This window comes from Ahaetulla prasina, chromosome 1, assembly GCF_028640845.1.
Source record: "Ahaetulla prasina isolate Xishuangbanna chromosome 1, ASM2864084v1, whole genome shotgun sequence".
Taxonomy (NCBI): Eukaryota; Metazoa; Chordata; class Lepidosauria; order Squamata; family Colubridae; genus Ahaetulla; species Ahaetulla prasina.
In genome coordinates this window covers 253810786-253882874 of record NC_080539.1, presented here as the reverse complement: position 1 = coordinate 253882874, position 72089 = coordinate 253810786, and the positions used below count along the sequence as shown (strand labels likewise).

General features: G+C 42.3%; 1 protein-coding gene and 1 gene segment (V, D, J or C); both read right to left on the bottom strand.

Annotated features, from left to right (window-relative positions):
* Positions 1-39983: 39983 nt before the first annotated feature.
* Positions 39984-40674, bottom strand: LOC131184534 (immunoglobulin lambda variable 1-40-like). The segment is given in 2 exon segments: positions 39984-40387; positions 40544-40674. Coding segments are annotated over 2 exon segments (483 nt in total).
* Positions 40675-53642: 12968 nt separating this feature from the next.
* Positions 53643-54475, bottom strand: LOC131184480 (uncharacterized). The gene is made up of 2 exons (XM_058155840.1): positions 54344-54475; positions 53643-54187 (listed from the first exon to the last, which is right to left on the bottom strand). Exons 1-2 carry the CDS (start codon positions 54420-54422, stop codon positions 53643-53645), a joined length of 624 nt encoding a protein of 207 aa, XP_058011823.1. The 5' UTR covers positions 54423-54475.
* Between the last annotated feature and the right edge of the window lie 17614 nt (positions 54476-72089).

Here is a 72089-nt window from a genome sequence, read left to right as displayed (position 1 = left end):
TCATACATTTTTTACTATTCACTGAAATAATATGCAGTTGTACTCTCAGTACCTTAATTATGGTAAGTTCAAAATCTTATGTAGTGCCTTTGACTTAAAGAGTTTTATCTATGAGATGCGGGCTTTTCTGAAATTTAGAAGTGCATATCTAAGTATGCTGAATTTCCTTTCTGTAGAGAAATTTTTTTTTTATTTTGACAGCTGAGTAAAGCTCCATTTCCTGTGGTAAAGCTATAAATGATTTAAAATGTGCAAGATGCCAACATCTCTTTTTAAAGTCAGAATTATCAAACTTCGTTTTTGCTTGTATGCAAAAGCAGTTATGAGTTTCAATATACATAACCATTTAAAGACAACCTGTCTCCTTAAAAGATTATTTACTTCAGGGTTTTAAAACAACCCACTTTGCATCACTGAGTCAAAATAATCTCTCTTTCTGCTCAAACTGTTCTTCTCCTGGCTTTAAAGAATGTTCTACTAAGTTTTAAGATCATTAAATTGCAGTTTTATATACGCCCATTCACCATCGCTTCTAACACTAACATGAAAGATTTGTGCAGTTCCTTATTCTCTCCCTTAACACCTAGATTATTTTTTTAAAAAATACTTGTGCTTATTTTTTAATACATTTCCTCACCCCCCATTAGCTTTGCTCTTATAATTTTATCAGCAACTTAATAGACAAAAATGATCTCCTTTATTGCAGTTTTCATCAATACTAACCGGCCTTGGCAAGCCCGGATTCCCCATGAACACAGGCCTTGTCCCTAGTGACCATTCTATGATTCAAATAGTATTGTGCCAGGCCTGCCTGTATAGTGCAAAACTGGCTTAGCACCAGTTGGATGTACATTGGATGTATATTTAATTGATCCTCCCTCCCAACCAGTGTCGATGCATCATAGCTAGATAATGGCAAAGAGAAGCTTTAATTGGAAGATGGAAAATGCATATCATAGAATGTTTGTGAGCCAATCAGTTCCCACAAAATCTCCCCCACCAACATTAGCACTGAGGACAATACATGCCATTGGACAGCTCAAATATCATTACTCTGGTGAGACCTTACATTGTTAAGCCAAGGTTTACACTTAACATTTTACTTGACTTTACTTACGCTTTACCCATGACAATCATGACACAATCAGGCCAATTTTTCCCTTTAGTAATTTGACCTTGATCTCATCTCATTCCCACCCCATGAGTAAACCAGCCTTAAGCCCTTAATAGCAGTAGCAAGTAGACTTATAGTGCTTTACAGCCCTCTCTAAGCAGTTTACAGAATCAACATATTGCCCCCAACAATTTGGGTCCACATTTTACCCACCTTGGAAGGATGGAAGGCTGAGTCAACCTTGAGCCTGGTGAGATTTGAACTGCCAAATTTCAGGCAGCTAGCAGTCAGCAGAAATAGCCTGCAGTACTGCACCCTAACCACTGTGCCACTGTGGGTCATAATAGATGTTGATTTTGAAGTAGTGACTCTTTCTTATATTATTTTCCTATTTTTATCACTTTCTCTTTCCCTATAAATTTTCATCACTTTCTCTCTCCCTATAAATTGAGAAAGACAATTATCCAGTTACTAATCACTTTCTAGAGTTATTTCTGACCTGGGTGCCTTTTTATATATTCCTTTATTCTACCCCACTTTTTTAAACTCGGGAGATGCCAAAATATGGTACAGGTATGCAAAAAAGGCTTGGCCAACTACCCCAGGGAAGTCAATCCTTCTCCATTTATGCTGCAGGCTCCTGATTGCTGTTCTCTTACATTGGTTGGTGATCTGCTGAAGGGGAGAAGAACAAAGAGGAAAACCAATTGCTTCTAATGAGTGGTTCACCCACAAACCAGGACACCACCACTTGGCAATGATTCAAACAAAAGGAAAGAAGTCAGGATAAGGGCTCAACATAACTGGCAGTGGGCTCAACTATCAGTTCTATGTTGGCGTTGTTAATGCCAAGTCAAAAATGGGGTGATTGTGTTCTAACTAGCAATTAGAAAACAACTTGTGTTATGCTAAGGATTACTATAAATTGATTTTTTTTTCTCAATCTAAACCTATGTATAATCAGAAGACAGAGCCATTGTCATCCATGTATATGTGTATGCTCAAAGTGGGGAAAAGGAAAAAAAAAAGAGACAAAGCATACACCTCTTAGGGTGACACAGTGGCTCAGTGGCTAAGACACTGAGCTTGTCGATCGAAAGGTTGGCAGTTCAGGGGTTCGAATCCCTAGCGCCGCATAATGGGATGAGCTCCCAATACTTGTCTCAGCTTCGGCCAAACTAGCAGTTTGAAAGCACGTAAAAATGCAAATAGAAAAATAGGGACCACCTTTGGTGGGAAGGTAACAGTGTTCCGTGTGCCTTTGGCATTTAGTCATGCTGGCCACATGACTACGGAGACGTCTTCGGACAGCGCTGGCTCTTCGGCTTTGAAACGGAGATGAGCACTGCCCCCTAGAGTCAGGAATGACTAGCACGTATGTGCAAGGGGAACCTTTACCTTTATAGACCTCTTAGCTACTAAATAAAACTAAGAATATAGTCATATCATATCATAAATTAAATTATTGATAATATCAACAATATAAAAGAAAAGCTTATAAACTTATATATGTAGTCCAATTTCTAAATAGTCCTCCAAGCTGGATTCCTGGTGATAAAATCTATGTTCAAATATAGAAAGAGAGATGAGTTCTTTAGACCATTGTATAATTGATGGCAAATGGATGTTCTTCCAGCTTTATAGTATCCTTTTTTTGTGATCATAAAAGCAGACAATATTTATTTCCATTATCTTCCTGTTAGTTTCCAAACCATTGATATATAATTCAAAGGAATATAAGCCTCTATAAAAAGAATGAGAACAGAATTAATATGTAAAACCATTTCTATCCAGAGAGAACCCTTGTAGCACTTGGTGACATCTGGCATGAGCCAATGTTGCTTTTTAAGCATAGCATTTCCAGTAGCGAGTTGAAACTATCAATTTCTTTCTTAAAAAATGATAGGTATCCACTTGCGAAATAATTGTGTTGTTGATGTTGGATTAACCATAATGTTAAACATATGGAAATGTGACACAGAGAGGCCCAGAGGACAGCACAGTGATAAACATTAATGCTTACATACCCAATATTTCCCAATATTCTTGGATGTCTACTTTAATGTGTTCTAATAGCCTTTTATAAATAGCTGTTACAGGCTTATTATTATAAACAATATGTTAAATCCTCTAGAGCTAGAGAAGCACTTAAGGCTGCTGGCCCACATCTAGATCATGTCAAAAAAATGTTTTAACTGAAGATATTGCCTCTCTGCACTCTCTGGCAAATGATACTTATATTTCAACTCCTCCAATAAGAATCCCCCCCATTAAATAGAGGTAGTAGATTGAACTACATAACATCAGTGCTCCAAATTTGTTTCCAGGTCAAAATGCTGATTGTTCCCATGCAAATTCTAACCGGTCCAATCCTGCTTAAGTTTGGGGATCAGCCTGGGTCAAATAAGTATCGTGACCTGCTGAGATATAAGCCCATTTCCTGTTTTGTTTCTATATGAAGAATAATTAGTTTGATATGCTACCACCGACTGGTGGTGTCATTCATGGATGGGCCAGGGGAGAAACGGTCCCACTGCTTTAAGGCCATTTTCTTGGATATGTTGTTACATGATGTTGTGGCCCAGAGGTGTTTTGGGTGCATAGGCACCTTAATTTAATCTTTAATCTACCTATCTTGTTCAAAGTTGGTTTGATGCACCATGGCTAGCCATGCTTTTTGAACCAAAAAGATATTGTTTGATCACATAAAAATAATCCTCCCCGACTTGGTTCTTGGTTGCATAGGCCCATTAACTTATTATTTATTTTGAGCAAATTGATGAAGTGTATCATCAATGGCCTATAAGTCAGTTGAGAAACAGTTCCATTTATATCCAGGGAAGCTCAAAGATATTTGGAGGGTACATTTGCCCATTTGCCCATTTCTATTTATTTTGTCTAGAATGGAATAATGCACAGCGGCTAGTGATGCTGGGGTAAGCAAGATGGTGTCCCAACCCATCCTGCTCAGTCTGCAGTATATATGGATGTATGATTTGGGTTAGGCCAAAGCTAATTTTAAGATTCAGCATGATCTGTGTGTCTAGTTGTTATACATGTTTAGTTTGCTTACACTAGTTGCTGTTCTAAGATAATTATTTTTTAATACGTTGAAATATATACAGTACTTGCATCGATAGAAGAAAACATTTGTAACTCAGGGTTGAACTGTGGGAGCTTTGGTTTCTCTGAGCTTGGTGGTTTTCCTGCAGATGTTTCATTACCAAATATCAATTAGACAACATCATCAGTGCTACATAAATACATTATTTATTTAGTTTGAAGGGCAGCATATGCTCATTACAAAGGCATGATATAGGTACAATTGTTTTATGCACTGTTTGTGAACTAGTTACAGAAATAGCATGTTGATCATTATTTAATTGTCTGTCTTCTGAACATTTACATGAATAAGGAATCAGGAAAGAACAGCCAACTTCATCATCAGTAGTTAGGTAATCTGATCCTATCCAGCATTAGGCAGACCAAATTTCCATTGATTTTCTTATGTATATAGAAAAAGAAACAGTATGAGAGAGAGAAGGTTTAAGCTGGAAAAGTAATAGTGGGGGAAAAGTTAGTACTTCTTTCCTTGCACTTCCCCTTCTTTCTTGCTCAGGATCATAACAGTATTTTGTACAACAGCTTTAGTGACTATCTATCCAGATGTTTCCAGGGAGGAAAGAGTCAACTGTCTGCTTCCTCTTAGCTTTTGCTTATGCCTTCAAAGGTAAAACCAGCTATTCGTTTTTTCTTACCACAGGAGATTTTTGTAAAGGCAGTTCCTGCTATTGTATCATAGTGGATCCCTGTAATCCACAGTGATTGACTGCTTTGCAGAAACTCTGAAGCAATCTCACCAGGTCTATTTGAAAGCCCTAAATTCCTCTTCGCTGAGTTTCCATGGACCCGTTGTCCTGTAAGTATAGCTAGTCTCTCCTTCTCTCCCTGTAAATAACTGCCTAGTAACCAGGGATTTCAGAGGCAGGATTTCACAGGGAGAAGAAACATTATCCAGTCTATTATCTGTCTGGCAACTAGGGCAGCACTTTAGAGTTCTGCTAAAGGTAGGTAGGTAAGTCCAATTCAGCTACCTATTTTCAACACTGATGACTAGATGTTAACCCAAAAAGAATGGCCTTTTCCTTCCTTGTTTGTCTATTTTTGCAACTAATGATTTACATTTAGCTCAAAGTGATTATTATTTGTTTTTGAAGTGATAATATTGGTGTAGCAACCTACCATAGCTTGGCTGAGATACAGTGTTGGGTTCTGAACCACCAGTTGGAATTCAAAAGGGAAATACTGCACCAGCCTAGGGAAATCCCACTGTATTTATTTACTTCTTTGAGACCATCAGAAGCTACAATCTTATAGTCATTTATCTCGCTGGAAATAATTCTCAATGAATGCCATAGGACTTCCTTTTGGAGCAGATGCTTTGTGGACGGTATGGCAAGTTGGTGGCCATCACTGAATGTTGTGAAGCAAATTCTTAGGTTAGGCTTTAATATTGCATTATGTCTTCATGCGGTTGACTTAGTTTTAATTCAGCATGGTGTGTAAGCCCAGCCATCATGATTTATACAGTACACAGCAGTGGTGGGATTCAGCCAGTTCGCACCACTTCGGGAGAACCGGTTGTTAACTTTTTGAGCAGTTTGATGAACTGGTTGTTGGAAGAAATCATTAGGGCAGAGAACCGGTTGTTAAATTATTTGAATCCCACCACTGGTACACAGTCATTAATCAAATTATGGCTTGATATGATGTTTAGACCCAATTTCTACAGTAGAAAAGGTAGAATAGAATTGTGAGCTTTCTTGTAGAGTAAAAGTGGTCAATTGAAGAGAGAAAGATAAAGTTAGTGATTCCCCTGGAGTAGAAATAACTTCTACTACTCTTTCATATAGAGGGGAAAAACTAGGATTCAGAGGAATTCGTTATTGCTAATCAAGAAGAAATAAGATCCAGAACTGCCCATCCCATCTTGCTGGCTTTCAGATGTATTGAAACTACAACTCTGAGAATCTCTAGCCATTGAGATAGATCAGGGGTCTCCAACCTTGGCAACTTTAAGCTTGGCAGACTTCAACTCCCAGAATTCCACAGCCAGCTTTGCTGGGAGTTGAAGTCTGCCAGGCTTAAAGTTGCCAAGGTTGGAGACCCCTGAGATAGAAGGCTCAGGTTGGGAAAGTCTAACAAGAATGATAGTAAAATAGAATTGCTAGAAATGTTAAAGCTCTTTCCCCCTCTGGCTAGGATGTGACTGGTCCTCCAACTCTTTGGCTAACTAGTGCCCATTTGTATACTGTGTGTCATGAAGCAGCTTTGGAATGAGATGACCGAGGTATGCAGAGAGCAGAAAATGGTTCCCTTGAGTGTGTGTGTGAACTTGTATCCCATGATGGGAATACAAGAAGCGCACAGATGCCTGTTAGATTTCTACCAGCCCCTGTTCCTATCTCAACTGCTGATCCATGCCAACACAAAGGTAGAATCCTTAGCCACTTCACTGGAGGTCTTTCTGATTCAAAAGTCAATCCTTGCCTTCCATTCAGTGACTGAACTGATTCTACAACTGCTCATCTTCCAGGTCTTCCAGCTTTTCAGAACATGCCCAGATGCTGGAGGCTTACCTGTTCAAGCAGCAAACAGTATCAGCATACATAGCAATTATCTTGGCTGATCGTGAAGTCCAATTTTAGTCCTTCTCCTTCAGAAGTACAGCAGAAACTAACAGCTAGGTCAATTCACTCCAGAATTATTGCTCACCAAGCCTAGAAAGACAGAAGACTTCAGTGGGTGTGGGAGATGGGAATCTGCTCTCATGATGAAGAGAAGGAGGAAAAGGGCAAAAGAAAGAGAGCAACTTGCCCATCCTGTGTTGAACAGGCCATCCCAATATTATTGGATGAGAGGCATATTTCCATCTCCCCTCCTCAGATACACCAATATTTACCACACTGCTGGGCTACAAAGAGGAGGAGGCATTGCAGAGCCACAACTGCAGCCATCTTGGTCTTGAATTAACAGACAATGGAAGCTTTTGTAAATTAACAGAAAATGGAAGCTGTGTTTTCCTGCAAAGGCACTCACTCTTTTGCATAGGAACACCAATGGTGAGCTATATTAAATGTGCTTGTTTCTATATTAAGGCAGTTTTACCCATTCCTCAAATGAGAAATGCACCAATTAATATTTGGTAAAACTTTTTTAAATTAAAAAAAACAAAAAACCTAAAACTTTTTTCTGGCAAATACATTCCTTTTTTTTTTTGTTGGATTAATGTATCTCCATTTCATTTTTATTTCTTTTTCAATTGTTTTACCATATATTCCCTTGTGAGTCGTGCATACTTAGTGTGCAAGTCCACTGGCAAAGCCATTCCTTCAGTCTCTCGCTTTTGTTGATGTGAGCCAGTTTTGAGGATAGTAATTATCTGGAAAGTAGGATAAACATACAGTAAATAAGCAATAAACATATATGAATTTAAATAAGGAGGGAATGTGCAGCAATTAACAAGTACAGCAAATGTGCCTCTGTGGCTTAGGAGCTTTTAAAATAATTTCATATAGTTAAAATTATGTTGTAGAATCATTCCAAATAATAAAAAAGTGCTTTATAAATCTATTCTTGGAAAATAAATTAAATAAGTAATGTCCACCCTGAACTTTAAAATGGGAAAGAGGATGGCACTTTCTCTCCCCATTCTCCGCCTCAGTGTAAATGATGCATTTTAACACAGTGAATCTCTGAGCTGTTGTTTCTTTAATTATGACTTTTTCTTTATGTCATAAAGAAGAGCACGGGGAGACTTCTCTCATCTACTAAAACCATTCTAGAGAATGTGTTTCTGCAAACTCCTGGTTTTTCACTACATCCCACTGGCTGGTTTAGCAATATATCAGAAACATTGCCTAATGATTAAATAAATAATGCAGCTTTTTATCTGTTGCAGCAACAACCCCCCCGCCCCCGCTTTATTCCTCAGATCTCTGGCTCTCTTGTGTTCCTGCCTCATCTCCTAAAAGCATAGCTCTCCCCGTCCGACTCTCCAGTGTCTACTTCTACTGTACAGTTGAACAGTGAGCTTCTCACTAGAAAGTTAACATGTCCTATCAAGGGAAGCTCACCACATGCTGACTTGCTGTCAGTGGTATTCATTGGGGTGGGGGTGGGGGTGTCAAAAAAAAAGGCAAGAGGCAATACTACATTCATCAACTGTACGAAGTTAGTATCCACCCCTCTCCTAGAAGAATGAAATATTTTAGGAATTATTAAAAAGGCAGAATATTATGTTTCCCTGGATGAGAAAAGAAGAAACATGTTTTTAAAGACGAAGCAGCTTCTTGCAGCTCCCTGCCCTATCCCTTCAGCTCCAGGGTGATGAGATAGACATGGCCCTCAGGACATGATAGGATTAGCCTTCTACCCCAGTACTGGGTTTCAATTTCAGCCGCTACTGGTTCGCTCGTGTTCACTCACTTGCTCGTGACACTTCTGCACATGCGCAGAAGCTTCTTGCAGGGGTGAAATGCTCCTGGTTCAGACCAGATCGCCCGATCCGGTAGCGATGGCGGTGGGTGGTTCGGAGAACCGGTAGCAAAAATCCCTGCCCACCTCCAATCCCAGCTGAGCCGCGCGATCATCAGAGGTTGTTTTTTTGAAACTTTTAAAAGCATTTTTTCTTCGGCCAAAAAATGCTTTTAAAAGTAAAAAAAAAAGCCTCTGATGATCGTGTGGCTCAGCTGGGATTGTCAGAGGAGCCTTTTTTTTCTAAACCTCTTCCGCCGAAGCGGTTGTAAAAGAAATGCTTTTAAAGGGTTCTGGAGATCAGGCAACTCAGCTGGGATTGTCAGAAGCCCTTTAAAAGCATTTTTTTCCACCAAAGGGGTTGTAGAAAAAATGTTTTTAAAAGTAAAAAAACCCCAAAAACTTGGCCATGTCCACCCAGTCACATTACCCCCACCACCACCAAGCCACGCCCACAGAACCGGTAGTAACAAATTTTACATTTCACCCCTGGTTTCTTGGTTGGGTGAATGGCAGAGTGTGGAGCAAGCCAAGGCCTGCTGGGACCCTGAGGGCAGAAAGCAGAACACGGGGCATTTCAGGAGGTGAAATGGGAGGCAGATGAGTTTATGCCTGTGCTAGGTTTCTCAGGCCCCCCCACTAGCCCTATGCTTTGCTTAAAGACTCATGTTGTCACTTAATCTCTTCTTCAGGGAGAGCGGGCCCATCCTATCTCCTCACTTAATGACCATCATTTTATTTATTTATTTATTTATTTTATTAGATTTCTAGACCGCCCTTCTCCCGAAGGACTCAGGGCGGTGTACAGCCAGGATAAAAATGAACAATGTACAATTAAAAATTAAATTAAAAAACTTATTATACAATTTGGCCGAAAAATTAAAATATTAAAATCTAAAAAAACCCAATTTAAAACTTAAATAAAATTTAAATTCAGAATCTAAACAGTCTAAGAAAGCCCCGCGCGAACAAACAAGTGTGTTTTCAGTTTGCGGCGAAAGGTCTGAAGGTCAGATATTTGGCGTAAACCAGGGGGAAGTTCATTCCAAAGAGTACGAGCCCCCACAGAGAAGGATCTTCCCCTGGGGGCCGCCAGCCAACATTGTTTGGCGGACAGCACCCTGAGAAGTCCCTCTCTGTGCGAGCGTACGGGTTGGTGGGAGGCATGAGGTAACAGCAGGCGGTCCCGTAAGTACCCAGGCCCCAAGCCCCAAATCATGACTTGTGCCCATAATAGGCAGTTTCTAGTTACAACTCAAGGACTATTTGAATAGAAGTGGTTTGATATTGTCTTCTTCTAAGTTAATTTTTTCCCCCCAAAAAAATATCTTCAACTGTCAGATAGCCTGGGATTTCCTAGTGATCTCCCATCCAAGTACAGGTAGTCTTTGAGTTACCACCATAATTGAGCCCAAAATTTTATGTTGTTAAGTGAAACATTTGTTAAATGAGTTTGCCCCATTTTACGACTCTTCTTGCCATAGTTCTTAAGTGAATCATTAAGTTAATAATATGGTTGTTAAGTGAATCTGGCTTCCCCAGTGTCAGAAGGTTGCAGAAGGGGATCACATGATCCTGGGATACTGCAACCCTCATGAATATGAACCACTTGCCAAGCAGCTGAATTTTGATCATGTGACTGTAGGGATACTGCAATGATGTCCTAATGTTCCCTTTGATTGTATCCAATTCGCATAGTTATTTCATGCTTATGCTTATATATATGCTTATATATCATATAGTTATTTCATGCTTATGCTTATATATACTGTTGTGACAAATAAATAAATAAAGATTGTAAGTATAAAAAACTGTCATAAGTCTGTTTTTTCAGTGCCATTGTAACTTTGAACGGTCACTAAATGAACTGTTGTAACTCGAAGACTACCTGTAATAATAATCAGGTCTGACCTTCTTTGAATTTTTTAGGATTGGTCAAGCCTCCAGCTGCTCACAACACTGAAAATACTGGTTGGAAGCCATGTTGATTATTAAAATGTTTCAACACACTTTTATCTATACTTCAGACTCTATTTCCTGCTAAAGGTTTCTGCCTCTTCTTTAAATGCTCCAGGATATTATTTCTGTTTCTGAATGGGCAACTGCTTCTAGATGCCTCCTGGTTATAGCCTCCTGATGAATCCTTAATCAATTCTCAATATTTCTAATGGGTAATCAAGAATTGCCAGCTACCTGAGACCAGCAAAACAAAATAGCAGCTCTTGCAATTTCCAAACAACAGTTAGTCTGCAAAATTAAGCAAATATATATGTGTGCAAGCATGAACTTGTGGGTTTGAGACCAGTTATTAGGAAAAATGGATAGTTGACTCTGAGCATATATGAGGTTTGGCTGCATTTGTGGAATTAAAGTTGCCTATACTGAAGTGGTGTATTTTTCTGGATCAATATGGAGAGGGATATAAAGGTAGTCCCCAACCTATGACAGCCCCTCCACCAAAAGATACTTAAGATCTGGTTCCAAAGTTCTGATGGCTACCTTTCCCCACAGTCATGTGACTGCATTTTCGGCACTTGGCAACCAGCCTGCGTTTATGGTTGTTGGGAGCACCCCACAGTCATGTGATGATAATTTATGACCGTTTTGCCAAAACTGGGCATTTACTTCCATTTTGTTTGCAAAAGTGCCTTGATTTGCTTAATGACCACCACAGAAAAGGTCATAGAATTGGGTCAGTCATGTGAGTGATCCGCTTTATGACCATTAGTGGGCAGGCTCCATTGAGGTTGTAAGTTGAAGACTACCTGTAACTGCCTAACAATTTGTTGTGTAACCGATTGTGTTCCTGTTGCTATCACTGTTTCCTTTGCAGCATGTAGCTTCTCCCTTGAAACAATGGGCTGTAAGTTCCTAAGTTTTGCTAATGCAACACTGACACTCTGATTGCCATTCAGAGAGCGCTGCAGCTCACCCTTTTTATTTTTCCAAGGCATTCTCCTTGTAATTGAAAGTCCTAAAGTTGCCTACGTAGGGAATTGGCAAGGAGGATCATTGCAATGCCCATCTGGACTGACAGCTGCGGTGCCTTGTCCTGCAATTGGCTGGCAATTTGTAGTGCTGAATTATTGCTGACCGGCGATTAGGAAGAGAAGAGAAAACTGGTCACAGAGTCAACTAATTGGACAAGATCTGCAGGGATGGGGACTAAAGTGAACCAATAAACAATGAGAAGGCAAAATACCAGGCATCAACATTTTGCTCCCACTTCATACACCCAGACTTTGACCATGCTATTTGACCCAGAAAGAGGAGAGCAGATATTGGAAATATCCCAGATGGAACAGAACCAGCTCTGTATTTGTGAGCCACCCATAGTCGCATAAGTGAGATGGATGGCTATTGGCATTGAAATAAATAAATAAAGCCATCTTGACCCAGAGTGGGCTGCCATTGGAAAGGAAAATGGTTGCTCTTATTGAAAAGTCTTTGCTCTCTGTTTCTCTCAATCCCTTACATGGGCATATATGCAGAATAGGAGAATTCCTGCAAAATATTTGATATGGATACCCATTTCTAGTTTTCTTCATAATGCAGTTTGGTAGAAACAAGGAACTAACCAAGCTGGCCATTTTCCCAAAATCAAAAAATAATTCTTTATTATATCCAGAAGAGATATATTAACTAACATTTCTTCAATATAAATTGCTGTTCCCAGAATGGTGAACAATGTAGTAAGAGTCAGCAACAACAAAACAAGAAAAACATAAGCTAATGCAGCAAAAGGAAATAGCAGCAGTCCTTTCAGCTGGTAAAATAAAAAAAAATCCTCTAGTAGAACGTTGATCCTTAATGATTCTGAAAAGTCTGAGAGATTGGATATATTTTTGCTTGGTTCCAAACTACAACAGGTGAATGTGTATTGAAAAACCATTCCATCAGTGAACTGCCATCATCCTCATGATTTTTTCTTTGATCTTGTTTAAATGGCAGAGAATAAGTTTGGAAGATGACTTCTTAAGTTATCTAAAGAAGTGCTCAACAAGACATAAGAATTAAAAAACACATAAGCAGAATTATACAAAGGAAAAATACAAACTAATGGTCTATGTCTATGTCTATATATATGTGTCCGTGGTCATGTGATTGGCATGACTCAACACCAAAGGCGCACGGAATGCTGTTACCTTCCCACCAAAGGTGGTCCCTATTTTTTCTACTTGCATTTTTACATGCTTTCGAAACTGCTAGGTTGGCAGAAGCTGGGACAAGTAACCGGAGATCACCCCGTTACATGGCAGCACTAGGGATTCGAACAGCTCATCTGCCAACCTTTTGATCGATGAGCTCAACGTCCTAGCCCCTGAGCCACCGCATCCCATTTATATATATCTATATCTATATCTATATCTATATCTATATCTATATCTATATCTATATCTATATCTATATCTATATCTATATCTATATCTATATCTATATCTATCTATCTATCTATCTATCTATCTATCTATCTATCTATCTATCTATCTATCTATGTCTTTGGTTATTCGGGTTTTCTCCCGCGTAAAATTGGAAGTGTCTTGGCGACGTTTTGACGAAGTCTCATTCGTCATCTTCAGGCTTCAGCTTCGTGCTTCTGGGAGCAATGTGTGCAGCTGTTTCTTCCTTTTTAACTGCTAGTGGGGGTTTGAACTGATTGGGTGGGAGCTTGGCTGTGCTCTGATTGGATGGGGTTTTTTGTGCTCTGATTGGCTGGGGGTATGTCTTGTTTGGGTGGGGGCTTGGTTGTGCTCAGATTAGTCTGAGTTGCAGGGGGATTTGAGCTGGTGAGCTGCATTGCTGTTGTTTGGCTTCGTGTTCGTGGTCGTGCTACATCTTCATAGTGGGTGTCAGTCTGCTGCATGTATGGATTGGAGGGGTTTGAAATGGCTAATGTTGCAGCTGCGGTCTGGCTTCTGGTCCTTGGTCGTGCTTCACGATCAGTGTGGGTTTGGGTCTGCTTTCTGGGTGGATGTGTGGTGGTGACATCCTGTGTGGATCTCGTGAGTGTGGGTCTGGTGTCATTCCTCGTGTTAGGGACTCGTTTGTCAATAAGGGTGGGTTTCCAAATGGCTGGTAGGCGGGAGGTATCATCTCGTTTGTTCATGCTGTGTGGGCGTTTTTCTATCTCGATGGCTTCTCTGATTATTCTGTTGTTAAAGTGTTCAGTTTTGGCGATAGTTCTGGTCTTTTTAAAGTCAATATCGTGTCCTGTGGCTTTAAGGTGTTGGACCAGGGAAGAAGTTAGTTCCTCTTTTTTGACTGAGTTCTTGTGTTCTTCAATGCGTGCACTTATTCTTCTGTTGGTTTGTCCAATGTATGTGGTCGGGCAGGCGGTGCATGGGATTTCATATACTCCTTGATTTTCTAACTCAATTTTGTCTTTGGGGTTTCCTAGGATGGTGGATATTTTTCGGTTTGTGCAGAATGCTGTCTTGATGTTGTGTTTGTGGAGGATCTTGCTGATTCTGTCTGTGGTGCCTTTTATATATGGGAGGAGGGCTGTGCCGTTTTCTTGTTCTCTGTCTTGGATTTTAGTGGGGGGTTCTTTTTGGATTAGTTTGGTAATCTTATTTCTCTGGAATCCATTGGATGTTAGTACGTTTGTGAGAGTGTGTAGTTCGGTTTTTAGTTGTTGTTCATCAGCTAAGCGTTTTGTTCTGGAGATGAGTGTCTTGGCTATGAAAATGTAGCACGACCACGACCATGAAGCCAAACAACAGCAATGCAGCTCACCAGCTCAAATCCCCCTGCAGCTCAGACTAATCTGAGCACAACCAAGCCCCCACCCAAACAGGACACACCCCCATCCAATCAGAGCACAAAAAACCCCCATCCAATCAGAGCACAGCCAAGCTCCCACCCAATCAGTTCAAGCCCCCACTAGCAGTTAAAAAGGAAGAAACAGCTGCACACATTGCTCCCAGAAGCACGAAGCTGAAGCCTGAAGATGACGAATATAATATAATATAAATATAAACCAATATAAACCTACATATATATATGTAGGTCTTTGGTTATTCGGGTTTTCTCCAAATAACGGGTTTTCTTCAGCTTCTTCGGGTTTTCTTCAGCTTCTTTGCTCCCAGAAGCACGAAGCTGAAGCCTGAAGATGACGAATGAGACTTCGTCGAAACGTCGCCAAGACACTTCCAATTTTACGCGGGAGAAAACCCGAATAACCAAAGACCTACATACAAACACCCGCGAAAACCTCAGAAAACATATATATATATGTTTTCAGAAAACATATATATATGTTATATATATATATATATATATATATATATCAGAAAAAATAGAGAAGGCGACAAGGGGATCAGCCATATTGGACTTAATTCTCACTAACAGAGATGAAATGATAGAAGGTGTTGAAGCTACAGGAACCTTGGGGGCAAGTGACCACGCAATATTGGAATTCGACATTAAGCAAATACAAGTAGTAGAACAAAGTCAAACTAGAGTCTTGGACTTTAAGAGAGCTAATTTCAATAAACTTAGAGAGAGCTTGAGAAGGATTCAATGGATGAGAATCCTCAGGAAAAACAACTCAAGAAGCTTGGGAAATTTTGAAAAGTGAGATTATAAAAGCACAGTCTAACACAATACCAATGAAGAAGAAAATAGTAGATCTCAAAAGAAACCAGCATGGATGCATAAAGAACTATCTGACAAATTGAAAGACAAAAGGACAAATATAAAAAGTGGAAAGAGGGGCAAATAACTAAGGCAGAATATCAGCAACAGCCCGAGCCTGTAAAGATGAAGTGAGGAAAGCTAAGGCTCACAATGAACAAAGGCTAGCGACAAAAGTAAAAATAACAAAAAGCTTCTTCCAACATGTTAAAAACAAGAAAAAGTCAAGGAAACAATTGGCCCATTGCTGGGAGAAAGTGGCAAGAAGATGACAAGCAACAGGGAGAAAGCAGATCTACTTAACTCATATTTTGCATCTGTCTTTACACAAAAGGAAAAACAATCCAACCTATCAAAACAGCACTACAAAAACAGATTAGAAACACAAGTTAAAATAGGGAAGAAAATGGTAAGTGAACACCTGTCTACCCTAGACGAGTTCAAATCACCAGGACCGGATGGATTACACCCCAAGGTTCTGAAGGAACTGGCAGACGTGATCTCAGAACCACTGAACTATATCTTTCAAAGATCCTGGAGCACAGGGAGCTGCCAGAGGACTGGAAAAGAGCTGATGTAGTTCCCATCTTCAAAAAGGAAAAAACAGATCCAGGAAACTACAGACCTATCAGTCTGACCTCAATACCGGGAAGATTCTGGAAAAGATAATCAAGCAACGAATCACCGAACACCTAGAAGCAAACAAAGTAATAACCAAAAGCCAACATGGGTTTGTCAAAACAGATCATGCCAGACTAATCTTATCGCATTCTTTGACAAAATGACAAAATTAGTAGACCAGAGGAATGCTGTCGATATAATTTACTTGGACTTCAGTAAAGCATTTGATAAAGTAGACCATAACCTACTACTAGATAAAGTAAAAAAATGTGGGTTAGACAGCACCACCACCAGATGGATTCGTAATTGGCTAACCAACCACACTCAACGTGTAGTCCTCAACGGAACTACATCCACATGGAGGGAAGTATGCAGTGGAGTACCCCAAGGCTCTGTTTTAGGCCCAGTACTCTTCAACATCTTCATCAATGACTTGGACGAGGGGATAGATGGGGAACTCATCAAATTTGCAGATGACACCAAGCTGGCAGGAATAGCCAACACTCCAGAAGATAGGCTCAAGTTACAGAAAGATCTTGACAGACTTGAACATTGGGCGCTATCTAACAAAATGAAATTCAACAGTGAAAAAAGTAAGGTTCTACATTTAGGCCAAAAAAACAAAATGCACCAGTACCGTATATGTGGTACCTTGCTCAATAGTAGTACCTGTGAGAGGGATCTTGGAGTCCTAGTGGATAACCATTTAGATATGAGCCAGCAGTGTGCAGCAGCTGCTAAAAAAGCCAACACAGTTCTGGGCTGCATAAACAGAGGGATAGAATCAAGATCACATGAAGTGTTAGTACCACTTTATAATGCCTTGGTAAGGCCACACTTGGAATATTGCATCCAGTTTTGGTCGCCACGATGTAAAAAAGATGTTGAGACTCTAGAAAGAGTGCAGAGAAGAGCAACAAAGATGATTAGGGGACTGGAGGATAAAACATATGAAGAACGGTTGCAGGAACTGGGTATGTCTAGTTTAACAAAAAGAAGGACTAGGGGAGACATGATAGCTGTGTTCCAATATCTCAGGGGCTGCCACAAAGAAGAGGGAGTCGGGCTGTTCTCCAAAGCACCTGAGGGTAGAACAAGAAGCAATGGGTGGAAACTGATCAAAGAAAGAAGCAACTTAGAACTAAGGAGAAATTTCCTGACAGTTAGAACAATTAATAAGTGGAACGACTTGCCTTAAGAAGTTGTGAATGCTCCAACACTGGAAATTTTTAAGAAAATGTTGGATAACCATCTGACTGAGATGGTGTAGGGTTTCCTGCCTGGGCAGGGGGTTGGACTAGAAGGCCTCCAAGGTCCCTTCCAACTCTGATTTTATGTATGTTATATATATATATACAAAAAAGACACATAATTTCAACATTCATATTCAATATTTTGCACCCAGAAAAGTACTGAAGTGGATCAAGTTAATCAAATAGGAATTACTTTATTGATTTTACTAAAAACAAATTAGTAATTACAGTACAAAATTTCTTTCTCATTTTTCATTCAGCTGGAACAAAGAAAAATGGAGATCAAATAGGAATAAGATGATCCTTTAATTAAAGGAATTCTTCAAGAGACTGTGCTGCCATGTTAATTTTTCAGCCCATTCTATTTCTCACACTTGTAAATATCATTTATTTAAAGAAAGATGTATTTTACAGTGTTCTGCTATAAATCTGGTAAATAACAAATTGAGTTTGTTTCTTGTTTTGTACCATTTATACTTCCTGAATTTTTCCCCCTCCAAATCAACTCTTAAGGAATTACTCAAAGCAGGATGAGGAAACCCTTTACCCTCAAATTCCCATCAGCCCAGCTAGCTACCAACAGAATGGGGCCAGGGAATAATATTCCACTGAATTTGATGGGTGCCTAGTTGCCCATTCTGTATATAAAGAGTGTTCAGAAATAAAGTTCAGTTTAGATAAGCTGTTCCCAGTCTGGTACCTTCTAGATGTATTGAATGGTCAATCTTACCTTCCTCAGCCAGAATGAATACAAATGCCTTTGAATGATAAGATCCTACAAACGAGGGTGCTATTCGGGCAGGTTCTGACAGGTTCTGGAGAACCGGTAGCGGAAATTTTGAGTAGTTCAGAGAACCAGCAAATACCACCTCTGGCCGGCCCCAGAATGGGGTCGGAATGGAGATTTTGCAATATCCTTCCCCAGGAGTGGGGAGGGAATGGGGATTTTGTAGTATCCTTCCCCTGCCACACCCACCAAGCCATACCATGGCCACCAAGCCACCAAGCCACGCCCACAGAGCAGAGTAAAAAAAATTGAATTCCACCACTGCTCCAAACCCTTCATGAAGGAAGGTATTAAGTTGGTAAAGGCTAATTTTCAATAGTTCTGATGCTTTGATTTCAGTTACTTTACCCTGATCTGTAGCCACATGGACAAAGGGTTTTCACCAGCAAGAGACAGAGATGTACTTCTCTCTTGTTATTGTCCTCTTGAAACTGTCAGATGGAAGCATGGTGTGCTAACTGGGAAATACTATGGAGTCTTCTCAAGCTGGATGGAACTGTCCTTCAAGAATTTATTCAATTCATGTCAGTGGCCTTCGTTATGTCTTACAGTAATGGATTCCACAAGTTAATTGTTCAATAAAGTTTTTTCTCTACTCCTTTGGCCTGTTTCAAATCTCTTTCCAATCAGATGGATGATGCCTCATTTGAATTATTTGATAATTTTGGCTTTCCTCTTCAGCACTTCTTCCAGCTCTATTATATATATTTTTTCAAGGACAGCAACCAGAAGTAGACACACTGTTCCAGATGCAGATTTGTTTAAAGGCAATACAGTGTTAGCATTTATTTTCTGTCCCTTTTCTGCCAATCCTGTCTTCTCCAGAACTGCCATACTGAGTCAATATATCTTTTGAGCTAATATTATGATGTCAAGATCTTTCTTCTTGTTAGTAATAGACAGCTCAGACCCCATGAAAATATATTTGAAGAGGGAGGGTATTGCCCCAATATGGGTAATTTTATTTTTATATAAATTTATCTCATTTAACATTTGGTTGATCCTTCATTCAGGTTTTTTTGGCAGTTCTTCATAGTAACCTTTTGTTTTTTACCACCTTGGATAGTTTAATATTCTCTCCAAACCTACCAGTAAACTACATAACCCTTATCAAATTTCCTGTCATGGCTGTTTAAAAGCTGAGGCGATCATGTACACTCACACATCAAATTGCGTGCACTCTGAATTTTCTACTTCTTTAACCCCAGCCCCCTGCATGTAGCACAGTGTGCTACTGAAAATCTTAAATCAGTAATGCTGGGCTTGCATTCCTGAAAATTCATCTTCTGATTTTGACTAGTTTATTCATATTTTGGTGAGCTGGAATTCACAAAGTCTGAAGATTGTCACTTTCAATCTGAGTGGAAAAAAACAGTTTAAAGAAACATAGGGGTGTCATCTTTTTTGGAAAGAAAAGGTGGAATGAAAGAGGCAGAAAAATAAAGAAGAATTTCTATCCTGAAGCTTCTACGGGTACATTATTTATAAGCAATATCAGGGAAAGGTTTGGACCTCTATCCACTCTGACTCATATTAAAGTTCAAAATAGAACAGACTGTAATGCTACTTTTTAAACCAAAGCATTTTGCTGGCAACTGTATTAGGTGGAACATTTCATCATTTTTTTCCCCTCATAGAAAGATAAATTCTCTAACAATTTCTCAAGGGTATAGGACTCCTCCTTCACAGTAACAGGAGTGGAAAGTAGGACTATTAAAAACAAAGAAGCAAACAAACAATAGAAGGAGTTGATTTATAAAGTCTTCCTTCGGGAAAAGATGGAAAGCCAAGGAGAATGCAGATCAGATGAGAGAGCCAACTGTACAGTCAAAGAGAGGCCATGTCTTCTTCGCCCTTGCCTGCATCTGACTAAATAAATTCAGGGATGCTACATTCCATTCTTGAGAATGTTTTCAAAATCACCCTTTCAGCACCCTCTCATCAAATTAAATGAGAACTGGTAAGGAAAAAATGAAGGAGAATTTTTCTATCCATAACTACATTAAGCAAAAGACATACTTCCCCTTCTTTGCTCTTTGAAAAGTGAAATCTGAGTGGCCGGGCATGAGGCCTTGCTGGAGGTTTATCAGAATAAGAGAGTTGGAAGGGATCTTGGAGGCCTTCTAGTCCAACCCCCTGCTCAAGCAGGAGACCCTACATCCATGATGGCGAACCTATGGAACGTGTGGCACTGGTGGCATGTGTAGCCATATCAGTGGGCACACGAGCTCAGCTCCAGCTGATTTTCAGGCCTTCTGGGCCACCAGAAGTAGGGAAACAGGCTGTTTCCTGCCTCTGGAGGGCCTCTGGGGGTGGTGGGGAAGGCCCATTTTCCTCTCTGACCTGGCTCCAGACCCTCTCTAGGACTCTGGGGGCAGGGGTTTTTGAAAATGGCCTTCCCTAACCCCCTGGAGGTCCTCTGGAGGTTGAAAATGGCCTGTTTGCCAATTTCCGGTGGGACTGGAAGGCCTGTTTTTTGCTTTCCCCAGCCTCCAGGGCCTCTCTAGGAGTCTGGGGAGGGCCAAAATGGCCTTCCCCCCCGGGAGGTCCTCCGGAGGCCGAAAATGGCCCGTTTGTCAACTTCCAGTCCCACTTCCGGCCACATAGAATTATGGGTGTGGATATGCACGTGCGCATCAAGATTCCATTGCATTCCGCCATTTGCAGGAGGGATCTAGAATGTTTCTAAATCATTTCTGCAGCTGAACCTCATGGAGCACTTTTGTCCACTGCTCCAACATATCTACAGCTAGGTGGCTGCAGAAATCCAAACAATGAGTAGAGAGCAACAAGTTAGTTGAGTTTTGTGAATTCAGACTTTGGCACTAGGGACCAGGAACATAATTTCTTTGCAGAGGATGCAGGAATGTTTGGCTGGATTTAGAAGCAACAGGGTTTGATGCAGGGCAAGTCTATGATTCTAAAGTGTGGAAAGGGGATTGTGGTAGAGTGCTTTAAACTGGCCTTTCCCAAATAGGTAGCCCTGTTTGGAAGGCCAGTTTAAAGCATTCTACCACAATCCTCTTTCCACCAAAGGAGGAAGGAGGATCCCAAAACTTGTCACACCCTCCCAGTGTATTGGCTGAGAATGATAAGAGTTTTGCCACACACTGAGTGTGCCTGGTTGAGATAACCTTCTTTAACTGGCTCCTGATCATAGGTCAGGTGTAAGTTCATTTTCTCATCATCTTAGAGCCAATTGCAAGATGATGATCTGTGTTTGCATAGCATATGTGAACAGTGTGATATCATGACACATTTGTCTGTTTCACATTCTACTTTGCCACTTTGGTTTGTAAAACATAGTTTTTTAGTTCAATGTGAACCTAGACAATAAATGATGTACAGCCATAGATTACATGCAATCTCAAGAGTCCTTTGAAAAATTGTTGGCAGGTTATTTTAATGTGACAGAGGGAGGAAACTATTAAATTCATGGAATGACTTACATTTATGTATTTTTAATTTAATTTAATTTATATTTCATTTACATTTAATCCGATTTTCTAGGTATCCTGGCCTGCCCATTTACTGGAATAAATTCAAATGCAGGACTACTTCAAGTGCAGCCCTCTGCTAGACAAAGTTTGCATCCAAATTGAGCTTAATTTGCTTGTTAGATTTATATCCTACCTTTCCTTCAGCTCATGTTCATATGTCCCCATCCTTCCATCTTCCCAACAACCTGGACTGAGAGAGATTGGCTAGCTGGCCCAAAATTACCTAGTGAGCTTCCAGGCCTGAAGGCAGAATAGAAAACAGAATATACAATACAGAAGAACAGACTTGGAAGGGGCCTTGGAAATCGTCTAGTCCAACCCCATGCCCATGCAGGAGATCCTCTACTAGAATCTGATTCTCTCTGCTTCCACTCTTGACCATCACCTTGAACCCAACACCACACTTGTGTTTATGATCATTGATTGCACTTTGGTCTTTCTTGCTATATAACCTGAAACCTCTTTCAGTGCTCCTGTTTGTAATTTAGAAGGTTTCACCAGAACTTGAGCTGTCAAATGCTTAGGGTAAATATATCCAGGCTAGAAAAATCTGGAATGGCCAGAGTTTTTTTTATATTTTTATTGCTGTCTAGTGGTGATCTGAATTTGTGCAGAGGTAGATCTATCAAATGTTATTTCTGTCTTATATTGTCAAATTACTATGATATTGTTATTGCTAATGTTGAAAAGCCAAGATCTCTAGATCCAGTCTCTTATTTCTCTAGAATGAGATGGATGTGTTTACCATGACAGCATCATTGATGTTCATTTAGAGATGCTGAGCTTTCATCATTCCTTGATTTATTAGAGAATGTGTATCCTGATAAAGGCTCCAAAAGGTTTACATGAATAAAGTACGCTAAACATTTAAAATGCCACCGTACTCCTATACTTTCATTAATTCAAATCTTATCATCTGATTAACGTATCTTTCAATCAGAGTCCAATTCTATCCACCAAAATAATCTAGCAAAATGAAAAGAGATGGTCAAATCGCACTACTAGTGCCTACATTTCTTGACTGCACAGGACCATTCTTAAGAGGTTTATAGGAGCCTGGGTGGGCACCCAACAGACCTGAAAAGCTAAGCTATTCCATTATATTTGGGCCACCAATGAGAACATCTTCCTCTAGTCCTTCCATTCTCTCAATTATTTGAAATAAGTATATAGGGCAGCCAATTCCAGTTGAGGACAGTTCTGAAAGCAAACAGGAGACAAGACATATAGGACTTTATAGATTTAAGAGGAACCTTTTGGCTACCAATACTGTACAGTACTTGCAGTAGCAATAGAATAGAATAGAATTTTTTTATTGGCCAAGTGTGATTGGACACACAAGGAATTTGTCTTGGTGCATATGCTCTCAGTGTACATAAAAGAAAAGATACGTTCATCAAGGTACAACATTTACAACACAAATGATGGTCAATATATCAATATAAATCATAAGGATTGCCAGCAACAAAGTTACAATCATACAGTCATAAATGAAAAGAGATTGGTGATGAGAAGATTAATAGTAGTGCAGATTCAGTAAATAGTTTGACAATGTTGATGGAATTATTTGTTTAGCAGAGTGATGGCCTTCGGGAAAAAACTGTTCTTGTGTCTAGTTGTTCTGGTGTGCAGTGCTCTATAGCGTCGTTTTGAGGGTAGGAGTTGAAACAATTTATGTCCTGGATGTGAGGGATCTGTAAATATTTTCACGGCCCTCTTCTTGATTCGTGCAGTATACAGGTCCTCAATGGAAGGCAGGTTGGTAGCAATTATTTTTTCTGCAGTTCTAATTATCCTCTGAAGTCTGTGTTTTTCTTGTTGGGTTGCAGAACCGAACCAGACAGTTATAGAGGTGCAAATGACAGACTCAATAATTCCTCTGTAGAATTGGATCAGCAGCTCCTTGGGCAGTTTGAGCTTCCTGAGTTGGCGCAGAAAGAACATTCTTTGCTGTCCTTTTTTGATGATGTTTTTGATGTTAGCTGTCCATAGCAATAGCACTTAGACTTATATACTGCTTCACAGTGCTTTACAGCCCTTTCTAAGCAATTTACAGAGTCAGCATATTGCTGCCAACAATTTGGGTCCTCATTTTACCCACCTCGCAAAAAAAGGAAGAAATAGCCTGCACTACTGCACTCTAACCACTGTGTCACTGTATATTGTAGTTGTGCTGCTAAGCCAGCTGTCCCTGCTAGTAACCCAACTGCTGCATTTTGTACCAACAGCAATTTCTAGCTAGAATAGAATAAAATAGAATTCTTTATTGGTCAAGTGTGATTGGGCCAACAATATAAAACATTTATATAAATTTATATATAAATTTATATAACATTTATATAAAGCATATAAAACATTTGCTAGACCAATTCTTGAATATAGCTCGCCTGTCTGGAACCCATACTTCATTTCGGACATTAATACAATTGAGCGTGTCCAGAAATATTTTACAAGAAGAGTTCTCCACTCCTCTGATTACAACAAAATACCTTATGCCACCAGACTTGAAATCCTGGGTTTAGAAAATTTAGAACTCCGCCGCCTTCGACATGACCTGAGTTTAACTCATAGAATCATCTGTTACAACATCCTTTCTGTTGAAGACTACTTCAGCTTCAATCACAACAATACACGAGCACACAATAGATTTAAGCTTAATGTGAACCGCTCCAATCTTGATTGCAGAAAATATGACTTCAGTAACAGAGTTGTTAATGCCTGGAATGCACTACCAGACTCTGTGCTCTCTTCCCAAAATCCCCAAAGCTTTAACCAAAAACTATCTACTATTGACCTCACCCCATTCCTAAGAGGTCTGTAAGGGGCGTGCATAAGAGCACCAACGTGCCTATCGTTCCTGTCCTAATGTTCCCTTTGATTGTATCCAATTTCATATAGTTATTACATACTTATGTTTATATTTATGCTTACATATCATATAGTTATTTCATGCTTATGCTTATATATACTGTTGTGACAAATAAATAAAATAAAAATAAAAAAACAATGAATTTGTCTTTGATGCATATGCTCTCAGTATACATAAAAGAATAAAAAAAAACATTCATTAAGAATCATAAGATACAACACTTAGTGATAGTCATAGGTTACTAACAAGCAATCAAATTATACTAGGAAGCAAATAAAACAATATAAATCATAGAGATACAAGCAACAAGGTTATATTCATAAGTGGGAGGAGATAGATACTAGTAAGGAAGAGAATAATAATAGTAACACAGTCTTAATAAATTATTTGACAGTGTTGTGGGAATTAATTGTTAAGCAGTGTGATGGCATTTGGGAAGAACTGTCCTTGTGTCTAGTTGTTCTGCTGTGCAGTGCCCTATAGCATCGTTTTGAGGGTAGAAGCTGAAACAATTTATGTCCAGAATGTGAGGGGTCTGTAGATATTTTCACAGCCCTCTTTTTGACTCGTGCAGTATACAGGTCCCCAATGGAAGGCAGGTTGGTAGCAATTGTTTTTTCTGCAGTTCTAATTAACCGTTTCAGTCTGTGTCTGTCTTGTTTGGTTGCAGAGCCAAACCAGACAGTTATAGAGGTGCAGATGACAGACTTTATAATTCCTCTGCAGAACTGAATCAGCAGAAAGAAGGCTTCATGCAGACTATTGCAGTAGTCTAATTGTGTGATGATAAGGGCATGAGTCACAGTCCGAATGAGTTTGTGGAGAGAGCAACTGAAGGAGCAACAGTTAAACATGGGTGCAGTTTCATCTTCCCATTAAGGTTGAATGGTGTAAATAGATTTGATTATTAAATGGTTCTTGCCATCTAAAAGCAAGGTAATGACCTTGATGCTAACCAGCTCGGTGGCCCCAGTGAGGATGCTTGTCGAATGTCTGCTACTCTTTTCTCATGTTTTTTTACAAAAGAAATTCCGTACGTCTGCTGGATTGCGGACTCCAGAATTCCATGAAAATGAGCCCCTCTGATACAAGTGAGATTCATTGCCAGGTAAGCAGAGAGGATTCAGCTGCACATCCCATTAAACCAATGGAAGAAAATCATTTGTTATGACTAACCTCAGCTGGAACAGGGCACTAATGTGATTAATCTGTCAAAGCTTTAATTGCCAATTAAACCTATCCTCGACTACATCAGGAAGATTCCTGAGAGATCTGAGGCTGTACAGGCAACGCAGATGTGCTGCTGCCTTGACTGTAGCACGTTGATGAAGAGGAAACTTAAAAGTGGGTTTTCCTGGCAGTTTAACAGATGTTTGCCATCTCCGGGTGAGACTTCATGTTTTCAGTAGGAATGCAAGCAATTGGAAGTCGGTGCTAGATTGGGTTCATCATCGCCAAATTATGATGTAGTTTGCTGGGGCTTGGCTAGGCTTAAAATGGCTTCTTCACTGGGTCTCCAAATGTTTGGGTAACCCTTTTATGGCAATGCAGAAGAATGGGCAGCCTGTGACCCTTGAGCCAATTATTCCCATCTGCTGAGATTGGCCCTGCTGCTAACATTAAACAGACCATAGCCAACCATCTCTGGTTTAGTGTTTTGTATGGACTAAGTTTCTATGGTTATTGAATAAACTATGATTTAAACCAACAGTGGTTTAATATGTCTAAACTAAGTGGTTGCTGGTGTCTGAAATAAAAGTGTCAGAACGTCTTTTAAAACAGGCATTTCTCTAACTATGCTGGAAGTTGTGTGTGTTCATTTTTGGAGTCATTTTGTGAAGTTGCTATAATAAGAAATAAGATTCTGTTTTGCTAAACTTGAGAAAGAAAATATTTCAAAATAGCCTTTCCTTCTGGCAATGAGTGGCAGGCTGATTAAATTTGAACATGTTTTCTTACATTTTAAGAAACCGTCCCTTTTCCTTATGGAGTATCAGAAAATATACCTTCATTGCAATCTTTTTAATATAGAAATATTTTCCCATTTAAATGAGCTATTCATTTAAAAGAAAAGTACAACATTAAGAGCAAACTTCCCATTTGAGTGAATTTGATTTTAGAAATGGAAAGGAGGGCACATGTATTTCTTATGTGGAAGTAGAAACGGGGTGGTGATCAGTGGTGGGTTGCCCCCAATTCGGACCGGTTCTATAGAACCGGTAGTAAAACCGGCGGGAGGCTCCGCCCACTGACCCGGACGTCATCAAAAGTGATCTGTGCATGTGAACGCGCCCGTGCGGGCATAATGCAAACCAGTAGTAAAGGTAAATAGGATCCACCCCTGGTAGTGATGCTGTCCAAGGAACTGAGGGAAGGGCTAGGACTTTATCTGGCTATAACTACACTTAGGGCAGGGCTGGTATTTGCTTATGTTTGCTACCGGTTCGCAAATGAGAGCATGCACGCAGGACCTTCTGCACATGCGCAGAGCATCAAAAACAGGACGTGATGACGCCCGGGTGGGTGGGCAGAGCCTCCTGCAGCCGTTGCTACCGGTTCGCCTGAACTGGATAGAATAGCACCACTAACCTAAGGCAATACTCAGAAGCATGCCACGTAAGTTATTTGCTCCCCACATAGATTATAATGTTGTTAGATATTATATACATTACTGTTATAAGAGGGCCTATGCAGAAAAAAACTACTTTTAATTCAGAATGCCAAGTGATGATTGTAGCTGGTTTGGTGCTGTCTGAGAAACAGATCAGGATAGGTACAAGTGAACAGGGAGGAACGTGAGGATTCAGGTGGGGGAAAGGAGAAAGCCTACTGGCCCCCACTGAAGTTGCAAAGGGAAAAAAAGAGCCTTCATCTCATGGCACTCCCGTCATTCATGAGGCCTTTGCAATTATAGTCATCATTGTCACCACCATCACAAATACTCCTGGATCATTCAGAGCAGCTCTTTCTCAACTCTCTTTCCTCCCAGTTCTCTATTGACATGGGAACAGTTCTATTCAAAAGTGGCAAAAGTCAGCTGATTGAATGCTTCAAAGTCACTTAGAAGTGCTCTGACATTAGAGACATCACACAAGTTAGGGCAGCTCATCCCATTGGGTGGCCAGTAACATTGATACACTACCCAGCTCTATTCTCCTTTCTGGGGTAGCTTTGGGTCTATTGAGCTCAATTCCACTTCCTGCCTGCAGCTTTGGACCCCGCTGGGTGCTTTACCACCCAAACATAGTTTCTTGATTGGATTTCATGGTCCTGTTTGTGATGCCATTGTGTATGGAAAACAATCATGGAAATCAATAATTCTGAGCAGGTTTCATTTTTCTTAGCGTGTTTGTTCAGCTATTTAAGCGAGTACAATGAGACTTCTCCCTAGGTAGGGATGTGGGTAAATAAGCATGAAAGCTTTGGACAGGCAGCTTCTGGATTGCAGATGTTGCTGAATTCGGAATGGGCCAACTCACCACAGCCAACTCACTGTGGCCAACTCGCCATGGCCAACTCACCACAGCCAATCACCATGGCCAACTTGCCACAAGACAACTTGCCATGGCCAACTTGCCAAGGGACAATTTAACAATTCAATTTAATTATTTAAAATAAATTTTAAAATATTTTCATTTTTGGTCACTCACATTTCATTCTGTCCCTCGTTTTGCATCCTTTCTTTATTCTATTCCACCATTTCTTTGATATTAGTGTAACTCTTGCCCTACAGTGAGTTGTCCTGTGGCGAGTTGGCCGTGGCAAATTGGCTGTGATGAGTTGGCTGCAGTGAATTGTCATAGACCCCGCTGAATTTCAGCTTTCAACAGTCCCTGAATATCTAGCCCCTTTGATAGAGTAAAGCAATAATCCTGGACATGAGTATTTATTCTTAAGGAAGCCCCACTAAACTAGGGCACTAAACAGCAGCACTCTCCGTGTTCAGGTTGCCTTTTATAACAACCTCAGTCTTGATGGGCTTCTCTCCAGAGGTTGTAACATTCACCATTAAGTTGCACTGAGCATCATCTATGACTTTAGTTGCTTGCTGCCCAGCTGACCCCATCTTGCTAAAAAGCAAAGGAGGCTTTGTCTCTGCTTGCATGTTCTAGTTCTAAAGTGTATACCCTTCTCTCTTTTAAACAGTTACTAAAAAATCTTACAGTGGCAAAAAAAAAAAAAAAAGAATGAGTAAGGGGGTAGAAAAAGCCTACTAGGACAGGAATGAGCTGCAGTCATTCCCAGAATTATCCTCAACCTCTCTCAGAGGACCAGCTGCTGAACTACCAGCTATTGAGCTTCTGAGCCACAATACATGTCAGACTAAAGATACAGGTAGTCCTCAACTTATGACCACGATTGAGCCCAAAATTTATGTTCTTAATTCACATTTAAGTGAATTTTGTCCCATTTTATGACCTTTTTGCCACTTCTTTTGTTGTTAAATGAATCACTGCAGTTGATAAGTTAGTAATCCATTTGTTAGGTGAATCTGGCTTCCCCATTGACTTTGCTTGTCAGAAGGTCACAAAAGATGATCACCGGGACATTGTAATGGTCATAAGTATGAACCATACTTGGTCATAACTGTGAAAAACGGTCATAAGTCATATTTTTCAGTGCCGTTGTAACTTTGAATGGTCACTAAACAAACTGTTGTACGTCGAGGACTACATATATATATATATATATATATATAAAAACAAGCCATCCCTCCAAAGAGTAATTTGAATTCCAGTACTTTAAATAATTTTTATACAAAATTATTTAATACAAAGAAGAAGTTGAAGTTGAGTTGCAGGTCATTTTTCTTAGCATCCTTTCAGTACTTAAACCCAAATATTTGAAGAATGTCTCTGAATATGTTAATTTATCCTGCTTCAGTACTTTCTTTCCTGGAGACACAGCACAAACAGAAATCCAAAGGATGACCAAATTTTCTCAGCAGTGGGATCTTGGCTATTCAATTCCTTTTGTAAAGAGGATCAATGGGTTCTAATATTGCCATTTTTTTTTGTTTCAGTTTGGAACAGTGTATCCTTTTCATCCAGTTACTTAAATGTGGTACCAACTTTCCCAGGTCCCGCCTGACACCGTGAAGATTCTCAGTCACAAAGTTCTTCTGGATGACTTGCGATGACTTTCTCTTTCAGCCCAATTTATTCAGTGGTTGATGGAGTACAATAAACCTTACATGGAAGCAGCTGAGAGAAAGAGATGCCGAGTCCAATACTTTACGTTTCTGCAGAAAATACAAGCTATTATGCAAGAATACAAACATGCTTCTTCATTCATTCATTGTTCTTCATCATTCACACTTATACAAACCTTCGTTACCTAAAGTCTTAAACATATGAAGGCTGATTTTAAAGTTCTTCAGTGGAAGATATAATCCCTTTGCCCACCATCATATTCAAGAACAAAATAGGTGTTTGGTGACCAGCTTTACATATACCATAGGTCTTGTGTATTTAATCATGATATATTGAAAAACCACCATTAATATGCTAACCTATAAGAACTATAGGGACTGAATTCACCATACACTAAGTAAAAAAAAAACCAACAACCAACAACACCCCACTAGGTATGGAGGCTAGAGAGGAGCCCCGGAGACTCTGAAAGAATTAAGACAAGGTAGGACAGTGAAATTTGGAGGGAAATGGGACTCCCAGGCCCCTTTCAGGGCACTTACCACACCAGAAGGCAAAGAGGACAAGGGAGAAGCGGAGTCCAAGGAGCCCAGAGCAGGAGTGAAGAGGTATCTCAGCCATCTCAGCTTAGGGCTGGTACTGCAGCAGCTGGGAAAAGAGGATAAGCTGCTGGGTTTCCTGTCACGTGCTGGCAATGTGGCTGCAAGAACTGACTGGTAGAGGGAACCGGATGTCCAGACCCCCTTCAGGCCTTTGCTCCTGAGTTCAGGCAGAAAAGAAGTGCAGGGGCTGGGCAGAAAGGGGCCCCCCATTTTCCTTCTGTGTGTGTATGTGTGTGTGTAGAATTTCTGCTGCTTAGAAAATGTAGCTGCTGGAGAGAGACTGTTTTGCTACGCCTGTTGGATTGGCTATAAATAGTTTTAAGGGCAAATTCATTCATACTTTCAGTTGTTCCTTCAAAAGTGATGGTTCTATGTACCTAGCCAAAAGTCATTGAATGATTTTATTTGGCTTTGAATCAGTGGTGAAATGTAAAAGTTGTTACTACCGGTTCTGTGGGCGTGGCTTGGTGAGGGGGGTAATGTGACTGGGTGGGCGTGGCCAACTTTTAAAAAAAAAACTTTCAAAAGCATTTTTTCTACAACCTCTTCGGCCGAAAGAGGTTGTAGAAAAAATGCTTTTAAAAGGCTCCTCTGACGATCCCAGCTGAATTGCCTGATCATCAGAGGCTTTTTTTTCTTTTAAAAGCATTTTGCCTTTAAAAGAAAAAAAAGTCTCTGACGATCAGGCAACTCAGCTGGGATTGTGAGAGCCTTTTAAAAGCATTTTTTTTACAAGCTGTTCGGCCGAAGACGTCATAGAAAAAATGCTTTTAAAAGCCTCTGACGATCCCAGCTGAGCTGCACAATCATCACAGCCTTTTTTTTAAACTTTTAAAAGCATTTTTTCGGCTGGAGAAAAAATGCTTTTAAAAGTAAAAAAACCAATCCTCTGATGATCGCGCGGCTCAGCTGGGCATTGTGGGGGGCAGAGATTTTTGCTACCGGTTCTCTGAACCACCCGCCGCCATCACCACCAGATCGGGTGATCTGGTCCAAACCGGGAGCATTTCACTCCTGCTTTGAATGCAGCTCCCAAGGCCCTTATTTTGAGCATTTTCTCTGTTCTGCCATGGTCAGTAACTGTGTTTCTTAGTTTTTAAGCCTGCAAAAATAAGGTCAAACAAGCAATGGCTTTGAGTTCTCAGAAGAATTTGGAGGATCGGAGAGATTTCAGTGCATATAGGTTAGTCCTAACTTTGGGTTCTCTCCAGGACTCCAAAAAGAACAACAACTGGTGAATGTCTGCAGGAGGGAGGAAGGGAACAGCGTCAAAACAGCGCATGTGATTGAGAGGGTGCAGCTGCATCTTTTGTTCACGCCTGCAACGTGTGCAGTGCACGTCCAAAGGGGGCAGCGCTTCGATCGCTGGGTTGCATGCACCGCTTTGACACTGCTGACTTCCATCTGCAGAGACCTTTGCGTATCCGTGTTTATTTTCAGCAGTTGGTTCAGGTTGCAAAGTCCTGAACTTCTTGGCACCAATATTTATATTTTGTATGAATTGCACTGCTTCCCAATGGAGGTTTTCTGTATTCTACATTAATAGATAGGAAACAAAGTTTTGAGGAGAAGAGGCATTTGCGTAGTAAAGGGCTAAACCCATTTTCCAAAGCAATTCGAGAGGTCAAGGGGTGACAAAGGGAAAACACCCTCTCTATGTGTCTCTACTGAACAACCCTCCCGTTGCCAGCTACATTCCGGACTCTTTCTGAGGGACTGATCAGCATCCAGCCCCTCAGAAACAATGTCCAGGGAGTGGTAGGAAAGAGTGCGCCCAAACCAGCTTAAAGTGGCCAGTAGGATGATAGGCTGATGTCACCCAATAGGGTCAACTGACTTCACCATCAGTGAAATATGTCAGAATATCCACCAGGAAAATTAATGAGCCTTGTTGGCTGTTGAAACTGGAAGGTACTATTGTTAAATCAGAACGATTAAGGAATACTTTATGCTGCTCCGGGCATGGGCACCAGATTAGAGGAACATGAGGATGTGGCAGAAAAAAGAGGTTGTTGGAACATGTTGGTGCCATGGTTAGGTGCAAACAGGGAAGGGCTGCACATAGAGCAACTTTTATGGGATTGGTGGACAGTTAGGCTTGAAAAAAGCCTTCTCTACCCTGTTAGGTACGGTGTCTCAACAGTGACAGATATGGTGAATTCAGAAGAAGGCTACCAAGCCTGAAAAGCTCTAGAAATCAAGCCTTATGAAGGATAATTAAGAGATCTGGGATTTATTTTGATTGATTGCTTATGAGCCATCAAGACTGTCAATTCTTAGTGACCATGTAGGTAGATCTTCTACAGGATAATCTGTCCCCAGCGTGGGCCTTCTGATCTTCTAGGGGTGCATCCATCAGTCTGGTAACTGAGTCCTTCCACCTTGCTCCTAAAGTCATCCTCTTCTCTTTTCTTCCACCTTCCCTGCATTATAAACTTGAGAGGTAAGTCTCCATATGATGTCTAAAATACTGTAATCTGAACCTGGTCATTTGTGCCTTGAGTGAGAGCTCCTAAGTTTATTTGTTTTATGACCGACTTTTGTTTTCTTGGTTTCCTGTAGTATTCTCAGGAATCTTTTCCAACACTGAAGTTCAAAAGTGTCAATGCTCTTCCTTCTTCAAAATCCGACGTTTGATTACATTGACTGTCACATGGAATACCACAGCTTGCATGATTTCGATTGTTACAGATGTAGTTACCTCACAGCAGGTGAATATTTTTCCCAAGACCGTCATAGTTCTTACTCTGTGGTGTATTTCTTGACTGCTGTTTCCTTTGCTGTTGATGGCTGATCCTAAAGGGCAGAAGCAATCTGTGACATCAATCTGTGACAGAATTGCAGTGAGAGATGGTGGCACTCTTCAGAATCTGAAAAAGAGTCAAATAGAACCCCAGACAGTAGAATGAGGAGCAATAGATTAAAATTACTAGGAAGGAGGTTCAAGCTAGACATCAGAAGGAATTTCCTGATTATATGAGTTGTCTGCCAGTGAAACAGGCTGCCAAATGTATGGATTCTGTTTTGCTGGAGGTCTTCAAGTAGGGATTGGGTGGTCATTTTTCAGAGATGCTGTTATGGATCAATGCTAAGCATTGGAATTGATGACCTCCTAGAATTCCTTTTGATTCTATGATTCTGTTATCCTCCCCTTATAAGGAAAATGAAAATGAAAACTTTGACAATGCCCAGAGGCACACTGTACAATAGATGCAGTTGAAGCTACTTTTTTTTTTTTTTTGGGCTCGGATTTATTTCTGAACCTTCACCACAAACTTGCCTACTGCGGTACTTAGGTAAATCTATCCTAAAGAAAGCTTGAATTACAGGGCTGCTTGCTTATCTTTGGGGAAGTTTCCTTATTCCCCAGATCATTATTGCCCAATGATACTGTACACTTCTGTTGAGAAATTTTCATTGCATTAAGTAGAATTTACAAGTATAGAAATGTATGCTTTCTATTTTTAGATAATTCTGCTACAGTGAGAAGAGGAATCATAACTTGAGCTTGTCAGCTGAATTAACTTTGCTTCTCTTCTTTCCCTTTTCACCCAGTAATTTTTATGCAGTAATTTTTAAACCTTTTTGCCCTTGACGGTTTACTTGGTTTTTCATTTTTAAAAATCTGTTTTGCCTACAATGTCTTTATTTGATTGGTTTACCTAGTTGCCTAATGGCTATGATGCATAGTTTGGTCAAAGTCTTGGCCACAGCTGGAATGAGGGAATGGTGGTGATTACCATGAATTGAATTGTCCCTATGTAGACTCTTTCTATCCATGAATCCTTGGATTTTAGAATAACTCTGAGACCTTCGGAGGGCCAGGGATAGGGGTTATTCCTCTGCCTTGGTCCTATTAGACCTCTCAGCGGCTTTTGATACCATCGACCATGGTATCTTGCTGCACCGGTTGGAGGGATTGGGAGTGGGGGGCACCGTTTATCGGTGGTTCTCCTCCTATCTCTCTGATCGGTCGCAGACGGTGTTGACGGGAGGGCAGAGGTCGACCCCGAGGCACCTCACTTGTGGGGTGCCGTAGGGGTCGATTCTCTCACTCCTCCTGTTCAACATCTATATGAAGCCGCTGGGTGAGATCATCAGTGGTTTCGGTGTGAGGTACCAACTGTACGCTGATGATACTCAGCTGTACTTTTCCACACCGGGCCACCCCAATGAAGCTGTTGAAGTGCTGTCCCGGTGTTTGGAGGCCGTATGGGTCTGGATGGGGAGAAACAGGCTCAAGCTCAATCCCTCCAAGACAGAGTGGCTGTGAATGCCGGCACCCCAGTACAGTCAGCTGCAGCCGTGGCTGACTGTTGGGGGTGAGTCATTGGCCCCAATGGAAAGGGTGCGCAACTTGGGCGTTCTCCTGGATGGATGGCTGTCTTTTGAAGACCATTTGACGGCCATCTCCAGGAGAGCTTTTTACCAGGTTCGCCTGGTCCGCCAGTTGTGCCCCTTCCTAGACCGGGATGCCCTATGCACAGTCACTCATGCTCTCGTGACATCTCGCCTGGATTACTGCAATCCTCTCTACATGGGGCTTCCCTTGAAGAGCACCCGGAGGCTCCAGTTAGTCCAGAATGCGGCTGCGCGGGTGATAGAGGGAGCCCCTTGTGGCTCCCATGTGACACCACTCCTGCGCAGACTGCACTGGCTACCTGTGGCCTTTCGGGTGCGCTTCAAGATTTTGGTAACTATCTTCAAAGTGCTCCATGGCTTAGGGCCGGGTTACCTACGGGACTGTCTGCTGCTACCGATTGCCTCCCACCAACCCGTGCGCTCTCACAGGGAGGGACTCCTTAGGGTGCCGTCCGCCAGGCAGTGCCGACTGGCGACACCCAGGGGAAGGGCCTTCTCTGTGGGGGCTCCCACCCTCTGGAATGAACTTCCCCCAGGACTCCGTCAACTTCCTGACTTTCGAACCTTTCGCCGCGAGCTTAAGACACATCTATTTATCTGCGCAGGACTGGACTAGAATTTTAATTTTAAATTTAGTTTTTAACGGGGTTTTATTATTTTAATTATAATTTTAAATTCGGCCTAATTCAATAAGTTTTTTAATTAGTGTTTTATCTTGTATTTATATTTGTGTTTTTATCAGGCTGTAAACCGCCCTGAGTCCCTCGGGAGATAGGGCGGTATAAAAATTTGATTAAATAAATAAATAAATAAATAAACATGAAGACATGACTAGAGTGCTGGAAGGCAAATCTGATTGACCATGGGTAAGAGCCTTTCTTAAGTGTTACCTTATAAAGATAAGAGTGGCAAATCATAGTGAGTCTTGTGTTCTTATTGTATGTGTAGAGAATTATCTGGTGGCCCTGTTTATGATGGCTTGGTAACTCTTCAGAAAGAATAGGCTGGAGGAACATCTATATTACTGCTGTGAAGACTGTTCTAGGCATCAGATAAAGTCACTCAGATCTGCTCTGAGCTAGATTCTGGATGTGCAGATCCCAGAGAGTTGAGTGAGGCATGCTCTAGCATAGTTATCTGGAAAGAATTCAAGTCTGTTGGTCCTGAGGAAGTGGATAGTCCTTGAGTCTGTGAGCATGGCCACCTCCATATTGGATCCATGTTTCTGGTTGGATTCATGCCTCCCAGGAGAAAGCATGTAGGAGGATCAAAATGGTGGTCAATGCTTCCATGAGAGTGGGGGGATTCTGCTGGATTTAAAAGGCAGTGATCCATCTCCTCCTCAATAAGCCATTCTTGGATTCAGTGGTACTGAATAATTGTACTCCAGAGGGACCTGAAGGAAATGAATTATCTGAATTCTCTTCAATAAGATTTCAGACTGGGATACAATAATCAAAGTGGCATTAATTAGACTTGTAGGCTACATTTAGTGGGATCAGGTTGGAGTGGTGCATCTAACCTGTCCCTTCTTGATCTCTTAACAACTGTTAATACTGTTGATCATGATATTCTTCCAGAGTGGTTTTGGGAGTTAAGAATTGGGGGCGTGTGTTATTGTGATTCTCCTCTTTCCTTCATGGGTGGTTCAAGCCAGTGTTGGTAAAGGAGGAGAACCTTGTTTTTGGAGTTCTTCAGAGCTCTACAGTCTCTTCACTCTTATCCAACATCTTTATGATACTGACGGAAATTGTTGGTACAGGGCTGGATATCATCAGTATGCTTATGATACATCTCTACCCTGGGCTGACCAGCTGATATCAACAAAATTCTTTGTCAGTGAGTACTTGGAGGTTGTGAGGGCCTGATGACATCAGCACGCAAAATGGCATAAATCACCACCAGGATATACTTCCTCATTAAACAACCTTCACAAATAATTTATTTTCCCCAAATACTCCATGAAAAGGCTTCAAATACTTTCTTCATGTTGCAGCTCTCTCTTGTCATTTCTCTCAGTGTCTTTTTTCCACTGCATTTATAACAGGTGCCTATACTCACGTAACACAGCTGTCGAATAGATTTCATCCATTAATTGTTTGCTGGGCTATAACTAAGCACATACTTATTGGATTTTTGAATATCATTCACATGCCATTTCCTTGTATGTTTTCATTACCTGAATAATACATCGTGTAATCATCTGATTTAAGTTGGCTGCGCCACTTCAATTAAGTTTATTTATTCCTAAAGCACCCACCATAATATGCTTCATTTCCTCTTTGAAAATTGCTAGTTTTTCTTGGATCATGTTTCTCACACTCTGCATCCTAGATAAATATATTTGTACAAAGTGGAGAAACTCCTCTTTCACTGCTTGCACTATTAATGAGCAGATTTCCTTGTGGCTTTGAACTGGTTATATTACCCAGAAACCCCATGTGAAAGTTAATGTGCCCCAGTAAACAGGAATACTTCCAACTTAAATATAAATCAATGTATATGGCAAAAATAATTTATATTCCCTAAAATGGATTTGGGGAACAGGGTGTCCCATCATCTGGCATCCAAATTTATCTTATTTTTTTAAAGCGATGCTGACAGGTAGTCCTCAGGTTATAACCATAATGGATTCCACTGATCACAGTCATAAATCTTAAAGGGCCTCTGGTGGCTCAACAGACTAAAGCAGTCTGTTATTAACACAGCTGCTTGCAATTACTGCAAGTTAAAGTCCCACCAGGCCCAAGGTTGACTCAGCCTTCCATCCTTTATAAGGAAGGTAAAATGAGGACCCAGATTGTTGGGGGCAATAAAAGTTGACTTTGTATATAAATATACAAATGGATGAAGACTATTGCTTAACATTGTAAGCCGCCCTGAGTCTTCGGAGAAGGGTGGGATATAAATTCAAATAAATAAAAAAAGCTTGTAAATTTGTTGATCACATGACTGATCTCATTAAACAAATGAGATGGACATTAAGCAAATGTGGTGGTGGCTTTTAGGTGAATCCATGGATTGCTATGGCATGCAGCTTTGTCAAAAAAAAAAAAGTTCTTGGCAAAACCTCATAAAACATACTCATGTCACCATTGTTTGTGGCAAGAGGCCATAAATGGGGCCATGCTGCTGAATGCCAGAAGGGCAGTAATGTGACTGCAGGGGTTAGAGGGCAACCATCGGAATTTTGGATCCCAATCATAAGTCCCCTTTTTTGAATTGGTTGTAAGTTTGAACGGTTGCTAAGTCATAGGTCAAGGACTACTTGACCTTCTTGTTGACACCACAAAAAAGGTTTGTTGCTGCCTTTTCCAGGTTTGATTTTGATGTTCCTTATCCTAGTGCAGGGGTCTGCAAACTTGGCTCTTTTAAGACTTCAACTCCCAGAGCAAAGCTGGCTGAGGAACTCTGGGAATTGAAGTCCACAAGTCTTAAAAGAGCCAAGTTTGCAGACCCCTGTCCTAGTGCATCGGTTTCCCGCCTATATGCAAATCTTATGTACTCTCATGGACAATATCCTAGTCCTCATTGTGCAGGCCTGTTCCTGTGGTCTTACAGTTTATTTGATCAAAAGTCTCAACCCACAGCTTGTGTATAAATGGGCAATTCTGTGATCCGAAAGGCATAAATTTCGAGGGGCCTCACTTGTGGGGTCCCACAGGGGTCGATTCTCTCGCCCCTGCTGTTCAACATCTACATGAAGCCGTTGGGTGAGATCATCAGTGGTTTCGGGGTGAGATACCAGCAGTACGCTGACGACACCCAGCTGTACTTTTCCACCCCGGACCACCCCAATGAAGTTGTCGAAGTGCTGTCCCGGTGTTTGGAAGCTGTACGGGTCTGGATGGGGAGAAACAGGCTCAAGCTTAATCCCTCCAAGACGGAGTGCTGTGGATGCCGGCACCCTGATTCAGTCAGCTGCAGCCGCGGCTGGCTGTTGGAGGCGAGTTACTGGCCCCAAAGGATAGGGTGCGCAACTTGGGTGTCCTCCTGGATGATCGGCTGTCGTTTGAAGACCATTTGACGGCCGTCTCCAGGAGGGCCTTCCACCAGGTTCGCCTGGTTCGCAGTTGCGCCTTCCTTGATCGGGATGCCTTATGCACAGTCACTCATGCGCCTGCTACCTCTCGCTTGGATTACTGTAATGCTCTCTACATGGGGCTCCCCTTGAAGTGCGCTCGGAGGCTTCAGTTAGTCCAGAATGCAGCTGCGCGGGTTATAGAGGGAGCTACGCTCCCATGTAACACCGCTCCTGCACAGACTGCACTGGCTGCCTGTGGCCTTCCGGGTGCACTTTAAGGTGTTGGTTATGACCTTTAAATCGCTCCATGGCTTAGGACCTGGGTACTTACGGGACCGCCTGCTGTTACCACACGCCTCCCACCGACCCGTACGCTCCCATAGAGAGGGACTTCTCAGGGTGCCGTCCGCCAAACAATGTTGGCTGGCGGCCCCCAGGGGAAGGGCCTTCTCTGTGGGGGCTCCCACACTCTGGAACGAGCTTCCCCCGGGTTTACGCCAAATACCTGACCTTCGGACATTTCGTCGCGAACTCAAGACTCATCTTTTTATCCGCGCGGGGCTGGCTGTTGGAGGCGAGTTACTGGCCCCAAAGGATAGGGTGCGCAACTTGGGTGTCCTCCTGGATGATCGGCTGTCGTTTGAAGACCATTTGACGGCCGTCTCCAGGAGGGCCTTCCACCAGGTTCGCCTGGTTCGGCAGTTGCGCCCCTTCCTTGATCGGGATGCCTTATGCACAGTCACTCATGCGCTCGTTACCTCTCGCTTGGATTACTGTAATGCTCTCTACATGGGGCTCCCCTTGAAGTGCGCTCGGAGGCTTCAGTTAGTCCAGAATGCAGCTGCGCGGGTTTTAGAGGGAGCTACCCGTAGCTCCCATGTAACACCGCTCCTGCACAGACTGCACTGGCTGCCTGTGGCCTTCCGGGTGCACTTTAAGATGTTGGTTATGACCTTTAAATCGCTCCATGGCTTAGGACCTGGGTACTTACGGGACCGCCTGCTGTTACCACACGCCTCCCACCGACCCGTACGCTCCCATAGAGAGGGACTTCTCAGGGTGCCGTCCGCCAAACAATGTTGGCTGGCGGCCCCCAGGGGAAGGGCCTTCTCTGTGGGGGCTCCCACACTCTGGAACGAGCTTCCCCCGGGTTTACGCCAAATACCTGACCTTCGGACATTTCGTCGCGAACTCAAGACTCATCTTTTTATCCGCGCGGGGCTGGCTTAAATCGGGATTTTAATGTTAAATTTATTAATTTTAAACGGGGTTTTTTAGTATGGTAAATTTTAATCACTGGGCTAATTTAAATAAGTTTTTTAAATCGTATTTTAAACTTGTATATTGTATTGTCGGTTTTATTATGCCTGTACACCGCCCTGAGTCCTTCGGGAGAAGGGCGGTATAAAAATCAAATAAAATAAATAATAAATAAATAAATAAAATAAATTGACCAAAGGCTGTTTGAAATATGAGACCACTAGGATGTAGAACAGGGTTACCCATGGATGTCCTGTAAAAGATGGCTATGAATAGAAAAGAGTAAAGGGCAGATTTGTTCCTGAGATAAGTTTTGCATCTGCCACACTTCCTTTCTCTTTCACTGTGTTCACTGCAGCACACAGATACAGGCCTTTGTCACTCGCCTGAAGTTTTGACAATTCCAAACGCATTTCCCGCTTGCCTGACCTCTCTGCAAAATTTGCATTCAGCCGACCCTTGAAATCATTTCCAATGTCTTCAAGTTTGTCACTGTAACTGTAGACCATCCCAAGGAGTTCCAATTCTGTCTTCCCAGGCAGTTGGTGATACCAAAACAAATTATAGCCATTGTCAACAGAGCAACCGAAGGAAATATTTTGCCCTGTCGAGCCACTGACAAAGCTTGGAGTCTGGACCACATTCTGGGCAGAGCCACTGCCCACAAAAGCTGAAGAAGGAGAAAGGAAAAAGGCAAAATCAGGTGAGGAGGCTAGAGAGGAGCCCAGGAGACTCTGAAAGAATTAGGTCAAGGGAGGACAGTGAAATCTGGAGGAAAATGGGGCTCTGTTGAGAAAGGGGTACAGGCCCCTTTCAGGGAACTTACTGCACCAGAAGGCAAGGAGGACACGGGAGAAGCGGAGCCCAAGGAGCCCAGAGCAGGAATGAAGAGGTGTTGGAGCCATCTCAGTCTGGGGCTGCTACTGCAGCATCTCTAGGAAGAGATAATAAGTTGCTGGGTTTCCTGTCACATGCTGGCAATGTGGCTGCAAGGGCAGACTGTCCTGGGCCTGGTGATGGGAACCGGATGCCCAGATCCCCCCTCCCCAGGTCTCTTGCACCTGAGCTCAGGGAGGAAAGAAGAGCAAAGGCTGGGCAGAAATGGGGAGTCCCCATTTGCCTTCCTGTGCCTGGGGGTTTCTGCCGCTTAGAAAATGAAGCTGCTGGAGAGGGGCTGGTTTGCTACACCTGCTGGCTTGTCTATAAATACCCTAGCTTTAAGAGCAAATTCATTCATACTTTCAGTTGTTCCTTCAAAAGTGATGGCACTATACACCCAGCCAAAAGCCCTTGAACGATTTTATTTGGCTTTGAATGCAGTTCCCAAGGCCCTTATTTTGAGTATTTTCTCTTTTCTACCATTGTTAGTACAGTAACTATGTTTCTAGACCTTAAGGTTGCAAACATAAGGTTAGAGATGTACAAGTGATGTCAGTGAAATCTCAGAAGAATTTGGAGGGTCAGGGAGATTTCAGCCTATATAGGATAGTTGTAATGTTGGTTCCTGTCCAGGACTCCCAAAAACCAGTCTTCAGGTATGTGAAGCAGTGGTGGGTCGCTACCGTTTTGCCCTGGATTGGGCGAACCAATAGTGGTGGCAGCGGGAGGCTCCGCCCACCCATCCGGACGTCTCTGCGCATGCACAGTAGCTTCTGCACATGCGCAGAAGCATTGCGTGTGCACATGAGCGCCCGCGCGCCCACGAGCAAACCGGTAGCGACGGGATTTGAATCCCACTTCTGATGTGAAGGGCAGCATCATCAAAAAGGTAGGTATGATTGAGAGATTGAAGCTGCTGCTCTTTTTGAGACTTGCAAAATGTGCACGTTAAAAGGGGAAGGACTTCAATTGCTGGGTTGCATCCACCATTCTGACACTGCTGACTCCCATCTGTGGGCACACATCTTGCTAATTTTCAGCAAGATGTGGTTCAGCAATTGGTTCAGATTTCAAGTATAGAACTTTTTGATACCAGTGTTTTGTCAGAAGTGCATCACTTTCCACCTGAGAAATCTAAAACGTTTTTTACTGCTTACAGTATTAATGAGAACATTTCACTGTAGCTTTGATGGGACTACATCAGTGGTGGGATTCAAATAATTTAACAACCGGTTCTCTGCCCTAATGATTTCTTCCAACAACCAGTTCACCAAACTGCTCAGAAAGTTAACCACCGGTTTTCCCGAAGTGGTACGAACTGGCTGAATCCCACCACTGGACTACATCACCCACAACCCCTTGTGAAAGTTAAAAGTTCTGCTACAGTAAATAGGAATGCTTTCAACTTTTATATATAAATCAATGTATGGTGAAAATAATTTATATTTTCCAAAATGATCTTGAAGAACGGGGCAGGGTCCCATTATCTTTCATCCCAATTTTTCTTATTTTTTTACCCATGTTTATGCACTTTTTGTGGTGACAATAAAAAAAAAGATTTGCAGTTACTTTTTCCAGGTTTGATTTTGGAGTTTTTTATCCAAGTGCATTGGCTCCCCTCATAGCTGAAAAATATCTCCTACTCTCCCTCCCATTGTGAATTATCTTTTGCTTCACTTGTCTTCTTTCCAATTTGACCCGCTGGCATCACCCCAACATGGTGGTGCAGTGGTTAGAATTTAGTATTGCAGACTAATTCTGCTGACTGCCAGCTGCCAGCAGTTCGGTGGTTCGATTCTCACTGGCTCAAGGTTGACTTAGCCTTCCATCCTTCCGAGGTGAGTAAAATGAGGACCCACATTGTTGGGGGCAAGATGCTGACTCTGTAAACTGCTTAGGGTTTTAAAGCACTGAGAAGCAGTATATAAATCTAAGTGCTATTGCTATCACTCAGTGCCACTGTTACTATCGAGTTGTCCCATTATGTCAAAATGGTGATCCTGTGGAAGGGCATCTAGTTATGCCTTTGGGTGATTTTAATCTTTGTATTAAAGAAAGGCAGAGAAATAAATCAGTTTTATTTAGTATTTATGTCTGTGCTTTATTTTATTTATTTTTCAAAAAGGAAAGCAATTCAGTTTTTACGTTTTAAGATGCTATATGGCCCACACCCTGTTGCTTTTCCAAAAGGCCCTAAAATATTTTTTGTCATTGGACCTGGAGACCAAGAAGGTGATGAAACCAATCAAGTGGCTGATTTGTGTTACTTCTGCCAAGGGGTGGCGTGGTGGGTTTTTAAATGAGTTTTTATTAAATGGTGGATTGTTTCAATGTTGTAAACTCACCAAGTCACCTAAGTGTGACTTGGGTGGCTATATCGATTTGTTTAATAAATAAATACATGTATGGTTAATTTATGTACAGGTGTTACACATGTAAGTATGCAAATGAATACATCATCATGTTTCCTTGTAAAGAAATCTAAGCCAGCCAACATAGGCTTTCCAGGCAAGCTTCATTGGAGAAGAATGGGGAGTATGGAAAAATGGCCCACAGCCTCTTCAGGTCTGCTCACCCACCCCCACCACAGTATCAATTTGTCCTAGCAGAGAAATGCTTCAGCTGCCTTAGATTCTACAATTTAGTACTGTAGACAGGTGTAGTCGAAAGAAAATGGTGTTGCATAAAGCAAGGGTCCTTGAGTGGCTTGAGTGGCTCAGACTGCTAAGACAGTCTGTTATTAACAGCAGCTGCTTGCAATTACTGCAGGTTCAAGCCCCACCAGGCCCAAGGTTGACTCAGCCTTCCATCCTTTATAAGGTAGGTAAAATGAGGACCCAGATTGTTGGGGGCAATAAGCTGACTTTGTATATAATATACAAATGGATGAAGACTATTGCTTGACATAGTGTAAGCCGCCCTGAGTCTTCGGAGAAGGGCGGGATATAAATGCAAATAAAAATAAATAAATAAATAATTTTTTTTAAAAAAAGTAAATTACCTTCCTCCCAGATCTATGCTGTTGGTAAGTCATAAAACATTTAGACACAAAGAATGTGGGTTAAGACCGCTAAGAATCTGGGGGAAGTGCTGAGAAGGCCACTGGGAGAAAATACTTAAGAGAAAGTTACCGTAATAGTAACACTTACTCAAAGAACAGAGCCTTTGTTTCTTTGTAATGCCACCTTCATCACCCCAGTATCCGTATCTCATAAACATACCTATTCAATCAATTACCTGTTGTATTAATAATAAGTGCATTTGCATGAATCTAAATAATAGAGTTGCAACCCCAAGCCTTTTTAGATTAGCCTTGCCACCTCTGGTACTGCAATAAACAGTTTGTGTTTCAAAGACAGAGTGTGCCTGATCCCCATTATTAACGAAGTCTATGGAGGAATTTCTCTCATACAATCAAGTAACTGTAGACTTCTATTTTAGTTGTTATCCTACAAATTGTGATTAGGAATTAAGGCTGATTGTGAGCAAACTCTGAAAATTTAACTGTGCTGCTCGCAGAGAACAGCAGTGGAGCAAACTTGAATTGAAAACCAAGCCCATAACTCCTGCTGCTGCTGCTGTAGTGGCTAAAGAGAAGAGAGAGGTACAAGAGTGTCAGATTCAAGGGCTTGGATCTTTGAAACAATGGCATTCCTGAATGTCAGTGATTTGTATCTAGAAGTTTAGGACTTTTCAACATTAATGCTTTTTCCTGAGGTCAAGCAGATGCTGAATCTGAACTTGATACACTGAGTAGCTCATCCCTTCTCTTTTCTATCTACAAAACCCCTGACTTGGACCTCCAAATCTGCTTCTTTGCTTCAGACATCCAACTTCTTTCTGATCCGGATACCCATTTGACGACTTGATTGTGACTATGATTTAGGGGATCCCTGGGCTATTGCTTGGGGCTTGATTGAGAGATGCCGAGAACTGCTTTAGCCCAAACGCTGGGAGCCAGTGCTCAGATCTGTCACATTTTTGTTTATTGGATGAAGGCTTGCTTCTCTATTCCTGTCCAAAGTGCACTGTCAATCAATTTCATGTGATGACTCTCAAATGAAAGATGGCAGGGGGTGCAAATCCAGTGTAATGCTGCAGTTATGCAAGCGAGTGCCTTTTCCCTGAACCAAATGATATCTCCTTAGTGCCCATCTGTTTTCTCAAATAAGGTGAAAGAAGATGCACCATTTCTTTATAAGAAAAAGTGTCTTTGGGGGAACATGACCAAGGTGTATAAAGTCATCAGTGGCATGGAGAACGTAGACAGGAAGAAAGCTTTGTTGTCTCTCACAGATGTCGGTCCAGATGTCAGCCAATGTAGCTGCCTGAGAAGTAATTTAGAAGATGAAAAAAGGAGGTATCCTTCTGTCCATGGTAGAACACTAAGTTGTAGCAGTGGCTACTAATCTAAGGGCTTTAAAAATGGACTGAAGGATGTGCCTATGAAAATGTTGGATTTACAACTCATAATTCTTCAAGGAGCTTAGGCTGGTATACATGACACTCCATTCTGTAAGCTTTCTCCACAATAACAACCCTTTTGGATAGGCTGGGCTGAAAGGTCAAAGGCACCAGGGGCAGTTTCCATGGTTGAGGGTGGGTATGAATTTGCCTTTTTCTGGTTCTGGTCCAACCTCTCAACTATTTTACCAGACAGGCTCTATTGTCCTTTGCAAAGCAATGTTACCTCTAGGTTAGGGGCACCAAGCCTTCATGTTCCAGTTATAGGAAAAGAACTGTATCCATGTTTTCTTTGACAGCAGCCTGGAGAGATCTGGCTGGCCACTGTGAGATATGAAATGCTGGCCTACAACAGCCTGGCCCTCATCGTGCAGGGCTGTTCTTGTGGTCTTGCAATTGATTAGATCAAAAGTCTCACCCTACAGTCCGTGTATAAATGGGCAGTTCTGGGCACCCGAAAGGCATAAATTGACCAAAGGCTGTTTTAAATATGAGACCACTAGGATGTAGAACAGGGTTACCCATGGATGTAAGGTAAAAGATGGATATTAGTAGAAAAGTGTAAAAGGCAGATTTGTTCCTGATACTCAGTTTTGCATCTGCCACTGTTCCTTTCTCTTTCACTGTGCGCATCGCAGCACACAGATACAAGCCTGTGTCATTCGCCTGAAGTTTTGAAAATTCCAAACGCATTTCCCGCCTAGCTGGGTTATCAAGTTTGGAACCCTCTCCTTTCAGCCGACCCTTCAGTTCATTTGGAATTTCTTCAAGTGTTTTACTGTAAGTGTAGAGACACCCAAGGAGTTCAAGTTCTGACTTCCCAGGCAGTTGGCGATACCAATAGAAATGATAGTGTTATGTATTAACAGTTGTGCCTTTAAATATTTGAGCGGGAAATCAGCACGTTGCTGATTGGACGAAGCCTCCAGCAGAACTGTATAAAAGGAGAGGTTTTTCCCCCAGCCTGTTGCTGGGTTCACCATATATTAAAGAGCTGTTGTCACTACCCTGGTCTCCAGCCTCGTTACTTCCCGAACTTAACATTGGCGACGAGGATGGGATCTCGAGGCTAAGGAGAACCAGAACCGAGCTGAAGCACGCTAGTTCCGAACCCAGCAAACTCAGGGCAGAAACGCGGAAATGGCAAACACGCCACCCTCACCGAACAACCCGGGCAAGGAGAAATGGGGAACATATATGACCCGTTTGAAAGCTTTCTAGAAGCCAACGAACTACAGGATCCTGATAACCGCAAACGGGCTTACTTCCTAAGCCATTGCGGGCCCGAGGTCATCGAGATTGCGGAAGCCCTGGCAGAGCCAACGCCGATACAATCGGTATCGTGGCCGACTCTGCAGACTTTGCTGAAGAACCATTTCGCACCGCGCCGTCCAAATCGTGCAGCGGTTTGAATTCGGAGAACGTAGACAGATGGAGGCGAGTCCATCGGTGACTACATGGCGCTGAGAAGGCGTCCAAGGACTGCGGATACCGAGACTTAGACGAGGTGCTACTCGAGCAACTCATCCGAGGGGTCAAAGACATCCGCCACGGCGACGACTGCTAGCCAGGAGCAACCTGACACTAGCCACCGCCTGGACGAGGCCAGAGCACATGAAATGTCTACTAAAGCAGCAGAGACTCTGCAAAAGCCTCTTCAATCCAAAGGCGGCGCAAAGCCAACGCCAGTACACCAGGAGGAGATTCAGTCCGAATCCGAAGGTGAGGCGAGGATGAGGAAGGGTCTGCCGGACCGAGAAACGCGACACTGAGGACCGTGACGAGTGCGGAAGCTGCGGAGGGCAACATCAGCGCCAACGCTGCAGGTTTAAAGACGCAACATGCCGGGCGGTGTGGGAAGAAAGGACACTTAGCTCAGGTTTGCAGAGCGCCCAACCTTCCGCCGAAAATTCAAATCGGCCAATCAAAGCGGAACCGGAAAGGCGGCCCGCGATTGGTTCAAACAAGAAAGGCGCGATTCAACCAAACGACTGTCATTATAGGCCGCTACCAACCAAAGTGGAAAAGAAGATTTTCACAAAGCCCAAGATCGAGGGAGTACGGTGCAGGCTTGAAGTAGACACGGGATCAGCGATCACCATCATGTCCTGGGACACTGGCGAAGTCGCTGCCGTCCGTCGCAAGCGCCACCTGCAAGCACAGCGGCTACGAGTCCACGACTACCAGGGAATCGCATCCCTGTTCGAGGGACCACCTCCGTCCGAGTCGAGTACGGCCCTCACAAAAGACCCTGCCCATCACGATCGCCGAAGGAACTCTGCCCAGTCTGTTGGGACTAGACTGGTTTCGTGCCCTGGGCATGGGAGTGACTGGCATCTACAGAAGTGACTGCAATTTGAAAGACATTCTCTTTAACGAGTTCAAGATGTCTTCAAGGACTGCCTGGGCAAGTACAAGGGGACCCCTATTTCCTTCAACTTAGACCCCAGGTAGCCCCCATTAGGCTTAAGGCGAGGAGAGTCCTTTGCCCTAAAACCAAAAATTGATAAGGAGCTGGACAAGCTCATAAATCAGGGATTTTGGTGCCAGTCGATCACGCAAAGTGGGAGACGCCAATCGTCACCCCATCAAATCGGACGGGTCAATTAGAATTTGCGCTGACTACAAGGCGACGCTTAACAAAGCCTTACAGAAAAGCGTACCGGTTCCGTAGTGCAACATTTATTGCACTCTTTGGGGCAAGGGCAAGTCTTTGCAAAGTTAGACTTGGCCCAAGCCTACCAACAACTGCCAGTAGACGCCCGCACAGCCAAGCCCAAACGATTGTGACGCACAGGGGGCATTCAAGTGCACCCGATTGCAATTTGGGGTTAGCGTGGCACCAGGGCTGTTCCAAAACCTGATGGAATGACTACTGCAAGGGCTCCCAGGGGTAGTTCCCTACTTCGATGATGTCCTAATTTCAGGGGAAAACATGGAGGAATTGGGGGAGCGGTTAAGAAAGGTCTTGAGCATTTTCCGGACAGCCGGATTAAAAGTCAAGACGAATAAATGTCAGATAGGGGTCGACTCGGTCGATTTCTTGGGCTACCGGATAGACAAGAAAGGAATTCACCCTACTGAGAGCAAGGTTAAGGCAATTAGGAAGGCTCCAGCGCCCAAAAACAAAGCAGAGCTGCAGGCATTCCTGGGATTGGTTAATTTTACGCGGTCTTTTTAAAGAACAAAGCAACTGCTATGGAACCGCTGCATAGGCTCTTAGGAAAAATACTGTTTGGTCTTGGGGAAAGTCAGAAAATAGGGCTTTTGAAGCAGTAAAGAACCTGCTCTCAAGTGATAGCCTGCTCATCCAATATCACGACTCACTACCCCTAGTGCTGGTTTGCGATCGTCCCTTATGGGGTGGGGCTGTACTCAGCCATAGACTTCAAACGGCACAGAAGCCCCTATAGCGTTCTACTCTAGAACGATGTCCTCCCAGAGAGGAACTACAGCCAATTAGACAAAGAAGCATTAGCCATTGTATCAGGGGTCAAAAATTCCATGAGTATGTCTTTGGGCGGAATTTTGAAATCGTGACTGACCACAGACCGTTATTGGGACTACTGGCTGGCGACCGCCAACACCTGTGGCACTGTCGCCACGCTTGACTCGATGGACTATATTTTAGCCGCTTACTCATACAAGCTGCAGCATCGACCGGGAAAAGAAGTGGGCATGCAGACGCTTTGAGCCGATGCCCACTGCCGGGGCGACCGAAGACCCCACTCCGGGACACCCATCCTCCTTATTGACTCGTTGACTCTGGCCCAGTCACATCAAAGGAAGTGGCTCGGCATCATACCGACATTGTGTTAAGGACTGTACTCGGTTGGGTACAGAGAGGGTGGCCGCTGCGCCGGGCTTAACGGTTCAAAGAATTTGTTAAGAAACGTGATGAGCTCTCGGCTCAAGGGGTGCCTGTTATGGGGTGATCGTGTAATAATTCCTGTTAAGTTAAGGGCAAGGTATTGGACCTCCTCCACGAGGGTCACCCAGGCATCGTGAGGATGAAGGGGTTAGCTAGAAGCTATGTATGGTGGCCACTCATGGACGCAGAGATTGCTGAGAGGGTAGGGAAATGCCAAGCTTGCCAAGAGTCCAGACCGCTACCCCAACAGCCCCAGTCAGAGAATGGGAAAAGCCCCAAGGGCCTTGGTCAAGAATCCACATTGACTTTGCTGGCCCTTTCACGGCCAAACATTCCTAGTGGTGGTGGATGCATTTTCCAAATGGTTAGAGATCATACTTATGAAGTCCACCACAGCCGAAGCCCAAACGATTGTGACGCACAGGGGGGCATTCAAGTGCACCCGATTGCAATTTGGGGTTAGTGTGGCACCAGGGCTGTTCCAAAACCTGATGGAACGACTACTGCAAGGGCTCCCAGGGGTAGTTCCCTACTTCGATGATGTCCTAATTTCAGGGGAAAACATGGAGGAATTGGGGGAGCGGTTAAGAAAGGTCTTGAGCATTTTCCGGACAGCGGATTAAAAGTCAAGACAAATAAATGTCAGATAGGGGTCGAATCGGTCGATTTCTTGGGCTACCGGATAGACAAGAAAGGAATTCACCCTACTGAGAGCAAGGTTAAGGCAATTAGGAAGGCTCCAGCGCCCAAAAACAAAGCAGAGCTGCAGGCATTCCTGGGATTGGTTAATTTTTACGCGGTCTTTTTAAAGAACAAAGCAACTGCTATGGAACCGCTGCATAGGCTCTTAGGAAAAATACTGTTTGGTCTTGGGGAAAGTCAGAAAATAGGGCTTTTGAAGCAGTAAAGAACCTGCTCTCAAGTGATAGCCTGCTCATCCAATATCACGACTCACTACCCCTAGTGCTGGTTTGCGATCGTCCCTTATGGGGTGGGGCTGTACTCAGCCATAGACTTCAAACGGCACAGAAGCCCCTATAGCGTTCTACTCTAGAACGATGTCCTCCCAGAGAGGAACTACAGCCAATTAGACAAAGAAGCATTAGCCATTGTATCAGGGGTCAAAAATTCCATGAGTATGTCTTTGGGCGGAATTTTGAAATCGTGACTGACCACAGACCGTTATTGGGACTACTGGCTGGCGACCGCCAACACCTGTGGCACTGTCGCCACGCTTGACTCGATGGACTATATTTTAGCCGCTTACTCATACAAGCTGCAGCATCGACCGGGAAAAGAAGTGGGGCATGCAGGCGCGTTGAGCCGATGCCCACTGCCGGGGCGACCGAAGACCCCACTCCGGGACACCCATCCTCCTTATTGACTCGTTGACTCTGGCCCAGTCACATCAAAGGAAGTGGCTCGGCATCATACCGACATTGTGTTAAGGACTGTACTCGGTTGGGTACAGAGAGGGTGGCCGCTGCGCCGGGCTTAACGGTTCAAAGAATTTGTTAAGAAACGTGATGAGCTCTCGGCTCAAGGGGTGCCTGTTATGGGGTGATCGTGTAATAATTCCTGTTAAGTTAAGGGCAAGGTATTGGACCTCCTCCACGAGGTCACCCAGGCATCGTGAGGATGAAGGGGTTAGCTAGAAGCTATGTATGGTGGCCACTCATGGACGCAGAGATTGCTGAGAGGGTAGGGAAATGCCAAGCTTGCCAAGAGTCCAGACCGCTACCCCAACAGCCCCAGTCAGAGAATGGGAAAAGCCCCAAGGGCCTTGGTCAAGAATCCACATTGACTTTGCTGGCCCTTTCACGGCCAAACATTCCTAGTGGTGGTGGATGCATTTTCCAAATGGTTAGAGATCATACTTATGAAGTCCACCACAGCCGAAGCAGTAATCGCAACCCTCGCCACCTATTCGCAACTCACGGGTTGCGGACACTCTGGTGTCCGACAATGAGCCCCAATTCACGGCAGCCCAGTTTGAAGAGTACCTGGCAGAGGAAGGCATCCGACATGCCCTCTCTGCACCTTTCCACCCTGCGTCGAATGGCCTTGCAGGCGTTCCGTCCGGGCGCTAAGGAGGCATTGTCCAGGCTCAAGCCAGGTGACTGGCAAACAAAATAGACTTTTCCTAGCCGTCCAGCACAGAACCCCAAGCACAGCCACTGGGAAAAGCCCAGCCGAATTGCTAATGGGACGAAACTCCGGTGCCCACTTGACCGTTTGAACCCCATTACACACCCGAGGGTTACAAGGGGAGCTAGAAAAACAAGGAAATGAGCATAGGCGACGGGTGTGGGCCCGAAACTATGGGGACGGCCCTAGTTGGCTCGCAGGACAAGTAACAAGAGTAACAGGGCCAAAATCGTACGTGGTAGAGCTACCAGACAACCGAATGTGGCGGCGCCACATAGATCAGTTAAGGAAACGAATAACTGACCAAACCAACCAACAGAGACAGGTAATGACCAATACCACTTTGAATCCACAGCTGACAATGACCCGGGAGGCGCAAGACTTAGCTGAGGTCCCAGAGTTCCAGCGACGCCATCAGGTCCCGAGGGAAACAGCAGGAAAATTCCAAAATTAATCCAAGGCCGGATGGCCAAGAAAAAGAGTCGGCCAATAATCCAGAGCCCGACGGCCCAGAGAAAGAGCTGGGAGGAGAAAACAGCCCCTCCGACCAGCTCGAAACACCAACCAGAACTGAACCGCGCAGGTCAGAAAGAACTAGGAGACGCCCAGGTTATTTGCGTGACTACGTCGAAAAATAACATGTAAATAAAAATGTAAATAAGACCAAGTGTTTTCTGGGAGGGGAGGAGTGTTATGTATTAACAGTTGTGCCTTTAAATATTTGAGCGGGAAATCAGCACGTTGCTGATTGGACGAAGCCTCCAGCAGAACTGTATAAAAGGAGAGGTTTTTCCCCCAGCCTGTTGCTGGGTTCACCATATATTAAAGAGCTGTTGTCACTACCCTGGTCTCCAGCCTCGTTACTTCCCGAACTTAACAGATAGTCTGTGTTATAAACGGAGCAGTGGAAGAAAATATTTTGCCCTGTTGAGTCATTGATAAAACTTGGAGTCTGGATCACTTTCAGGGCAGAGCCACTGCCTGCAAAGGCTGAAGAAGGAGAAAGAAAAAGGCAAAATCAGATGGGGAGGCTAGAGAGGAACCTAGGAGACTCTGAAAGAATTAGGTCAAGGGAGGACAGTGAAATCTGGAGGGAAATGGGGCTCTGTTGAAGAAAGGGGTCCAGGCACCTTTCAGGGAACTTACTGCACCAGAAGGCAAGGAGGACACGGAAGAAGCGGAGCCCAAGGAGCCCAGAGCAGGAATGAAGAGGTGTTGGAGCCATCTCAGTCTGGGGCTGCTACTGCAGCAGCTGGGAAGAGATCATAAGCTGCTGGGTTTCCTGTCACATGCTGGCAATGTGGCTGCAAGAACTGGCTGGTGGAGGGAACCGAATGCCCAGACCCCCTTCAGGCCTTTGCTCCTGAGTTCAGGCAGAAAAGAAGAGCAGAGGCTGGGCAGAAATGAGGGGGGTGGCATTCTGTTGCTTAGAAAATGAAGCTGCTGGAGAGGGTCTGGTTTGCTGCACCTGCTGGCTTGGCTATAAATACTTTTTAAGGGCAAAGTCATTCATACTTTCAGTTGTTCCTTCAAAAGTGATGGCTCTTTATGTATACCACACCTAAAAGCCATTCTATGGTTTCATTTGGCTTTCAATTCAGCTTGAAATGCTATTATTCTGAAGCATCTCCTCCGCCTATCAGTAACCATGTTTCTAGATGGCTGTGAAAACTCAGAAGAATTCGGAGGGTCAGGGAGATTTCAGCCTATATTGGATACTTGTAATGTTTGTTCCTGTCCAGGACTCCCAAAAACCAATTTTCAGGTGTGTGAAGGGCAGCAGCATCAAAAAGGTACATATGACTGAGAAATTGAAGCTGCTGCTTTTTTTGATACCTGCAAAATGTGCACATTAAAAGGGGAAGGACTTCAATTGCTGGGTTGCATCCACCATTTTGACACTGCTGACTCCCATCTGTGGGCACCCTTGTGTATCTGTGCTAATTTTCAGCAATTGGTTCAGATTTCAAAGTATAGAACTTTTCGGTACCAGTGTTTTGTCAGAAGTGCATCACTTTCCACCTGAGAAATCTAAAATCTTTTTCACTGATTACAGTATTAATGAGAACATTTCTTAGCTTTGTACCTTTGATGGGACTACATCACCCACAATCCATTGTGAAAGTTAATGTTCTGCCAAAGTAAATAGTAATGCTTCCAACTTATATATAAATCAATGTATGGTGAAAATAATTTATATTTCCAAAAATGAACTTGAAGAAAGGGGCTGGGGTTCCATTATCGTTCCTCCCAATTTATCTTATTTTTTTACCCATGTTTATGCACTTTTTTTGGTGACAATACAAAAAAGTTGGTCTTTCTGGTTCTGGTCCAACCTCTCAACTATTTTACCAGACAGGCTCTATTGTCCTTTGTAAAGCAATGTTACCTCTAGGTTAGGGGCACCAAGCCTTCATGTTCCAGTTATAGGAAAAGAACTGTATCCATGTTTTCTTTGACAGCAGCCTGAAGAGATCTGGCTGGCCACTGTGAGATGTGGATTGCTGGCCTACAACAGCCTGGCCCTCATCGTGCAGGGCTGTTCTTGTGGTCTTGCAATTGATTAGATCAAAAGTCTCGTGTATAATGGGCAGTTCTGGGCATCAGGAAGGCATAAATTGACCAAAGGCTGTTTTAAATATGAGACCACTAGGATGTAGGACAGGGTTACCCATGGGATGTCAGTTAAAAGAGAGATATGAGTAGAAAAGTGTAAAAGGCAGATTTGTTCCTGATATTCAGTTTTGCATCTGCCACTGTTTCTTTCTCTTTCACTGTGTACTGCAGCACACAGATACAAGCCTGTGTCATTCGCCTGAAGTTTTGACAATTCCAAACGCAATTCCCGCCTAGATGGGTTATTAAACTTGAAACCGTCTCCTTTCAGCCGATTCGTCAATTCAGGTGGAATTTCTTCAAGTATTTTACTAGCAGTGGAGAGGTACCCGATGACTTTCAATTCTGTTTTCCCAGCCAATTGGTGATATAAATAAAACCTGTAGCTTGTATCATCCACAGAGCATCTGAAGGAAATTTTCCCCTCAGTCGAGTCACTGACAAAGCTTGGAGTCTGGATCACTGTCAGGGCAGAGCCACTGCCCACAAAGACTGAAGAAGGAGAAGGAAAAGGGCAAAATCAGGTGGGGAGGCTAGAGAGGAGCCCAGGAGACTCTGAAAGAATTAGGTCAAGGGAGGACAGTGAAATCTGGAGGGAAATGGGGCTCTGTTGAAGAAAGGGGTCCAGGCCCCTTTCAGGGCACTTACTGTACCAGAAGGCAAGGAGGACCTGGGAGAAGCGGAGTCCAAGGAACCCAGAGCAGGAGTAAATTATTGCTGCGGCCATCTCAGCCTGGGGCTGCTACTGCAGCAGCTTGGAAGAGATCAAAAGCTGCCGGGTTTCCTGTCACGTGCTGGAAATGTGGCTGCAAGAACTGCCTGGTCTGGGCCTGGTGGTGGGAACCGGATGCCCAGATCCCCCCTGCAGCCTTTGCTCCTGAGCTCAGAAAGGAAAGAAAAGCAGAGGCTGGGCAGAAATGTGGGGGCCCATTTGCCTTCTTGTGGGAGAGGGGTGTTCTGCTGCTTAGAAAAAGAAGGGGGGCTGGTTTGCTGCACCTGCTGGTTTGGCTGGTTTAGCTATAAATAGTTTCTGTTACATTAATAGCTTGACTATGGAGAGGCATTTGCTTAGCCTAGAAAATTGAATTTGTCTATTTTTTCCAGTAGCGATGTTTCTAGTCCTTAAGCTTGCAAAAAAAAAAAAAAAGGATTATAAATACGTGAGAGTTTAGAAGATTACAAAAGTGTATAAACCATGGTTCTGGCGTTGTGCATAACACTAATCTTTGCTCTCTTCAGGCTAACAACAACAGCATGAAGAAATGTGCTTGATTTCTTGATTTGTATTTTGATAGAAGAACTATGTATTCTTTGCACATAGCTACTGTTCCAGCTAAGGTGGAAGAGTAGGGAAATTAAAATTAGAAGCATGAGAGCAAATCCTTATTCAGTCATGTGGTTTATATGGTGGCCTTAGGCTGTCAACACCCTTTAGAGAAATTAAAGGGAAAAGATGAGATATATCACAAAGATAGTTCCAGACTTTTCATCTGAATAGCATTCATCGGGATATAACTTATTCAAAAGAAACAGACCCAACTATAGGGTCTGTTGTTACATTATATGCAAAGAACGACTATACCCATGTGAAAATTCATGTCATCAAAATTCTGCTGAAGGGGCCTGGATGGAAATAAAGAGGGGGAAAAGAACCTAACTATAAATCACACTTTTTGTGAGAAGATGCTACAGTGTAGGAGATGACCAGGTTGAACCTGAATGGGGGGGATAAATTGTATCATCAGTCTCGAGTCCCTTCGCACCCACAAGAGGTTTGGCTTACCTTGAATTCCTTCGACTCTTATCTCCCGCTAATTTCTCTTGGCCCCTAATGGTTCAGATTCTTGTGGAGAGCTTAAGCTTGCAATAAATATTTATACTTATTTGAACTGTATGGATCTCCTGATTTTCCTGGCGCTTGACAAACAGGCCATGCAAGGAATCCAGAAATCATTGCTGGCATAGTGAGAGAATTCAACTATCCCACCATCACCTGGAAAGCAAACCCTTTGATGCAGCCAAGTAAGGAAGCCAACCTGATGTGTCTTATGGGCCACATTGTTGTCCAAAATGTACTTGAGGGAATTAGAGGATCAGTTACATTGGACTCAAGACTTGCTAAGAGGGAAGAAATAGCTGAAGAAATGGAAGTTGTAGGAGCCTTGGTAAAGACTGACCATGTGATTCTAAAATTCATCATATTGCAGGGAGGGAGAACTGAAGGCAAACAGATTAGCAGTCTAGATTTCTAGAGAGCAGACCTCAGTAAGGGGAAAGGAGAAAAATAGGAAATAAACCATTGATGGAAATCCTGAAGGGAAAATAAGCAAGGCTAAGGCTAAGAATGAAGTGAGGCTTGCAATAAATGCCCAAAATAAGAAATAGCAACAACTACAATAGAGCATTTTGAGGTATATGTGGAACAAGGAAAGTCAAGGAAAACAATCAGTTTGCTGATGGGAAAAGATGGCAAGATGGTAATGCACAACAAAAAGTTTCAGCTTCATAATTCCTATTTTGCAACTGTCTTTTCACAAAAGAAAAAGCTGATTCAGTCTGTCAGAAGCCATATTGTGTGGTGCCAAGTAGAAAAAAACTGCTGTGTGAGATCATCCAATGGTTCAGTGTGAATTATTATGATATCCAGCTTTACATTTCCACCCCAGGCCACCTGAGTAATGTCAGAAGTCTTACTGTGTAATGCCATGGGGGTCCTGTTTGGCTGCCTGGAAGATCTGGGTGTCTAGATGGGAAAGATCAAGTGATTTTGAGGGGTGGGGGAGAGACTGGAGAGTTTTCATCTCTTTTTCTGGATAGGATTGTACCACCCCAGACAGAACCGGTATGCAATTGGGTGTGTGTGTGTGTCCTCCTGGCATTGAGGTTTCTGCACAAATGGTAAGCAAATGTTGATAAGCAAACATTTGGTGCAGGACAGCACATTTGAAGGTCTACTTGTAAACAAAGTGGTCTTTGGGGAGAGATTGCTGATCACAAGACACCTCCTTTTAAAAGGGCCAACTGGCAAGGGTGTTCATTCCTCTGTCTCCTAGGAATCTTCTCCAAGTCATGCCTTAGTTTCTGGGGATCTCTCTCTCTCTCTCTCTCTCTCTCTCTCTCTCTCTCACACACACACACACACACACCACTTCAGCTTTCACCATTTTACAATTTTAATTGAAATAATTTTTTTAAAGCAAGGTGAACAAGAAAATTGCTACGCTCTTGGAGCAGAGTAATGTGCGCAGGTATCTGGTTGCCTACACTTGATATAAAAAAACCCCAAACCCATGCTAAGAGCCACTGAAAAAAGATTTTCCTGTAGGAGCTCCTTGGGTATACCAGCCCTTTATCTCTCCCTTAGTATCCTGAACTGCCAATATCATCACTCATAATAGACCTTGGCAACAGTGACAGCAGAAAAGGCCCATTACCCATCTCTTATCTAGACAGTTTCCGGCTCAGCCTTGCAACTGCTGCTCTTCAGCTTTGGCTGAATTCCTGAATGCAGCAGGCCGAGCTTACCACATGTTGAAGTAAAGCACATTATACACATTACTATGTGCATTAGCTTTCTCCAGCCTGATGTCTTGGATTTCAACCCCCATAATTAACAGACAATGTGACCTAAGCCTATACTGGGTACAGATACGACACTGAGGTTCAAGCCATCTGAAGAGCATCTGTCGGCAAAAGAGCCTGTGGACGTGGATGTGCATACATAAAGCCAATAAGCTCACAGATGAAAATGTTCTAACTGGACAACTGCTGCTATGTTTTGGCCATCGTTATATACTGCAGCCTTCATTCCACAGATTGCTATCACTCTATCAAGTGGGGTTAACAGGGAACGAGCTCAGTTGTTCTGGCCTGGCTGTGCTCTACACCTGTCTACTTGACATACGATGGAGATCAGTCTGGATAACATTCCCACTTTGTATTTTCAGAAACTGCAGATCAATTATTCTTTATTTGTTCATCCAAGCAGTTTTAAGAGCAGTCTTAGGTGAACCAGAAAACATTGAAGCATTTACTAAAGCCCAACTCCACCTTTATCTTCAGAAGATCATCAAGGGGGCATCTACACAACTGCCTAATTTTGGCTCAACAATGCCTTGTAAATTCGTGAAAGGACATGTCCGCCTGGCACAGGCATTCTTTTAGCCCAACCCATTGCTGAAACTTATTTATTTTCTGATCTCATGTGGAAGTAATGTTCTCTATCTTCTTCCAGCATAAACCTCACTAAATGCCTGATAGGTGACACTTCTGCCATGAATCCAGTAAGGGCTGGACTTTGCCCAGCTCTTGCTGATTTCCGTTGCTGCTGTGGGCCTGCTTTTGGAAACCAAGCTCTTTCCCCCACCTTAAATGTTAACACCATGATTTTAACCCCAGCAACTTCTTTCCTACTCCCCAAATCTTGCTTTATTTCCATCTTACCAAATGAAGAATTCTGACTCTCTTGGAACACTATGTACTATTTCGTAATCTGTGAGGTTTCCTAATAAAAGTATACCCGTAAAATGATTTGGGGATTTTTATTTCTGAAGGCCAACTGTGTTACTAACTCATTTTTGGTATGAGTCACAAGAATTTACTGATGGTGTACATTAGGGCATCACATCGCATGTGCTTTAAAAACAATCCCAAAAGGTCCATTTCAAAGCCAAACTGAACTAAGTGATGCAAGCAAAAGGGAAGGAAAACTTTTTCAACCTACAGATCATTTGGCTCACAAACAAAATGCAAAACAGTGTATTCTGTTGCAAAAAAAAAAAATTGCACGCACTTTGGTTAATGCAAAATGACACGGTTTGTGTTCCACCAGATATATTAGTTTGGAAACATCCAAACATCCAGAATCTACAGAGGAATTATTGAGTCTGTCATTTGCACCTCTATAACTGTCTGGTTCGGTTCTGCAACTCAACAAGAAAGACACAGACTTCAGAGGATAATTAGAACTGCAGAAAAAATAATTGCTACCAACCTGCCTTCCATTGAGGACCTGTATACTGCACGAATCAAGAAGAGGGCCGTGAAAATATTTACAGATCCCTCACATCCAGGACATAAACTGTTTCAACTCCTACCCTCAAAACGACACTATAGAGCACTGCACAACAGAACAACTAGACACAAGAACAGTTTTTTCCTGAAGGCCATCACTCTGCTAAACAATTAATTCCCTCAACACTGTCAAACTATTTACTAAATCTGCACTACTATTAATCTTCTCATAGTTTCCATCACCAATCTCTTTCCACTTATGACTGTATGACTGTAACTTTGTTGCTGGCAATCCTTATGATTTATATTGATATATTGACCATCATTTGTGTTGTAAATGTTGTACCTTGATGAATGTATCTTTTCTTTTATGTACACTGAGAGCATATGCACCAAGACAAATTCCTTGTGCGTCCAATCACACTTGGCCAATTAAAAAAAAAAATCTATATTAGTTTGGAAACATCCAGAATTCCCAGTGAAGTTGCCAAAGATCTTACCAGCTAGGAATTCTGGAACATCATGGTGCTATTCCAACAACTCCAGAAGGTACATAATTGGGAAAATAACAGTATAACAGATTTACTGTGGGGTGATTTTGTTTTTCATTTAATCTGCCTTATCTTTCAACATCTGTTTCTGCAATGATCTTTGTGGTTTTGAGATCGGCTCCCAACACCTTGAGCACTCACGTTTGCTCTGCAGACAGCTCCGAGCAATTGCTTCAGCTCTACTTTGTGGTTTTACTTGTTTTGACAAGTTAAGTGAAAATAAAGTCTAATTCAGTGTGTGCTTTCAGAAGTAGGTTAAAATGTATGCAAAAGGGACTTTAAAATCCATTTGTTTTCTGGCTGAAGATAGGCCTTAAAGGTATGAGCCGGAAATCCTGCCTCACATTTTCCTCTAATTCACTGGGACCTTTTAGATCACTGGGAACCAACTTATGGACAGCCAGAGGGGCAAACAGTGTTACATTAGGCAGCCAGGGCAGAAAATGCTAACAATAAGATGCTGATGTTAAACAAATATGCTGAGTTGAGGGTTTGGGAATATTTTGGGATTTTTATCTTTAGGTTTATGATTGTGAAGCCATTTTTTCCTCTTTCTAGGGATAAATATGTGAATTCTATTTTTATGGTTCAGCTGCTTGCTGCCAAATATCGACATGATCATTCTGAAGAACTATCACCCTCAACAAACAAAAAAAATCAGCATGGATTGTCCTTCCCTGTTTTAAGCCCTTATCGCCTTATTTCTAATTGTAAAAGAAACTTAAGTTATGCTGAGCTATATCAGTTCTTCCTGTCTTCTTCTGCAGTGTCCAAAACCTGCTTCATGGTGTGTAAAAGCCATTAGGCATTGTCTTCTGCTCTTTGGTGAGAAGTCAGTGCCTTGAAAAGGAGATACAGAATGCCCTGGACATCTTGGATCAAACTGAAATTAAAACAAATATAGTGAAAATACGAGCTGCTCATTTTGCTTTCTTCTTTTACTTCTTTACATAATTTTCCTGTCCTCTTGAACTCCCAGACTTCTGAGTGTGGCTCTTCCTCCTCTTTTTCTGACAGCTGTCCCCTCTCAGCCCCCATGTCAACAGAGAATTAAGGGAGCCCTGCAGATGCTCTCAAACATTTTAGTGGTACATACATATTATTGCTCCTTAGGCTAATCAATGCCCTGACTGCCAGAGTGAGCAATCATGATTTAAAACTGTTCAAGGAGATGGGGCCAGCCATTAAGAAGTATGAGTCACTTTGAAGTGCATATTGAAACGGGTGCTAAGCTGGGCTGATTCAAATCCCTGCGCAGTAATGTTGAATGAGCAGATATTTTACTAGGGTGAATTATGTAGAACCAAGGGAGGGCTTTATTGAATATGTAACCAGAGCTGAAAAGCCTCTGGCCAAGAGTCTAGGATTGAAGGGAGCTACATAGTGAGTTCAAGTGGAGCAAAGAGAGGCTATGAATTGCCACACTGAGACATTAAGACAGAAACATTGTTTTTCAGATAGTCTCCAAAACAGAAAGATAAATATGCAAGGTTAGGGAGCAAGCTGTCATATAATATAGTTAATTTAAAACAAGAACAGATTGGAAATTTTAAGCAGGATTTGTAGAGACAAAGATACCATAGCACTGGTGACAACCTGGCACATGGATAAGAAGGGAATGGATTGGGATGGTATGAACCAGAATATTATATCTTGTTTGGCTGACCTTTTTCTTACCTTTTAGTCCAAGCTCACATGTACATGCCTATTTCTTGGTTTCTCTGCAGTTGATGCCTGGCAGCGGAGTATACAAATTATATCTATGTGGTCATAGTATGTCTGTGACAACATCTTTGTATATGCCACAGTCAATTGATGGAAATGCATGTGCGAAGGTTTCATGTTGAAAGATGAGTTCTGTTGGGAAGTATGAAGAATTGCCAAGGAGGTCCCCGCCTTCTCTCCATGAGCCTCTTGGCTAGTCTAGGAGACAGGTTATCAGATTAGTGCTCGAAAGAAGATTGCACAACTCATTTCCTCTTGCATCTTGCTACTATGAAGATATCCCTGGGACTGTACATCGTTTTTTACAGCCCCATCTTTCCTCCAATTTCATCCGTCTTTATTTCCTTTGCTTTTTTTGTTTCCAGTTTGTTCATTGTGAATTGATCACTGCCCCAAGTCATGTTTTCCTTACTAAAGTTAGCATGATAATTGCTGACATGCCTTTATTTAAATATTTAGTGACTGGCAGTATTTCTAAGAAGCACAACTGGCATTAAGTATCTTTAGGAAATATGCTGGAGAATGATGGGCAAGACAAAAAGCATTGCAACAGTGCTTGAGTATATGAAGGAGAAAGGGCTGGCAGAACAAAGCATGGAAGAAACTGAAGACAATAGGCAAGGCATCCAGAAAGGTGTTAGAAAATGGATTAATGAAGGCATGAGCTGGAAAGGAAAGAGATATATAGTTGCTTTCCTAGAAGAAGATAATAGCAGCAATGCATTAGTGTATTGTTGCCTAGAAAATTGTATGAATTTTTCCATGGTCACCAGATTGGAGCTCAGCTGAAATACTTTATGTTTACTTTTCTTATTGAAGAAAAGAATTCGGAGTAGCGGCAGTAGAGAAAATGCCCTGCTAAGTCTTACAACTTACAACTTAAACGTACAACTCCGTCGACTTCGACATGACCTGTGTTTAACACACAAAATCATCTATTGCAATATCCTTCCTGTAATTGACTACTTCAGCTTCAATCGCAATATTACAAGAGCAAAAAACAGATTCAAGCTAAATGTCAACCGCTTCAAACTTGATTGCAAAAAATATGATTTCTGCAACAGAGTTGTTAATGCTTGGAACTCATTACCTGACTCCATAGTCTCTATTCAAAATCCCAAAAGCTTTAACCAAAAATTGTCTACTATTGACCTCACCCCATTCCTAAGAGGACTATAAGGGGCGTGCATAGGAGCACAAAAGTGCCTACCGTTCCTGTCCTATTGTTCCCTTCATTATATCAAATTAATATAGCTAATGCATATTCTTTACTTATATATATATATATATATTCTTCATGTGTTTTTTTTTACTTATGACAATGTTTGTGTATACTGTTGTGACAAAATGAAATTTTTTTTAAAAAGTCACAGTATTTGGCAATGTGACAGAAATGAACTATCAGATTTGGAACAACAACCAGATGTTCCAGGTTGTTGTTCCAAACAAAGGCAGCAAGAGATCAACTTGTTCAGCTTTTGTGCAGCAGATCAACATCCTTAATGGCCAGCTTGGCATGGCTTGTTTGTCAGGAAGTTTGTCAAATGGTATCTGGTAGAAATATGGGTCCAGTAGATGGCACTGCAGAACTATGTCAGCTTGTTCTGGGACAGCAGAAAACAAGGAGATATAATGATATCTCAAGGGGGTGTGTGCTTTAGCGAAAGCAAGGAAAGTGACCCCACTCTCTATTAAAAAAACATCTTGCAGCCACGATCACTCATATTCAATTATTCATTGATTAAAACATGTAAGGTTTTAGGAGAGAGAATGCATAATCTAGTTAGCAGTGACAATGTGTACCGAAATAAAACATTAGTAATTTAACATTTAAATGTTAGATGTAGTGCAAAAATAAAAAGGTAACCCCCTCAATATTTAGCCTTACAAGATCTTCCAAAATTAACCTTGATGAGAGAGAGAGAGAGAGAGAGGGAGGGAGGGAGAAGGAGAGAGGGAGGGAGGGAAAAATAAAAGAAAAAGGCATAATAGATGTAGTTATCAATCAAGGTCACTTTGATTCTCTAGCCTATGAGTAGTTCTTCCATTATTTGGAAAATACATCACACTTACTGGAAAACCTAAACTGCTTCTACACAAGAATTATTTTTCAGCTATGGTATTTTACTTTAGTTTAAATACATGTAGGATAATTCACAAACTCCCCTCACAAAAACAAAATCTTGGAAAGCTGCTCCAGCTATCTGTATATTTTATAAGTCTTGCTCAATCTGGTGCCTTTTGAATATCAAACTGTAGATTCCATCACAGCAGGCTATATGAAAGAAGAAAATATTCCCCTGAGTGAAACTTGTGATAAAACGGACCAGTAGTCTTGTAGTTTTATTGGAAAAAGCCCCAAATCGTTTTTGCCTTCCTCTACCGGTTTTTTTTTTTTTTGGGGGGGAGATCAGCCGAGGTCAACCTAATGCTGCCACCTGCTGCACCTGTAATCTCACACATCTGGAAAGCAGCCGGTTGAAGAAGCCTGCCCTACATCTTGTGTGCAATTCAGTGACAGCGCATTTAGTGTTTATTCTTACTAGAAAGTTTTGCTCTGGGTTCCAACTCCTAACCTAACCTATTTCTCAGAGAGTTGAGTAAGGAAGGTACTGTATGTCCTGAGAGGCTGCAACTTCCTGGACCAGAAAGCATCCTCCTAATCTCCAAAACGCTTCAGCAACAGGGCAAAGTTGTGGCGAGGCGTGGGAACGAAGTTAGGCGCCCTTTCTAAGGGGCTCAGTTGTTTGCCCTCGAGCCGCTTCTTGGCTTAAAATCGACTTGGAGATTTTAAGGGAGGTTCCACCCGCTCTCACTACTGGATTACCTCCAAACTACAAACCTGCCCGAGTTAAGTTTCCTTCTCCGGGTAATACCTAACGGACCCTTCTGACGCCTTGAATTTCTGCCTGCCGGGTGCTATGGGCTGGGGGTGGGGGCAGAAAAACCGTTTCCCGGACGGTGTAGAAAGGAGCGAGGCGCCCCTCTGAAAGAACCAGGGGCAGGGAGGGACGCCGCGATCAATCTCCCCCACCCTCCTCTCTCCTCTTCTTCTCTCCCCCCTCCTCCTCTCCGCTGCCACCCGTTCCAAATATGCTTCAAGGGATAATAATGGGGCGCGGGGGAAGGCGGCAGCGATGAGCAAATGGAGGGGCCGAGAGCGGGAAAACAACGTGTTTTTTTGCTGCTTAACAGCGAACAGATGGCGAGAAAGGGCTGCATCTCCTGCGGGGGCCGAGATTAAGGGGGGGGGGCAGCAGCAGAGGTAGGATTAAACCCCTCAGCTCCCGGCGGCAAGGCAAAGGCGGAATCAAGGCCTCTCCCGCAGGCCACACCCACTGCCCCCTCCCCTCCCTTCTTTCATTCATGGAGGGATTTGCCGAGGCAAGGCGAGGCGAAGCAGCAGCAAGTGATCCCTCGGAGTGGCGGATTAGGCTGCTCGGCTTTGTGGAAGTTTTTGCGGGATCCAACCTCTTGCCGACGCGCGCCGCTTTGTGATCCGGATATCCCACGTACCGAGTATAGCAGATCCAGCCCGATTCCAAGGATAGAAATCCTTGGAATGGCACAAATCTCACCCAGGCGCCTTCAACTTTTGTTTTGAAGACCATTAAACCATCAACTCTCCTTTTTAAAGGCCTCTTGGGTATGGTCTATTATTCTAGATTAATGGCCGGGGGGGGGGGTTTCCTGGACAAGCAAGCCCTTCTTCTTTCTTGTTGTGACAGATTAACTGGCAAACCCAACAACTAGATTAAAATGCTCTCCGCAAGTCCTTGATCCTCATAAATTAGGGCTGTCCTCATTGCCAATGCTATTCAGCCCCAGGATGGGGGCCAGTAGCGGACACCCCTACCAGTGATTTAACATGCAATAATTTGATGGGTGGATTTGCCCAGTTTTGTTACCCCTCCAGCTAAGTGTCACCTGCTGATGGGAGAACAACCATCAACCTCTCTTCATAACAACAGTGGTTGGGAGAGGATAAGGGATTTTTGGATCCACATTTTCAGCTATGCCTCAGTTGATGGGCCACAAGCATGGAAGAAAGATATGAAGGAAGGAGAGAGCTCTTCCAAAGTTTTGACTCCCTTCCTTAGCAGTTAGAAGGGAGGCCATGAGGAGAGTCAAAGGATATAGGCTGGATTAAGAAGTTTGCACCACCAGGAGAAAGGCAGTGTCAGGCAACTTCCATATTTTTTTTACAAGAAAACTGTGTGGAGATATGTCTATGCGGTCTCCTGGATTCATATGTGATTTTTTTCTAAAAGGTTTTCTTTCTAATCCTGGTTCTGAAATAGCTTGACTGATAGGTAAAAGATATGGAGGAAGGGTGAAATAGGACTGAATGATTGATGAAGCTCCATCCCAGTGAGGGAAGGAATTGGCAGCAAGTGAACAAGGAATCCAGTGATGGCTTGGCAACCAGCGGTACATGGAAGTAGCCAATGTAGTTAAGGAAAGCCATTGTTCATGTGTAATAGCTATAACCCTCACTATGGCACCCAGTGCATCATGGTTGGAACTGAGTATGCTGTTGTGGCCTGCCAGCGGCCAGCAGAGCTGGCAGCAGATTCAGACAGTGAGGAGATTGGGGAGGAACGTGGGCCAGTCCTGGGGTCTGGGGAAGACTTGGACGATGGCTCTGAGTCAGAGGCAGAGAGGGGGCCAAGACCAGCTGGTAATTCTTTGCTGTCTCCGGAGTCTGACATCAGCGAGGCAGAAGAACAGCATGAGCCTGTTCCCAGTGTGTGCATGTGCAGAGCTGCAAGGAGACAGGAACAATTTATTTATTTATTTATTTATTTATTTATTTATTTATTTATTTATTTATTTATTTATTTATTTATTTATTTATTTATTTATTTATTTATTTATTTATTTATTTATTTATTTATTTATTTATTTATTTATTAGATTTTTATACCGCCCTTCTCCCGAAGGACTCAGGGCGGTGTACAGCCAGAAATAAAATACAAGATATGTACAGTTAAAAACAAATTAAAACATAGCAAAATTACGAAAACGGCTGATAATTAAAATTTAAATTTAAAAATATTTAAAATATTAATATTAATAAAACCCCAGTTTAAAATCAAACTATTATGCCAGTCCCGCTTGAATAAATAAGTATGTTTTTAGATCACGACGGAAGGTCCGAAGATCAGGCACTTGACGTAGGCCAGGGGGGAGTTCATTCCAGAGCGTCGATGCTCCCACAGAGAAGGCCCTACTCCTGGGGGCCGCCAGCAGACACTGTTAAGGAAACAGGGTTGACTTGGGAGTAAGGCTTGGAGATGATTGGCCCCTCAAGACATAAAAGAGAAGCAAATGGGATGTGAGCTTTTGCAGGAAGCAGTTAGTTCATCTGGCTGATTCAAGATTTGAAACTTATGTTTGTAACTCTGTGCAAAGTTTGGCCTTGCCCTGTGCCTGGAAATTAGCTCTTTGGCAGCGTTCCACATGAGATAGGTGGGTGTTGATAACCTTCCTCTGAAAGACTCTTTATCAAGCCTTGCAGACTGTAAATGAAAGTAATTTACAGCTGTATAAATTAAAGAGGTTTGCCGGGAGTAAGTTTGTGCTGTTTACTTTCTAAGGAAGCCTAGGTCAGAACATATACCAGGATAGGAACATAGGAACTCAGCACATCTCAACCCCAAACTGCATTAGCAGCCTCATTATTGGTGAAGTGTGTTGAATTATAGTTCATCACCCTGAGTTATATAGTAACCCTGCAGGGAATAATAATAATATTCCTTCCTTTTTTTTTTTGGTTTGGTTCTGCAACCCAACAAGAAAGACACAGACTTCAGAGGATAATTAGAACTGCAGAAAAAATAATTGCTACCAACCTGCCTTCCGTTGAGGACCTGTATACTGCACGAATCAAGAAGAGGGCCGTGAAAATATTTACAGATCCCTCACATCCTGGACATAATCTGTTTCAACTCCTATCATCAAAACAATGCTATAGAGAACAGTTTTTCCCCGAAGGCCATCACTCTGCTAAACAAATAATTCCCTCAACACTGTCAAACTATTTACTAAATCTACACTACTATTAATCTTCTCATCGTTTCCATCACCAATCTCTTTCCACTTATGACTGTATGACTGTAACTTTTTGTTGCTATCATTAAGGGTTAAATTGTACCCTATGACCATCATTTGTGTTGTAAATGTTGTACCTTGATGAAGGTATTTTTTTTTCTTTTTCTTTTATGTACACTGAGAGCATATGCACCAAAACAAATTCCTTGTGTGTCCAGTCACACTTGGCCAATAAATTCTATTCTAAAGAAACAATACCTTTTTTTTTTTTTTTACATTTATATCCCGCCCTTCTCCGAAGACTCAGGGCGGCTTACAGTGTATAAGGCAATAGTCTCATTCTATTTGTATATTTACAAAGTCAACTTTGTGGTTGAGGCGCCTACATGCGCTAAGGGCTGTGATGAACAACTTTTCAGACAGGTCTTAGCTGAAGAGTCAAACCAAATCTGTTCCAAAAGAGCCATTCAATATTGTGAGAATACATCATTCAAATTGACAAGACAGAGTCCTGTTTGGCTCCTGAACATCCACCAAAAAATGTGCTACTGGGCTGAGCTCTCTCTGCTAGGCAAGCAGGACATGGAACTGGAGGGCTACTGGAAGATAATCAAAAGTGAAAAAATTGGTCAAAGGAAGAAAACTTCTCAATTATCGAACGTTTCTACCAAATGTAGCCATCGAAACACGGATTTCAAAGGTGAATGTGCTCACTCTGGAAAAAAAGACATTTTAATTTAGAGACTAATGAGTAGAGCAGGGGTGTCCAAACTTGGTCCCTTTAAGACTTTTGGACTTCAACTCCCAGAGTTCCTCAGCCAGCTTTGCTGGCTGAGGGACTCTGGGAGTTGAAGTCCAAAAGTCTTAAAGGGACCAAGTTTGGACACCCCTGGAGTAGAGGCTTGCCATGGTGATGCAGTGGTTAGACTACAGTATTGCAGGTTCACTCCAGGAGTTTGATTCTGAATGGCTCAAGGTTGACTCAGCCTTCTATCTTTCCGAGGTGGGTAAAATGAGGACCCAGATTGTTGGGAGCAATATACTGACTCTGTAAACTGCTTAGAGAGGGCTGTAAAGCACTGCGAAGTGGTATATACAGTAAGGCTATTGCTGTTGCTATTGCTATTGATCAAAGGTGTGTAATTTTGCAATTTGCAGAGTGAGCAAAAACAGACAATGAAGAGGTTGTTGATATTAATGAAGAACAACAGGGAGAAGAAACTGAAATTGATAAAGTTCTGCAAGCACGATTGGTTAATTAAGAACTAGTTGGGAAAATCAAGGACTGAATGAAAGAAACTAAAATAGTATGTTTGCCAAAACTGAGTGAAATTAACAAGAAAATTTTGGCTAAAACAATGAAGAATGTTAATGCAGCTATTAAAATTATTCCAAGTGCAACATTAGCTAGAATTACCTACTATCTATATGACGTGGCCTATGAAATGTAAACTGAAGAATTTGGGTTTGAAATAGGAAGGAATGACGTTATTAAGAAATGGAAAAGGCAATTGGAATTCAAGAGAAAGAAACCTTGCATGGATTTGAGAAATTTGAAGAATTTGAGGCAGGAAAATTTGAAAAATAAGAAAACCAAAACTAATCTCTCTGCGAAGTACAACCTGGAGACTAAAGGAATTGCAGAGGCTGTGAAACAAAACAAAAGTCATGGCTCTTTCAGAGAAGATCAAGCGATATGACAATCAAATAATTCAATTCCAGCAGAATTTGCAGTTTAGAGTAAATCAATATCAATTCTATGAACCCTTGAAAATGGAAAATAATGATTTGCCTATAGAAGAAGAGACACCGACATTTTGGAAAAGCTTGTGGTAAAGCAATAGGAGTCACAATAGGAATGCAACAGGGATCAAGCAAGTTGAAAATGAAGTGAAAGTATGTAGGATAAAAGACAATAGAGTAAGTGGGGAAGGGTACAAAAGGGAAATAAAAAAACTGGAGTGCTGCTGAACCAGATGAGCTCTATGGATTCTGGATTATATCACTGACAAATCTATACTTGAAGTTGGCAGACCAGATGGCTAGGGTTTTGGAAGCACCAGAAAACAACAATAAAAAATAGCTAACAATTGGAAGGAAATTCTTAATTCAGAAGGATGAAGAGAAGGGAAATCAACCTGGAAACATTAGACCCAGAACATTTTGAAAACTTCATGCAAACTACTTATGAGCGTAATTGCAAATCAAATCTACATCTGTTTTTGAAAGAAATGATCTACTCCCTGTTGAACAAAAAGTGTGATGCAAAGAATGAGAGGAATGAAGGATCAGTTTAAATGAATGATAAATTGGTTTTAAACAAAATAAGAAAAGAAACAAATTTGTTTATAGCTGGGGTAGATTATTAAAAAGCATTTAATTCTGTTTCACATAGCTGAATTGAGAACTGTCTCAAAATTTTTGGAATCGGCAAGAAACATTTGGCAATGTATGAATACTTCAATTCAGTTTTGGTGAATGAAGCTGTGGGCTGATGGGGAAGAGTTAGGAATAGTCCGAAATTAATTGTGGAATTTTCCAAGGTGATTCATTAAGACCTTTACTCTTTGTTCTATAAATGGCCCCACTGACAACAGTTTTGAACAAGACAAACTATGGATATGAACTGACCAAAAAAGGAGAAAAAAAACTCTTAATTTATTCTATATGGATAAATTAAAATTATTTGGAAATAAGGTAAAGGTAAAGGTTCCCCTCACACATACGTGCTAGTTGTTGCCGACTCTAGGGGGCGGTGCTCGTCTCCGTTTCAAAGCCGAAGAGCCAGCGCAGTCCGAAGACTTCTCCCTGGTCATGTGGTCGGCATGACTCAACGCCAAAGGCGCACGGAACGCTATTACCTTCCCACCAAAGGTGGTCCCTATTTTTTCTACTTGCATTTTTACGTGCTTTCGAAACTGCTAGGTTAGCAGAAGCTGGGACAAGTAACGGGAGCTCACCCCATTACACGGCAGCACTAGGGATTCGAACCGCTGAACTGCCGACCTTTCAATCAACAAGCTCAACGTCCTAGCCCCTGAGCTACCGAAGCCAAAATAGATTCCTTATTTAAAAGCACAAAAGGCTTCAATAAAGATATTGGAATGTGATTTGGCATCAACAAGTTCACAATTATAACCATAAAGTTAAACAAAATTGTTGAAGATGATGAAATACAGCTTAACAATAAAGATGTACCTGCCACATTACACCCTAACACCCAAACAAACCTAACAATTGTTGATTAAAAAAGACGAACAAAAAACTGGATAGTGGATGTTGCAGTGTCTGAAGACAGCAGAAGAGAAGAGAAAGAACTGGAGAAAAATCACAAAATATAAAGACTTGCAAATAGCGGTGGAATGACTATAGTGAAAGAAAGCTAAGATAGAAAGAAAGCTAAGATAGAAGATAGAATAGATGCTTTGGGTGCAATCCCAAAACACCAGGAGCACCACTTGAACACCATCAACATTGACCAATTCACCATCGGTTACTTGCAAAAGGCAGCTTTACTTGGGACAGCTTATATCCTACAATGATGCGTTTAACACCATCAAACAACATTTGCCTATCCCAAGGACTTGGGAAGGATTCCATAGGTGGGTCTGTCTGACCATTTGATGAACCATAATAATATTCTCCATGGGTGACTTCAAATGGCCTCTTCTGGGCTGAAAATGAGACAAAGGCAATATCACCACACATGATAGAAACATGCAATTACTGAGTCATATTCGTGCTGCCGCTAGAAGAACTTGAGAATGAATCCATTGGTGAGAACAATTAAATAAAGATGAACAGCAGGTAAACAGCCCTGGTAGATTTTGTTTTTCTAAAGAATTCTTATTTATTTTAATGCTGTTGAGTTTGGAGAAGGCAGACATTTATAGTCCCTGTTATCCTCCAGATAGAATAGCTTCGGTTCTCTGAATGGTGATGGCTTGGCCAAATCCATATTAACTAGGAATTGCAGAATATGAGACTGGGCTTGGCTGCACCATGAATCAGAATGCTAGCATAGATATTCATGCTGGTTTTACTACAAGTACCACTAAATTTGTTTCTTTTTTTTGATCTGGCTACCAAAATCACAAGTTTCAAGAGCCCTCTAGTGTTCTTTTGTGTCTTGAAACCCTAAAAAAGATACCTTTTTTCATTCTGAGAATATAGTCCAGGTAGATGGCGCTCCTAATACTCATGGACATTATAATGAGAGATATAGATATATCTGGGCATGCTGACCAGGTAGGGGACTTCCTACCTGGTGCAAATGTTGTAGGCATCACCCATCACCTAGACAGATTGGTAGGTGGTGCAAAAGAAGCCATTGTTTGTGGTGCATGTTGGTACCAAATGTTGCAAAGTAGTTGGGTGATCCCATAAGTCATGTATAGATTCCGGGATAGGATGTTGAAATTCAGGTCTACTAAGGTATATTTCTTGGAAAAATTACCTATTCCTCATGCAGCAGGGCCAGGTAGGGAAGAATAATCCAATGTATGGATGAGTGCTTGGTGCTGGGAGGAGAGATTCATATTTGTGAGGTTCTGCAATATCTTTTGAGAGAAGCCATATCTGTAGAAAAAAGATGTCTGTACTGACACTGGAAGACACGAGATTGCTGGTGCATAATATCAAAGGCAGAGCCAATTTTAAATTGATTCTAGGGAAAAGCTGCTAGGATGCAAGAAGCATTTGGTTCATGAAAAATTACTTCTGGAAGAGGAGGGTGAATGTTTTTGTAAGTGATCAGGAGACAGGATAGAACAAGAAAATAGGCTGGTCAATCAACAAAACCATAAGATCACCTGCCACAGAAATTCAAGGTTGAATCTGTGTAGGGGTGTGTATCTAAAAATATCAAGCTCTTGTAAGCCAAATGGGCTAAGGTGTTTAATGTTAGATAAATCAAGTACTACAGAAGCCTAGAGGAATGGAAATAATGAGTGGTATATGTTTTTCTCTAGATGTAATTGCTACAGAAAAGACAGGGAAGGGTGCACTAGGTATGGAGTTGCCCTGTATGTAAAGAGGCCATAGAATCCCAG

Bases quoted from the DNA above. Each gene is read 5' to 3' on its own strand.
- LOC131184480 (XM_058155840.1), bottom strand. From the start codon at position 54,422: ATGGCCGCAGCAATAATTTACTCCTGCTCTGGGTTCCTTGGACTCCGC. The intron at 54,188-54,343 runs GTAAGTGCCCTG...CTCCTTCTTCAG, and splicing joins CCTCCTTGCCTTCTGGTACA to TCTTTGTGGGCAGTGGCTCT.